The sequence below is a fragment of the Felis catus genome, chromosome B3 (assembly GCF_018350175.1).
Source record: "Felis catus isolate Fca126 chromosome B3, F.catus_Fca126_mat1.0, whole genome shotgun sequence".
Lineage (NCBI taxonomy): Eukaryota > Metazoa > Chordata > Mammalia > Carnivora > Felidae > Felis > Felis catus.
The window spans coordinates 138475562-138545785 of NC_058373.1; the positions used below are offsets into that span (position 1 = coordinate 138475562).

The following is a 70224-nucleotide window of genomic DNA, read 5'->3' on the forward strand; positions in this document are numbered from 1 at the left end:
AATCGAAGAAGCCAGACGAAGAAAAGAATACAATCTGTACGATTCCAGAAATCTAGAAAAGACACATCCAACCCATAGTGATAGAAAGGTGGGTGACTTCAAAGGAGCAAGAGGGAACTTTTGGGTAGGGGTGAGTGGAAGGTTCTATATCTTGATTATAGTTCTGGTTACAAGGGTGTATATACGTATCAAGACTCAGCGACCTGTATGTGTCAAATAGGGGCATTTATGCAAATTATACATCAGTAGAGGGATTTAAATACCTCCATTCAAGCTTTTGTTGACAACCTTCTAAGTCCTCTGGTCCTCCTTGTCACTCTGAGTGTGGTACCATCAGTACGTTTTCTCTCTTCGAGGACACTGTGGTTTAACAGGTCAGTTCATGGCCAGGACCTAATAACGGATTCAGCAACTGCCAGAACGGATGGGAACTCAGTGAGGAGAGACTTATCTAAGGACCCACAACCCGAGACAGGTATTGACCACAGGGTGCTGCTCGGGGTGGGAGGTTTGGGTTTAAGAACATAAAACCAAAACACGCCACGAGACGGTGGTCCATCCAACATCCGCTCACCTCCTGTCCCGTTTTTCTTCAGAGCCGAGTACCTGGGAGAGGTCAGGGCGCCCGCCACCTCTCCCCGAGCAAGGCCAGGCTCGCCAGGCGGGTAACTGCCCAAACCCTTGGTCTGCAGAGAACCTTCCAGGTGAGACGCCGCCCCCGGGAGCACTGTCTTCACGGAGCCGCGAGGATGCAGGGGCGCGAGGTGCACCCCTTGCAGGTGTCTCCAAACTTCATCACCGCCCCCCCTTCAGCGAGGGGTTAATGACCATGGCTGTCCGCTCTCACGACTTTTACGGAACCCAGAAGGTCTGCTCAGGAAAGGGAGGCGAGGCAGGGCAAGAAAGAACAGCCCGGGCCAGGATGGAAACCTCCTTTAGCGGAGGCACACCCGACGCGGGGCGCAGAGCTGGCACAGAAAGCTGGGGCACGCTGACCCTGACCCTCAAGCCCCCGAGCAACACACGCCAGCCCCAAGGGGCGCCTACAGAGTCTTACTCGAGGTCCCGCTCCCGCCAGCCGGGCGACCTCCGGCCTCAGCTTCCGCCTGCGGCCCCCACGCGGGAGGGGATCTTGGGCGCGCGGGGGTTCCGCCTGGCCCCGCCCTTGGGGTGGGGCTGGGAGCGGTCACGTGGAGGGGCTCCCGGGCCCCCGAGCCCCGCCCCGCCCCGCCCCCCGCCTCGGCCGGGTCTCCGTCCGGAGCGCGGAGCGCGGAGGCTGCAGAGGCCGCGACGCCGGGGCTGCTGAGGTGGGCGGCGCGGCGGGGTGCGGGGTCCCTGCTCGCGGCTCGGCCCGCTCGCGGCCAGCTGTGCAGGCGGCTGGACCCGCAGCGGCGGCGGCGGCAGCGAGGACTCCAGCGCGGGCGGCGGCAGCGACACCAGCGGCACCATGGATCTGTCCTTTATGGCCGCGCAGGTAACGGGACGCCTTCCCCGCGCGCCCCGGGCTGCGAAGTTTGGGGAGGTTCGGGGCCAGGGGCTGGACGCGCCGGGAGGATTCCAGCCGGGCGGTGGCGCCCGCCGGGGATCTACGTCCCGATCCTTTGTCCCGAGCCGGGCATCCCCACCTGGCTTTTCTCGTCGGAGGCGGCGAGCGCGGCGCCCGGGGGTGGGGCTGGCCGTGCGCCCGGAGCGCGCCCGGCCGACCTCGTTCCGGACTGCGAGGGGCCAGGGCGGTGCGAGTCGACCCCTCCCTGCCCATCCCCTCTCTGCCGTCGCCGCTCCAGTCCCCAGGACGCACCCAAGGCGGTGCAGCCCGGATCCGCGCGGACCTGGGTGGGTGGGCAACCTCGCTGTTCTCCATTCCACATCTTCCCGAGGCGCACATTTATCTGCAATTTGCCTGTGACTTGGGGCGCCCCCCCGCAACTCACTTTCTCCTCTTTGAGTGGAGACCACAGCCTCTGTAGCCCGAGGAAGGCGGCGAGACCCCCTCGGTGACCAGCCAAGCGCGAGAGCGCAACGATCATTTTATCCCTTTTTTTTTTTTTTTTTTGCTTTGTGCTGAGTCTGTAGAGTCATCAGTGCCCGACGCGACCATAACTCTTCCCTGGACACAAAACAGGTTGCCAATGGCAGGAAAAAACAGATGGCCTGTCATCACTCGATCACTTGATCCTTGCTGAAGGAGAGTCCCCTTGAGTTCTGAGCGTTGGGTGATCCGTTTCTGTGCTCAGCTCTCTTGAGCTAGAACAAAGGCAGACAGACCCCCGCTTTGTGGAACGGCTTGTGGCCTTTCCCAGGACCCGGTGCTGAGGACAGTCTGGCTCCAGGGAAGGCCACATTTGGTCCCGGAGAGTAAATCCCAGTGTACCACATTGCACCTTCCATGAGTTGGTTATGTTGGGAGCCCGGAGGTGGGAAGGCCACTGACGTGCTGTCTGTCCCCTGTGTGTGTGGCAGGGGCCCCACCTGCTGCTGTTTGATTTTCCAGGGAATGGATTTTAAAAGGACACCTGCCTTCCCCACCCCCCCCCAAATTTCACCCCAGTGGGAGCCTGTTGAAAAAGTAACAGCAACATCCAAGCTGTGTGGACAACAAGCCCCCGACACAGTCATGGAAGGACACAGAATCCCCAGGGTGGCTCCAGATCCCAGCTCCTGTCAGCCTCTTGTTTAGTTTTCCAAAATACTCGTTGCTCCTATCAGCAACACTGTTGTTGTTGTTGTTGTTATTTTCCTTATTTTCTGTCCTGTTCCTAAACCCACGTTTATAAATATTGTCATGTGGGTGTTATTTTAGACAGTGGTGACTTTAGCTACATGATAACTGAGGCGGCTTCACCAGATTTATTTCTAGGGGAGAGAGGACCGTACACATGGCTGTCCCTGCCTTCCCCTTCTGGATCCCACCACACAGCCTGTGTCCCTGGTTACAAGATAAATCGATCACTGCTAACCCAGGGGCTGGCTGGAGCATCACATGTTGCTATGGTAACTTGACAAAATAAACATAGGGCTTTTCGCCATCTGTAGGCAGAGCCCGCGCAGAGCCTGGGTTCTTTTTTTTTTTTCTCTGTGTCTATGTTGTTTACTCTCACGTTATGTGTGGTCGATGTGTTCCTGCCAACAGATACTTGGGCATCGATCACATGCTCGGTCTGGAGTCAGTTGCAAGGAACAGAAACACGATGTGCGCTCAGATGGGCAGAGATGCTGGGGTTACAGTAAATCCTTACAAGTCTGTGACGTGGGTGCTGTTATTCCCCCGTTTATAGATCAGGATATCAGACTTCAGCAGGATTAATCATTTACCCAGGGCACACCATTTTAAGGAGAACTGGGTTTTAAACCCGGGTCTGAGTATTTGCACAGCTGCTGGGTTTTCCTCCTTGCCGCTCTCCCCTGAGGAAGACACACTGTAAGGGCCAGGGGCACATGTTTAGAGAGGAGTCATCTCTTCTGCCTTCTGCCAGGAAGTGGTCTCACCAGGATGCATTGCCTTCTGGTGTTGCTGTGCACCTGTTATCCCCACGAGGGTGGGACCTTTGACTCTTCTATCTGCAGCCCTTCGTGCCCGGCTTCTGCGAACGCTCAACACGTGCTCGGACCGTGCAGGGACCACCAGGTGTGTGACACCAAGTTGCTGTCCGCACGCAGAAGCAGTGGGCAGTTTGACGGAGGAATGTTAATGCTTCCGTCTACTTGTTCGGCAAAAGCTGAGGCCCCGTCTTGTGCCAAGCTCCGTGCCAGGCACTGGGACCAAGGTGCTGGAGGGCACAGTGGAATGAGATGTAGATTTTCTTTCTGGGTGCTTATCGAGGACTGGAGAAATGATAAGCCACGCCATCCTCAGCAAGGGGAATGGATCAGGGCTGGGGGGACCAAGATACTTGGCACATAGTAGGCCCTCAGCAAGTTTCTGTTAGATGATTGGATGGGGCGAGAGACGACGTATGCGCGTGGAAAGACGGGGACAGGAGAACAGCGCATTCGAGGTGTAGAATGCCCTGCCTGTGAACCTGTCAAGGACTTTGAGGACTTGAGTTTTGATGGATTAGAACTACAGACAGGTCTCTGATGGATTCTAGGCAGAGAGGCAGGAGGAGGGAGGCCCAGAATATATTCACAGACTCCTTCAGGAAGGAGGGAGGTGAGGGCACAGGACACGCTGAGAGAGAGGGGGGCTGACCGTTGAGCGAGAAGTTCACGTGACTCAGCGGACAGTGGGAGCCATTGCAGGTTGTTGAGTGGGCAGTGGTTCATAATTGAAGCAGTGCTTTGGGAGGATCCCAGCCCTGGTGGAGCATAGAGGCTGGAGGCCTGAGCGGAGCTGGAAGCGCCCACCTCCTTGATTAATTGACTGGATGAAAGGACATCCCTGTGATTCCAAGACTCCCACCCCCCCGCCTCAAGGTTGTGAAGTGTGAGTCCTGTTTGTGCCTTTATCTATTGATTTATTGATTTATTCGTTAGAAAGGGTGTGCGAACCAGGGAGAGGGGCAGAGGGAGAGAGAGGGGGACTCTTAAGTGGGCTCCATGTTTGCAGGGCTCCACCTCGTGACCCCGGGATCATGACCGGAGCCAAAATCAAGAGTCGGGCGCTCAACGGACTGAGCCACCCAGGCGTCCCCTCTTCGTGGCTTTAAAAGGCCCGCAGGATATGAGCCATTTCGGAAAGATTTGCCTCTCAACAGCCAAGCATTACGAAGCTACCCTTTATGGTTGGCCAGAGTGGTCAGTGGTTATTCAGCAACTCCTCTGACGCCCTCCCTGGTGGTGGAGGGAGGTGCCCTCCCTGGTGTGAGTGCGTGGGGTTGCGTGTTAGGGTTTAAGAGAGGCTGTGGGCACCGAAGATGTGAAGACTCAGCCCGTGGACCCCACCTCACCCTTGAGCCCTGGAGTGATGCTCAGCTGCCCTTTCCTCGCCCTGGGAGGCACGCCGGTCCCACTCTGCACAATCCCTGTGTCCCCACAGCCCCCTGGAGCATCGAACAGTACACAGGAGCACCTGTTTCTCTCTGGCCAGTGGTGGCCAAGAGGACAGGGCTGCCCAGACCCCCAGGGAGCTGGAGACCAGGGGACGACACAGACTTTGAGGACTGAGCCCCAAATCTCTGTGTCATTGGTAGGGTAGCCCTTCTCCAAAGATGGCCATGTTCCCCTCTTCCCCTGTCGGAGGGGAATCTCGTTCCCCTCCCCTTAAACCTGGGCTGACTTTCTTGACCAGGAGAATGCCGTGTGAAGGGCCTTCTGGAGCCTCCGAGATTAGCTTTAAGAAGACCGTAGCTTCCACCGACAACCCCCAGGATGCTTGTTCTGGGGCAAGCCCACCATCAGGCAAGAAGCGCAGAGACCCTGAGACCTCCAGGATGCGAGGAGAGAGTGAATTTCAGGAAGCTGCCGCCTGGGCAGAAATGAACAAGAGGGCCCAGGAGCGCTCATCACACGTTCTAGGCTGTAAGGCCGTGTTGAACAAGCCCGCCTGTGGCACAAGAGCCCAGTTTTGTGTTGGCCTTGGGCCGTCCCTAGAGCGACCGGTCTAGACCCAGTGGTTCCCAAATGCCGCTGCCATTAGAATCCCCTGGGAGCTCTTAAGACCAGCGACCCAGGTCCTGCCCCCAGTACCCCCTCGCAGAGTCTTAGCTGGAAGCAGATATCGGTATCCTCTGTCCATTGACTCTAGTTGATTCCAGCCCAGTGGCCAGGGTTGAGGCTCAAAGCTGAAACCACACTTAGAGCGCTCTCCTTCCCCTTCCTCGGGATGGAACAGATCCGTGGCTCTCTGGTCCCTTCCAGGTCATAAAAAGTCATGCGGTCACTGGAAGGAAGTCACCCGAGTAGGGACTCAGCAACTTAAAATAGGGAGACCCAGGAACGTGCTCCAAAATTGAGGTGTTCCTTTCCTCCTGACCACACCTGCCGCAGGTGAGAAACCTGTGGTCGGGTAGGTGGCTTTGTTAGTCCCGCCACATGCACAGGGAAGAAATGGGGAGCTGGGGTGGTTCAGCCGGCAAGCAGAGGAGGCCAGGAGTGGAACCCCGACCGCAGGGGCCACCCTGCATGGGACCAAACCACCTCGCAGAGCAGACCAAGTGCTGGGAGGATGGGAGGGACTCTAGGGCCCCATCATGGGTCTGCTTCAGGGAATCAGCAGTCCCGAGGTACACGGAGTGTTGGGTTTATGCATATATTTTTGAATTTATTTATTTAAATTCAAGTTAGTTAACATACAGTGTAGTCTTGGCTTCAGGAGTCGAAGCCGGTGATTCGTTGCTTGCATGCGACACCTAGTGCTCATCCCAACAAGTGTCATCTTTAATGCCCGTCACCCATTTAGCCCACCCCCCCCCACTTCCCCTTCAGCAACCCTCAGTTTGTTCTCTGTATTTAAGAGTCTCTTCTCGCTTGCCTCTCTATTTTTTTTTTATTTTTTTTTCACGTTTATTTACTTTTGAGACAGAGAGAGAGACAGAGCATGAACGGGGGAGGGTCAGAGAGAGAGGGAGACACAGAATCTGAAACAGGCTCCAGGCTCTGAGCTGTCAGCACAGAGCCCGATGCGGGGCTCGAACTCACGGACCACGAGATCATGACCTGAGCCGAAGTCGGCCGCTTAACCGACTGAGCCACCCAGGCGCCCCATTGCCTATTTTTAAACAAGTTCTTTTTTAAAAAAAAATAATGTTTATTTATTTTTGAGAGAGAGAGAGAGAGAGACAGAGCGAGAGCAGGGGAAGAGCAGAGAGAGAGGGAGACACAGAATCCGAAGCAGGCTCCAGGCTCCAAGCTGTCAGCCCAGAGCCCGATGCCGGGCTTGAACTCACGAACCAAGAGATCACGACCTGAGCCGAGGTTGGACGCCTAACCCACTGAGCTACCCAGCCAGCCCTGAACAAGTTCTTAAAGAGGACTGTATTATTTCTAGGGTTGCTGTAACAAATAACCACAAACAGAGTGGCTTCAAACAGAAATATAATCTCCCCCCAGTTCTGGAGGCTAGAAAACCCAAATCCAGGCGGTGGCAGGGCAAGTGTCTCGGAAGATGTCAGGGGAGACCCCATCCCACGCCTCTCTCTCAGCCTCAGGGTGTTGCCTGAAGTCCTTGGAGCCCTTCCACTGTAGCCGCGTCGCTCCAATCTCTGCCTCTGTGCACCGGGCCCTCGCCTTGCACGTCTGTGTCTCTTCTCTTATCAAGATACCAGTATGTTGGGGGCGCCTGGGTGGCGCAGTCGGTTAGGCGTCCGACTTCAGCCAGGTCACGATCTCGCAGTCCGTGAGTTCGAGCCCCGCGTCAGGCTCTGGGCTGATGGCTCAGAGCCTGGAGCCTGTTTCCGATTCTGTGTCTCCCTCTCTCTCTGCCCCTCGCCCGTTCATGCTCTGTCTCTCTCTGTCCCAAAAATAAATAAACATTGAAAAAAAAAAAATTTATAAAAAAAAAAAAAAAAAAAAAGATACCAGTATGTTGGATTAGAGCCCACTCTGATGACCTCATTTTAACTTGATTACATCTGCAGAGAAACTAGTTTGAAAGAAGGTCACTTTCACAAGTACCAGGAGTTAGAGCTTCAATAGCATATTCTTGGGGGAGACACAATTCAACCCGTAACAAGTTCTGAAGACCCATAAAGAATAAGGATCTGGGGGCGCCTGGGTGGCTCAGTCGGTGAAGCGTCGGACTTCGGCTCAGGTCATGATCTCGCGGTTTGTGGGTTCAAGCCCCGCGTCGGGCTCTGTGCTGACAGCTCGGGGCTTGAAGCCTGCTTCGGATTCTGTGCCTCCCTCTCTCTCTCTCTCTCTGCACTTCCCCGACTTGTGCTCTGTCTCTCAAAAATGAATAAATGTAAAAAAAAAAAATTTAAAAAAAAAGAATAAGGATCTGGATTCTTGTGTGGGTGGTCACTGGTCTTAGAGGGGCAGCGGACAGATCACTTCTCCAAACCTCAGTTTCATGTTCTGTGAAATGGGCGCAAAATCGCCTTCCCCATGGAGCTGTTCATCTAGCCACTCAGCAAATGTTTCCTGTGGGCCAGGCCTGGGGCTGCAGGGAGGAGAGGGCCACCGGGCTGCCGTGTCGTATGTGACACGGTGCAGGTAAACACAAGTGCCCTGGGAGCCCAGAGGAGGCACCTAACCCCGAGGTCCGGGAAGGAGGTTTGAACCGAGCTGTCTGAAAGATGCCTGGGTGTTATGTAGACCAAGAAGGAGTGAGGGCATTCCAGGCAGGGGGGATGACATACACCAGGGTGGAGTGGAATGGGGGCTTGAAATAGTGTCTCCTGCTGGGCGTGGGGGTTGGGTAGAGCATTTAGTTGGGCCGAGGACAGATGGGGAGAGAGTGGGAGATGGGAGCCCAGCCGCGGACCTCATGCAGTGGAGCAGAGAGGGGTGGGGGGCTGCGGTGACCCAGACAGTGGACAGCTGCTGCCTGAGATTCCCCCCCCCCAAACCCCCCCCCCCCCGCTCCTTCCTCGAGCCATGCAGACACGCAGGCCCAGGGCTGCAGGCTCTTGTGGGTTTTCAAAAACACTGAAAATTTGGATTTTTAACGTGCAGCCTGGATTTTTAAATGTTGGCCACTGATTAAAAAGTTTTAACAAGCTGGGCCCCTGGGTGGCTCCGTCGGTTAAGCGTCCGTCTTTGGCTCAGGTCATGATCTCGAGGTTCACGAGTTCGAGCCCCGCATCGGGCGCTGTGCTGACAGCTCGGAGCCCGGAGCCTGCTTCGGCTTCTGGGTCTCCCTCTCTCTCTGCCTCTCTCCTGCCCGTGCTCTGTCTCGCTCTGTATCTCAAAAATAAATGTTAAAAAAATTTATGTTTAATAAGCCAGCCAACCATGATGGGAGCTGTGTCAGTTACTTATAGCTCATTATTCCAGGTACTTAGTGGCTTATAGCAATCATTTATTTTGCCCACGACTTTGTGGGATCAGAATTTGGGAAGGACTCGGCTTGGCAGTTTCTTCCTGCTCGGTGACATCAGCTGGGATACCTGAGCCTGGGGTCCAGACTTCCAGCATTGCTTCTGCACACGTGTCCGGCAACTCCATTCAACTTGACCCTTCTCTCCACTTGGCATTTCATCCTGTAGACGTTTCTTTAGGCAGCTGGGCTTTCCTCCCAGTATGGTGGTCTTGTGTGGCACTGCCTTCCTCTCCCCACCCCCAACAGGTGTTCCCAGGTCGAAGCTACGAAGCTTCTTATGAATGAGCCTTGGAAGTTCCAAAATGTCACCCACTCTGCATTTCTTTGGCCAAGAAAGCCCTAAGACCAGCCCGCGTTTCAGTGGAGAGGGTACCCACTACCTCTCAACGTGGGGAACAGCGTGCACATCCAGGAGGGACGGAAGGAATGTGGATAACTTGGGGACTGGCCGCTGCATGGGCCAGACAGGACAGGTGTGTGGACGGGGTTCACCCTGGGGCCGCCCCAGTAATCGCTCTAGACCAGTCGGATGTGTGTAGAGCTTGACAGAACTTTGTGAACTGCCTTGCCCGAGAGAGAAGTAAGTTACTACTGAGGAGGTAAGCCATGACTTCATTCGGCCAAACTGTATGAAGTTGCTTGACGTTCGGCCACTTCTTTTCTTTTTTTTTTAAATTTCTTTTTTTTTTTTTTTAACATTTATTTATTTTTGAGACAGAGAGAGACAGAGCATGAATGGGGGAGGGTCAGAGAGAGAGGGAAACACATCTGAAACAGGCTCCAGGCTCTGAGCGGTCAGCACAGAGCCCGACGCGGGGCTCGAACTCACGGACTGTGAGATCATGACCTGAGCCGAAGTCAGCCGCTTAACCGACTGAGCCACCCAGGCGCCCCCGGCCACTTCTTTTCTTGATTTAAAACCACTTTTACTGAGCTGTCATTGACATGCAACATTTTATTAGTTGTAGGGGGCACCATAATGATCCAACATATGTATTTATTGTGAAGTGATTACCATAGTTAGTTTGGTTACCTCCTTAACTACACATAGTCACATTTTTTTCTTGCGATGAGAATGTTTAAGATTTACTTTGTCAGCAGCTTTCAAATACACGATGTAGAATTGCTAACTATAGTCACCATGATGTATATATTACATCCCCAGGGCTTATTTATTTCATAACTGGAAGTTTGCCTCTTTTGGCCACCTTCACTCCTCTGGCCCACTCCCTTCCCCCCACCTATGGCAGCACCAATGTAAACTCTCTATTCACTAATTCAAGGTGTTTGTTTTGTTGGTTGGTGGTTTTGGTTTTGGTTTTTAGATTACTCGTATAACTGAGATCAAAAAGCGTTCATCTTTCTCTGTCTAAATCATTTCGCTTAGCATAATGCCCTCAAGGTCCATGCATATTGTCACAAATGGCAAAATTCCTTTCTTTTATGGCTGAATAATATTCCACTGCCACATGTAAAAATATTTTTTAATTATTTTAAATTTAAATTCAAGTTAGTTAACATAGAAAGTGGTATTGGTTTCAGGAGTAGAATTTAGTGATCCATCACTTACATACAACACCCAGTTGCTCATCCCAACAAGCGCCCTCCTTAATGCCTATCACCCATTTAGCCATGCCCCCCACCTACCCTCTAGCAACCCCCAGTTTGTTCTCTGTATTTAAGAGTTTCTTAAGATTTCCCCCCCCATTTTTATCTTATTTTCCCTTCCCTTTCCCTATTTTCATCTGTTTTGTTTCTTAAGTTCCACATATGAGTGAAATCATATATTTGTTTTTCTCTGACTTATTTTGCTTAGCATGATACACTGTAGTCCCACCCACGTTGTTGCAAATGTCAAGATTTCATTCTTTTTGATGGTTCCATAATATTCCAGTGTGTATGTGTGTGTTTGTGTGTGTGTGTGTGTGTGTGTGTGTGTGTATCACATCTTTATCCATTCATCAGTGGATGGACATTTGGGCTGGTGCAACCTCTCTGGAAAACGTATGGAGGTTCCCCCTGCCAAATTAAAAATAGAACTACCCTATGACCCAGCAATGGCACTACTAGGTTTTTATCCAGAGGATACAAAAACGCTGACTTGAAGAGGCACATGCACCCCAGTGTCTATAGCAATGCTATCGTCAATAGCCAAATTATGGAAAGAGCCCACATGACCATTTTTGACCTGAGAGTCTCATGTAGTTCAGCCCAGTAAGTACTACCTGGTGAGACAGTAAGTTCTTGAGTTATGGAGGGGTGGAGTGAGTGGATGTGGGGAGGGTAATCAGCACCTGCTGGGGAGGTCTGAGGAGTGGAGGCCTCCCCTGCCCATGAAACTCACACAATTCTCCCCCCGGCTGGGCTCTTACAACTTTGGCCTTGCTGGTGGGAAGACATAGTCACACCTGGAATAGTATGTTGACAGTGGACGGGTCTTTCTGGAAGACAGCCTGTGCGGTCCAATCAGAGCTGAGATGCTGACCTATCTGCTGCCAACCCCCAGCCCCCTGGACCTTGGGAGGCTCACCGTGAATTTGCATTTTAATCATTTTTCATGGAGGGGGAAAAAATCCGCAAAAAAATCTGGTCGTGTTGAAGAGGCTGTTATCTCTTGAAATGGTCGTGGCTACACTCACGGGCTTGTGGGATCGTTCCAAACGGTCTGCAACACACCCTGCAGAAATGTTCTCTCCCCAGGGGAACACAGCACCTCCCAGGAAAATAAAATTCTAGGGAGTCTGGCAATCTGCTGCTTACAGAATGTTTTCCCCAGCCACTGGCTGCTTCTTTCCCTTAAAGCAAGAATTATGATTAAAATACAAATTGTCTATTATCTCAGCTGTTTTTAACCGAAGGGCCTGCTTGTTGTACTTCAAGTTCTCATTTAAAAAATTTAAATATTTTATTATTCTAATTAGATCTGCTTCGGCGAGAGAGAACACAGCGCTACATTTTTGCAGAGGTGTGATGAGCAGTGAAGGAAGAGTAAAAATCTGTAGTACTTTTTGTAGACCAGATTTCTAGACAGCGTTTTAAGAGTCAAGACATTCCATCTGACTTGCAATAATTGTATGTCACAGAGCTAAGAGAACTGGGGCATCTGGAGGTGGATTGCAGTATCCAGTTAAATACTTGAGTGCTTAAGGAGCAGCTGTTATGTGCTCAACCCTGCTCACCCTGCTTCGAGGGTCTGAACCCCGACTCTTTCTACTCTGAAGTGATGGAGTCCTGCCTGCATTCACTCTCTCCCCATTGTGTCCCCTCAAGATGTCCCTGTACCTTCCCATGATAGCTGCCATTTATCAAGTGCTTAGAGGGTGCCGGGCAGGCCCTGTGTCCTATAATACACAGAATCTCACTAAATCCTTTATGACGGCTCCACGGAATAGGCAATTTTAAGGTCCATTTTACAGATGAAGAAACCGAGGCTTAGGCACACAGGTGGGATTCAAACCCAGATCTCTGTGCCATGTCAGCTTGTTTTTTAAATGCAATTTCACAGTCTCTGCCTTCAGATTAGAGTCTTTAAGCCGTTCGTGTTTAGTGTGATTCCTTATATGGTTGGATTTAAATCTACTCTCTTACAGTTGCCTATTGGTCCATATGTTCTTTGTTCCTTTTTACCTCTTTTTCTGCCTTCTTTTGGATTGAGAACATTTTATTATTCCATATGATCTCTTTTGTTGGCTTATTAGTTCTGTTTTGTTATTTGGGTGGTTGCTTTAGGATTTGCAGTGTATATCATTAATGTAGCACAGCCTATCTACAAGGAATGTTATGCCCACTTCACATGTAAGAACTTTATAACCAAACACTTCTATTCTCCCCTCTCAGCTGGTGTGATATTATTATCATACATTTCACTTCTGCATGTTATAAACATCATACCACATTATCGTTTTTGTGAAAACAGAATTATCTTTTATTTTTTAAATTTTTATTTGTTTATTTTGAGAGAGAGAGAGACAGAGAGCATGAGAGGGAGAGGGGCAGAGGGAGAGAGGGAAAGAGAGAATCCCAAGCAGGCTCTGCTCTGGCCGCACAGAGCCCACCTTGGGGCTCGAACTCACAAACTGTGAGATTATGACCTGAGCTGAGATCAAGAGTCGGATGCTTAACTGACGGAGCCACCCAGGCACCCCCAGATCGATGATCTTTTAAAGAGAACTAAATAGTAAGAAAAAAGCCTTATATATTTTCCTATATAGTTATTATGTCTAGTGCTTTTTATTCCTTTGTGTAGATCACAAATATGGTATCATTTTCTTTTTGCCTAAAGGCCTTTTAACATTTTTTAGTACTGCGGAAGGGCTGGCACTGAATTCTTTCAGCTTTTATATGCCTGGGAGGGTGGGGAACATGTCTCTTTTTTTTTTTTTTTTTGGCTTTCATTTTTGAAAGTTAATTTCACAAGGCATAGAATTCCGGGTCGGCAGTTTGTTTTTCAGTAAAGATATTGTTCTACCATCTCCCTGCTTGCAAGGTTTCCACTGAGAGATCTGCTGCCATCGGATTATGTTCCTCTGAACATAATGTGCCTTTTTTCCTTCGGCAAAAAAAAAGTTTTACAGTTTTCTCCGTACCGATTTTGAGCATGTTGCTTATAATGTGCCTCCGTGTCATTTTTTTCCACGTTTCTTGTGGTTGGGGTTTGGAATCTTTCACACTTGTGGGCTTATACCTTTCCTCACCTTTGGAGAGTCTTCTGCTGTTCTTTCTTTTTCTCCCCCAAGCTTTTTCAAGATATAGTTGGCATATGCCATCGTGTACGTTTTAGGTCTACAACACGGTGACTTGGTATGTGTGTCTATCGCAAAACGATGACCGTATCCTTACCTCACATAATTACAATTCTTTTTTTGTTGTGATGCGAACTTTTAAGATCTACTCTCTTAGCCACCGTCAAGTATACGGTACAGTATTGTGACCTGTAGTCACCATGCTGTACGTTATGTCCCCGGAACTTACTTATCTTCTAACTGGAAATTTGTACCTTTTGATTATCTTCACCAAACTCCTCCACCCCCGCTGGCAACCACCCGTTTGGTCTCTGTTTCTATGAGTTTGGTTTTTTTTTTAGATTCCACATAGAAGTGAGATCGTACGGTATTTCGTTTTTCTTTCTGACTTAGTTCATACAGCGCAAGGCCCTCAAGGTCCATCCAATGGTGGTGCCGACGGCAAGATCTCATTCTTTATTGTGACTAAATAGTATTCAGGTGTGTGTATGTATGTGCCATCTTCTTTGTTCACCCATCGATGGACACTTAGGTTGTCTCTGTGCCGGCTGTTGTAATAATGATGCAGTGAACATAGAGGTGCGGATAATCTCTTCAGGAGAGTGAGTTCATTTTCTCGGGCTATATACCCAGAAGTGAGGTTGCTGGATCATATGGCGGTTCTGTTTTTTCATTTTTAACTTAATTTTTGAACCTCCGTACTTTTTTCCACAGTGGTTGTGCCAGTTTTCACACCATCAACAGTGCACGAGGGTTCCTTTTTCTCCGGGTCCACACCAACACTTGTTACTTCTCGTCTTCTTTCTTCTTGATGATAGCCATTCCGACAGGCGTGAGGTGACATCTCGTTGTGCTTTTTTACATTTTTTTATTTTGAGAGAGAGAAAGAATATGAGTAGAGGAGCGGCAGAGAGAGGGGGAGAGAGAATCCAAGCAGGCTCCAGGCTCTGAGCTGTCAGCACAGAGCCTGACGTGGGGCTCGAACCCACAAACCACGAGATCGTGACCTGCGCCGAAGTCAGATGCCTAACTGACTAAGCCACCCAGGCGCCCTTCATTGTGGTTTTGATTTGCATTTCTCTGATGACTAGTCATATCGAGCACCTTTTCATGCACCTGTTTGGTCATTTGAATATCTTCTTTGGAAAAATGCCTTTTGGGTCCTCTGCCTCCCCCCACCTTTTTTTTTTTTTTTTACCTGGATTGTTTGGGTTTTTTGCTGTTGAGTTCCATGAGCTTTTCATGATTTCTTTACCTATTTCTTCTGTTCCCTCCTCTTCTTTCCTTTGGTGACTCCATTCACACATACACATACCTGCTGCCCGCACGTGTCTCCCAGCCCCCTGGTATTTATTCACGGTTTTGAGTTTCTTTCTCTATGTATGTTTCACGTAGGCTAATAACTACTGATGTGTCCTCAAGTTCACCAGTGTGTTTCTTGAACATCTCACCTCGGTGAATCCCATGCAGTGTATTTTTGATCTCAGACATTGCAGTTTTTAGGCCTAGAAGCTTAATTTGTGTCTTTTTTTATATTTTCCATTCTCTTAACCTGTTCAGTGTCTCCTCTAGCCTTTTTAAATTTTTTTTTAATGTTTCTTTTTGAGAGAGAGAGAGAGAGAGAGAGAACGTGAGTGGAGGAGGGGCAGAGAGAGAGGGAGACACAGAACCTGAAACAGGCTCCAGGCTCTGAGCTGTCAGCACAGAGCCCGACGTGGCGCTCGAACTCATGGACCGTGAGATCATGACCTGAGCTGAAGCCGGATGCCCAGCCAACTGAGCCACCCAGGTGCCCCTGGATTTTTTTTTAATGTTTATTTATTTATTTTGAGAGAGAGAGAGACAGTGCCAGCAGGGGAGGGGCAGAGAGAGAGGGAGACACAGAACCTGAAGCAGGCTCCAGGCTCTGAGCTGTTAGCACAGAGCCCGACATGGGGCTCGAACCCACGAACCGTGAGATCAAAGTGGGACACGTAACCGACTGAGCCGCCCAGGCGCCCCCCTCCTCTCGCTTTTTGGGTGTGTGGCACAGTGACAGCAACTGCTCCCCTGCCCTCCTCTGCTGGTTCTAAATCCACCTCCGTTCTGGCTGGGTTTGACTGCTGGCTGTCTCCCCCTTACGGGTCATAGCGTCCTGCTGCCTTGCATGCCTGATAAGTTTTGAGTGGAAGCCAAACACTGTGAGTTTTATCTTGTGGGACGCCCGGTGCTCTTGTGTTCCTGCAAATATTCTTGAGCTTTATTCTGGGGTGCAGTTGTGTTACCTGGAAACACTCTGATCCTTTGGGCTCGTGAGCTTTCGAGGTTTCTCAGGTCGGACTGGGGCCGTCGTTCGTCTAAAAGTAAGTCTTTCCTGCTGCTGAGGCAGGCAGTTCTGAGGATTCTACCCAGTTGCCTGGGAATTGGGAGGTTTTTCAGAGTGGCTGGTGGAAACAGGGACTGTCTCTGGCCTGTACGGGTGCCAGGAACGACTTCCTGTCATGCTTCTGGGGGATTCTTGCCTCCAGAGTGTCCCTCGCACATGTGCACTCTTCAGTCCTCTGCTGATACGTAAGGGGTCCTCCTGCAGACCCCCAGGATCCTCTCCGTACACCTCTCTCCCCTCCATGCTGTGCCTTGTTGTCTGTAGCTGCATTGGTCTCCCCAGACTCTCAACCCTGCCCTTCCCATCAAGGCGCCCACCGGCCGCTGTCTGGGCTCCTCCTTCCTGCCCCACAGCCTGGCACCTCTCCCCAGGCGGGAAGCTGAGTCACTCGCAGGGATCACCTGGTTTGTTTCCTGACTCTCGAGGGCCACGTTCTGCACCAGCCTGATGTCCCACGTCTTGAAAACCATTTTCGTATGTTTTGTACGTTTTCGTTGTGGTTTCATCTGGAAGGGGAGATCCAGTCCCCTCCACTCCGTCTTGGCCGGAAGCAGAATTTCCTCAAGCCGGTGTTTTTAACAGCTGTGTTTGCACCTTCCTCCTTTCCCGCACTGTGGAAAAGGGGATGTAACAGTTGAGTCCGAATCGGGCCCACTGCTCACTCCCCCGGGCCCCGGCTGCGGCACCTTGCTCGGTCTGGCACGTCTTGGAATCTTCTAGATGCCGTAAAAGGTGGGCAGTGTACGCACTGACCCTCACAGCCGAGTCTGATGCCAGGGTTAGAGAGCCAAGCCGTGCACCTACAGAGCAAGTCCCTTTCCACACCGCCATTGCCTCTCGAGTTGCTTCTGGGTGCCCTGTGACCGCATGCGGGAGTCATCCAGAGGGCCGGTGTTGGGATGCGGGAGTCAGGCCTGTGTGCCGGCAGCCCGAAGCCGGGTGGGTGCCCCCAGGCCTCCACCCAGGCCCCTGCACTGTGGGGAGTCTCGCTCCCCAGGGGTATGCAGTTGGGCAGTGGGGGTGGGCACCAGACGGCCATAGCCTCAGGCCTCCCCGGGGTGGCCGCCAACAGCCGGGCCCCCGCGTGTCCTCTCCAGACCCTGTGATGGCCCCTCATCCTTCTCAGCACGGGGCTGTGGGGGCCGGTTAGCAATGCAGTAAAACTTGGCTTCCAGCAGCTTTGGCAGGAGTGGGGGGGGAGGGGCCTGGGGGAGATGACGAATTGGTGTCCCAGGCCCCTGTGCCCCCGCCTCTCTGCCGAGCTGGGCGGCACTTGCCTGTACCCCCTGCCTCCTCTCTGAGGTCCCTCCAGCCCTGCTTCCTCCCCGTGGAGATTCCACCGGGGCCCCCTCTGTGCCCCCCAACAACCAAATCTATCAGGCAGGGTCGGCCACGTGGGCAGCGTGCCACGGAGAGGCCCCCCCTGTGCTGTGTTGGCGGGGGGTGTCGAGGAGCCCGAACGAAGCTATTACCAGGCTTTGTCACCTTGGTCACCCTGATCAACATTGTGTCAACACACGTTGCGCCCCGAACGTCATGCTCAGGCACGCAGACAGGTGAGGCAGGAGCCTGCCCTCAGGTGGAAGGGGGGGTGGTGGACGGCGTGGATGCATCTTGAACACCGGGCCCTGTGCTGCACGACCGCCCTGCCACGCACCCCCTTCACACAGGGGGATAGCGGGGCTCAGAGAGCCTGTGGGTCTGGCCCAGAGTCACCCAGGTGGGAAGGGGTGAGAGCGGGCTGGGTCCGAGCCAGGGCCCAGGTACCAGCTGGATAGCAGCTGACGGACTGCAGCGCTCAAGGTGGAGGGCAGGGAGCCCTGAGCCCTGGCAGGTGTGGTTCAGGGTCACAGACCTCCGCGGCCCAGCGTGCCGTTAGCCTGTCTTCCTCCTGGGGCCTGTGTGCGCAGAGGGCATTGTGGCTGCAGTGAGTTGTCCCAAAGCCCAGAGGGGCTGGTGCCAGAGGCTGGCCGGGAGGGGGTGGGGGGGTGGGGGGGGCCCACACGAGGCTGAAAGAGCCCGGGACGGGGCCGCAGCAGGGGAAGCTTGCTCCAGAAGTGGTCACCCTCCTCTCCCGCCTCCTCCGCACCCCGGCAGCCCCTCTGTGTCCGTCAGAAGAGCAGAGGATCCTGGCGTTCCTTGAGGGCGAGCCCTCCTGTCTCGAGTATACCCGGATCGCTGCTACCCCCCGACCCAAGGCCAGACTCGAGACAGCCAGGAATCAAGAACAGCACAAGGAAAGCTGGATAGAAAACCGCGTCTTCCACCCGCTTGCCGGGCACTGACTGCTTGAGTCCGGATCGTAGCTCTCTTTCCCCAGGGCAGGGCCACCTGTTACTGGCCACACCCAGTCCCGCCACTGCACCCCACGCCCTGTCCCTGAGCTCCCCAGGCCCCAGCACCCTCCCCTGCCCCCTGCAGGGTGATTGCCACGGTGCGGCCCAGGACGCGGGCTTTCCGGGAAACGTTGCGTGCCAGCCCGTGAACAGTCCCAGCGGTGGGAACTGAGGGTGGTCGTTCCACCACCGGAGAGGGTGAGACCTCTGCAGCCCGTAGCCGGTGGTACTTGGGTTTGAATAGAGCGCTGATCCCTCTCAGCTTCTGGGCCTCGGTATCAACGCGGTGGCTCGGAGGTAAGGCCACACCAGCTGTCCGGGTCGGCCCAGGACCGAGGGGTTTCTCGGGACGTGGAGCTTTAAGTGCTGAGACCCAGAGACTTCCTGGCAAACCTGGGTGTTGGGGACCCTACTCCCAAGTCACCTGGGGTTCCCCAGGGATCTTGGGATCCCTCGGGGACGACTGCCATCCCCTTCCAGAGTGTAGGGCACCTCACTGTGTATTCGCTAATACTCTTGCTCCTCAAAAAGGAAGGGGGATGATGGAATTAGCCCCTTCCCTCTGGCCCATACATTTCTCAAAAATTTCATATGCACCCAGTATAGGTCTGATACGGTTCTGGGCACTGGGCACACAGGGGAATATGTGCTAAAGTCCCTGCTCTCTGCGTGGGGACAGGTAATGAGTGTAGAGGTGAACACGTACACAGCTGGTTGTCAGTGATGGCACCCAGTCCTGACCCCTCAGCACCTCCCAGGGAAGGCGGCCAAGGGCCAGGAGACCGCACAGCCCCTGCTGCCCCTCCCCCACCTCTGTGTCGCAGCAGCCACCAGGAGGGATGCCCAGGAATTAATGCCCACTCCTGTGGCTTCAGCGGGAAGGCGGCAGAGGGCGAGCAGGACCCATCACACCCCTGGCCCCGGGAGTTGACTCCCCTGGGCTGCCGGCAAAGTGCACGCTTCTTCTGTGCCCTAGCCCTGCTGTGTCCCCGGGGACCCCCTGAAATCCCAGCCCGGGCCTGACAGCGGTTGGCGACCCCATTAGGAGAGCAGGGACCACCTCCAGGAAACAAATCCCAAGGCTCAGGGAAGTTGGTTTGCCTGACTACTCTTGGTCCCTTCTGTCTCCCACTGGCCACTCACCACCCAGAAGCCCCCCACGGGTCTGGAGCACTGTTGTGGGAGCACGCTTGGCCAGAAGCATGGCTCGCCCTATGGCTCCCCAGTAGCCCATCTGGGGAAGAAGTGCCAAACAAAAACAAAACAAAACAAAACAAAAGAAGACGACAGTTCACTGAAGTCATGAGCCTCCATGGGGAGCACTCCAGGCAAGCTGAAACTGAACCCTCCCCCCACCCCCGACATCAACGTCTTACAACTCATTCCTCTTTACGCATATATCTGCCTCCCCTCTCTGTCCAGGAGACCCTCAGAGGCTGATGGGACAAGCTGTGCCTTGTTCCTCTTTGGAGCCCCAGGGCCTGGCCCACAGTAGGTGCTTAATAAAACCCCCCGGGATGGACGCAGTGAGCCCCCAAGTCAGGGAGCCTGAGGGCGAGTTCTGACTCCTGTGTTTTCATTGCTCTAGGCCCCTGGCCAGATCCCTAAGCAGATCTCGCGTAATGCCAGAATCCTTCCCAGCATTCCTTAGAAAGGGCGAGTGGCCCTCTGTGTGTCTTCGGCGACGGGGAACTTACCACCTTGCAAGACAGTGACTTCTGCTGTCGGGCTGCCACTGTACGGCCGGGGACCTCACTTCTTCTCTCCAAACCCGGGCACACTCAACTTTGCAACAGGATGGCGGTGGTTGTGATGAGTTACGACAAACCTCGAGATTATGAGGCTTAACTATGGTGACGTGGCCCCTAGTAAGTGTCAGCAAATGGGCATTGCTCACTGCACGCTTCCTCTCTTGAGCCGAAAGTGATCTTCCCTTTAATTCTGCCCCTTGGTCCCAGGAAACAAGTCTGTTTCTGCTTGCACATGGTAACCTCTTCTGTGATTGCACGGGGCCGGGGAGAGCATTGAGCTGGGGAAGCCGGAGGCCCGAGTCCCAGGGTGGCCCTGCCACCTGCGACTTAGAGTAAGATACCTTCTTGGAGCCTCAGTGTCTCTGTCTGTTAAATGGGAGCAGTAACACCTAGCTCACAGCGTGGGCCGGAGAATGATACGTGATGATAGATGAAAAAGTGCACACTGCACAAGATTGCATGAATGCCAGTAACTATTACTATGTTCGAATCGTCCTCCTGTGTCCTGCCTTGGTATCATTCCTTTTTTTTTTTCTTTTTTGGACTAAATGTACCTATTTCCATTAATTATTTTCCAAAATGAATATTCTTTCTGGAATCTTCTCCATGTCAGGCAGTGTTCTTATAAATCAGTTTTCTTAGAAAAAGACATGACGCTCCGGAAGAATCCATCACCTCCTTGAATCTAGCCATGATACACCCATTAATGTGGCCATTGAGGGCCAAATCTTGCCTTCCGTGATGCTGGACCCTTGACTCCTACTGAGGAGACACATCTCTTTTCTGACCGCTATTTAGCCACTTCTGCCTTCCAGAATGTGTACCCCTGATGTTTTTGAACCTTAGCACAGATATGTCAAGAACAGTGAGGTGTCTGAAATCGCATGTTTGCCTACTATAATTTAAAAGATGCTGGGGCGCCTGGGTGGCTCAGTCGGGTAAGCGGCCAACTTCAGCTCAGGTCACGACCTCGCGGTCTGTGGATTCGAGCCCCGCATCGGGCTCCGTGCTGGCGGCTCAGAGCCTGGAACCTGCTTCCGATTCTGTGTCTCCTTCTCTCTCTGCCCCTCCATTGCTCTCGCTCTGGCTCTCTCTCCCTCCCTCCCTCCTTCTCTCTCTCCCTCTCTCTCTCTCTCTGTCCCTCCCCTGCTTGCTCTCTATCTCTCTCTGTCTCTCAAATAATAAACATTAAAAAAAAAAGATGCTGACAGAACACATGGGCTTCTGGATAAAGGACTTTCTCAGCCACAGCACAGCCAGCAGTGTGGGCTTCATGTTCTGTCCGTGCACCTTACCGCACAAGTCCCAGGTGGGGTGATGCGGGGCATCCTGGGGGGAGACCCTGGGCACACACTGGGTTTATGGAACGGCCAAGAAACCGCATGCTCAGGAAACCCCACTCTTTTTTTTTAAATTTTTTAATGTTTATTTTTATTTTTGAGAGACAGAGAAAGACACCATGAGTGGGAGAGGGGCAGAGAGGGAGAGAGACCCAGAATCCGAAGCAGGCTCCAGGCTCCGAGCTGTCAGCACAGAGCCCGACGCGGGGCTCGAACTCACGAGCCGTGAGATCATGACCTGAGCCGAGGTTGGACTCTTCAACCGACTGAGCCCCCAGGTGCCCCGAAACCCCACTCTTTTAAAGGGAGCTGCCGGCAAAGCTGTCCAGCCTTTGCTCAGAGGGAGACGTCACCGTGGTCAGGAGGCAGAGGGACCGCTATGTCTTTCTTCGGGGCGGTATGCTGTGCAAACGCCTTTAAAAGACCATCAGAAACAAAAGCTGTCAAGGCCTTTGCTCGGAAGGCGCGTGAGAGACTGATGAAGAATTGTCTCCTGATAATATTCATCCCTCGAACTGCAGTGCCCAGATCTGGGTTTGCATCTCCCTTGGCCACTCCTGAGCTGTGTCACCCTGGGCAAAAGTGCTAGCCTCTCTGATCCTGCTTCTACAGCCTGAAGTAGAAGTGCTGTAAGGGGTTCTGGAAGCTTCTTCCGGAAGCGTGCTTACTGTGCGGGTACGGAGGAGCCTACGGGGAGAAGGCACAGAGCTGCGATCGCGGGGGTTTGGAGCTCATCCGTCCAACGCTTGATTCTCCCCCGTGTGTCTTCAGGATCCCTCCCTGACCTGGTCCTCGGGCTCCTGCTCCTTCCCTCCTGTCCAATGGGCAGAATCTCCATCCCGGCCCAGAGCCCATCGGCCGGCGGTGAGCGCCCGCAAGCTGGGGTTGGGAAGGCACGGAGCCCGGCTCCCGCCCAGGCTTAGGGGAAGCGGGTGAGTTACTTCTGAATCTCAGCCTCCTCGTCCAGGTCATGGAACCTGCCTCTTGGGGGTTAGGGGACAAATGAAAAGAGGGGATAAACACGGCACGTTTGGAGCATCCCCCCTTCCCCCCGCACTCCCCGTGCTGAGCAGGGCCATTATGACGCCGTTCCGGAAGTCAGAGCTTCCTGGGACACAGTGTGAGGCAGGACGTGGGTTTCCTACCTGGTGAGAAAGGGAACTGCCTTAGCTGCTCCTTGGAGAGAACTGATGAGGAAGGGGCCGTGTGGAGAGAGCTGGTGTTGCAAACCTTGCAGACCCGTCCACATGCTGCCACATGGGCAGTAATTTACCAGACATCCATGTGGCAGGGCCCCTGTGCGTCTCCTGCGCAGGGAACACAGAACTGCCCCACGTGTCCTTCCATGGGCCGGAGCGGTGGGGGTAACTCGGGGCCCCAGACACCTGCTGTCCGGTCTGGGCAATGCTGCCCACGCGCTGTGCGACCTTGGGGCTGGTGACAGACGTCCCCCCTCGAGGCTCCACTTAGGGACTCAGCAAAGCCGGCGGTTACGGGCCAGAGACGAAGAGTCAGACAGACTGGGTTTGAAACGTGCATTTGAAACGGGCTGGGAGATTCGAACGTGCCATGCATCTTCCTAGGCCTCAGTTTCCTCGTCTGCGAGGATTTCTCGATGACCTCTCGGGCCTCATGGATCAGACCGCGCCGTATGTGTGCAGGCACCTGTTGTGATGTTGCATTTCCTGTGTCCTGGTCCGCAAAACGGGGTGGTGGGGGGGAGGTAGACCGCAGGACCTCTTGCTGCACACGGAAATGGGAAGACCCCCGGAGACAGGGTGGGGAAACCCTGGTCCAAATTCTCTTCAGCCCCTTCCTGGTCGCATGTGACCTGGGCAAACCATGCTACCTGTCTGTGCCCACTGCCAATGGCAGCAGCTAATCGCACCTCCTCCCGCCAGGCGTGACAAACGTACCGGTCACCATGCCTGGCCCGGGACCTGGGCCGGTGCTCAGGGTGCCTCCCGGCTCTGAGCTTGTCACCCAGCAGGGCTGCTGGCCACAGAGATGGCTTCTCTACGTGGCGTTGCACCCAGCAGGAAGGTGACAGATCCTCAAAGTGGGCCATGCACAGGTCCCAGTGGCTGGAGCTGCCCGTCGCTCTGTCCCAAACCAGGGGTCAGGCCCCACGACACCCACTGGAGCAGCTTGGGCTGATGGACCCCCCAGCTCATTGCCCCCCAGTGCCAGGCAGTGTGGACTGGCCCCTGGGTGGACAGGGAAGAACGATGCCTTCTGCTAAAGGAAGATCAGCTCAGCCTCCTCCTGGCAAACGATGTCTACGGATCCCTCTGGGTGGAGCCCATTTTTTTTTTTTTATTTTTTTTCAACGTTTATTTATTTTTGAGACAGAGAGAGACAGAGCATGAACAGGGGAGGGGCAGAGAGAGAGGGAAACACAGAATCCGAAGCAGACTCCAGGCTCCGAGCCGTCAGCACAGAGCCCGACGCGGGGCTCGAACTCACGGACCGTGAGATCATGACCCGAGCCGAAGTCGGATGCTTAACCGACTGAGCCACCCAGGTGCCCCTGGAGCCCATTTTTTACACTTTTGGTCGGGAAAATTCGGCGCTGCTGGGGGATGTTCTGGGGGGAGGAACGTGCGGGCCTCCTCTCCCCGGATCCATCATGTCCGCAATGGGCGGACACCGAGGCTCCTTCTGTCTTGACTCATGTCACGGTGGTGGAGGAGGTGACCTCCGGGTGCCCTTGGCCCCTTGGGTCGCTCTCTGGAGCCACCCGTGTTAACACCGGCCATTTGCGGGGCGCCAGGCTCTTTGCTTGAGCGCTTTTCCTGGGATCAACCCAGATAAGCCTCCGCCCTCCGTTTTGAGTTAGAAATTACAATTCTGCTCACTTTTCAGGTGAAGCAACTGAGGCTCGGAGAGCTGCTGTAAATAAATGGTAGAGCTGGGATTCCAGCTGGCTGCCAGGCGCCCGTGTGCTTTTGCCCACCTCACTCCCTGCTCTGCCGTGCGGGGGGCGGGGGGGCTGGGTCTGAGCTCAGCCGGGGCAGGGAGCCGGAGGGAGGGCAGCGACGGGCATCCCTCACGTTTCCACGGCGTTTCTGGTTTGCAGGGCAAGCTTGCTCTGATGCGGGAGCACGGGTCACCGGCTTTGCCTGCAAAAGTAGGAACCCAGTGCAGAGAGGAAAAGTGGGGCTCCCCGTGCCAGGCTGCATGCCAGCCCTTCCACAGGGTATGTGGCGGGGTGGGGGGGGTGGGTAAAGAAGGAGCTCTGGAGAAAGGGCAGCACCGCGGAAGGCTCAGGAGAGTGGCCTTGGGAGGTCCCTGAGCAGGGGAGCCGGTGTCGCATCTGAAAGGTGCTTGGCGCACAGGAGGGGCAGGTGGAGGGGACCCGCACCAACGGACAGAACAGTAGGACAGCTGCCAGGTCCCGTGGCTTCGGTGCCCACTGGGGATGAGCCCCTTGGGCCTGGAAAGCAGAGGGGCCGGGGGCCGGACCCCGCAACGGGAAGACTGATGCTCCCACTCAGGGCCTCATGCCAAGCAAGCCCAGTCTTCCTTCCTCCGTCTGCTTAATTCGTTCGCCAGCCGTGCTCTGGGCCCCTTGCCTGGGTCCGGCTTCGCACCGGGTACTGGGAGAAGAGGCGGCCAGGACAGCCCCTGCTACCGAGGGGACAGCCATTTGGTGGGAGAGCAGAGGAGCCGAGAGAACTGATGATACTCAGAGAGAAGGCTGGGGCTGGCCTCAGAGGAAGGCACTTCAGACAGCCTGCAGCGGCAGGCTCTCTGGGAGGGCTTCCTGGAGGAGGTGGTGTCTCCAGCCCTGCTGTTATGGACTTCCTGTCCTGCTGCTCTCATTCTGCACACTTGGCTCTTTTTTGTAGGTTGCGGCAGCTGTGGTTGTGGCCCCAGGCTCTGGAGGGGGCCGGCTGGCGGGTCCTCGAGTCCTGAAACTCTGGGCTCCAGCCGGTGCCGGCTTCCGTCTGTTTGGGGGCTTGTAGGGTTTGCCACTGGGGCGCGAGGGTCCTCAGGAAGGAAGGAGGGCCAGAGCACGCGTGAAGTCTGGGTGCCCCTCCCACCTTCTCCCCCCCCCCCCCCGCCACCCAATGAGGCTCAGACCCTTTTATGTGTCCCCACTTCTCATCCCACCTGTAACACACAAGGCCCGCTGGTCCGCCTCATGCTCAGAGCCCAGGGGCCTCGTGCCCGCCGCGTTCATTCCGGACTAGGCCCAAGCTCCTCCCTGAGACCCCTCCCGTGCACCTGTTCAGGTCCCTGGGGTGTCGGCCCTGGGACATTTGCCCACAGGGGACAGTTGGCTCCCCCTTTGGGCAGGGAGGGCGCACGAGGCTCAGACCACCAGTCATAGACCTGCATCCTGCGGAAGGCACTTGGGTCCCTCCACACAGAGCCCGCGTCAGTCCTGTGTGGGACAGCGTAGGGCGCGGGGTGAGCCTGGGACAGGGCCCGCATCCGTGGTCGGAACTGGCCTCTAGAACAGATGCCCTCAGAGACTGCCTGCTCTTCTCATCTGTCCTGATGACTCACCTGCCCTTTTAATACCCAAAAATGCCTCCACTTTGGGGGGAAACGTGCCGCTGCCCGTGTCCCCTCCCCGAGCTGTGCTGCCTTTGGAGGAAGGCACAGCTGCCTTCCAATTCCTGCTGCGCCCTCTAGGCTCCTGTGCGAAGTGAGCCAGTCACTTAGCAGCTCTGGACCTGTTTTCCTGGCCTGTAAGACTGAGCCAGTGGCATTTGTCTGGAAGGGTTGAGTGGGGATTGGGAAGAGCGTTGGGGTCCCCCGTCACCCACGCTTGGGTCTGCTGACCGCCCTGTGCTTCCTCTGACCAGCCTGACTCCAGCTGGCGAAGCCTCCTGACTCAGACCGGTCGCTTCTCCCAGAAGAACCTTGTCTCAAATATGTTGGTTCTCTTGCTATCTTTTTTTTTTTTTTTTTTTAGCTCTTTTTTGGGTCAGCTTTACTGGTAGGCAGCAGGGGGAGATTCAGCGTGTTGCAGTTGAAAGCTCATCTGTCAGTGACTGACTCGCAAGATAGCAAAGTAATAATCGTGTGCAAGGAGGCCAAAGCCTTCGGCTGTATTCCTCGTTTTTTTTTTTTTTTTTTTTTTTTTAATTTTTTTTTTCAACGTTTATTTATTTTTGGGACAGAGAGAGACAGAGCATGAACGGGGGAGGGGCAGAGAGAGAGGGAGACACAGAATCGGAAACAGGCTCCAGGCTCCGAGCCATCAGCCCAGAGCCTGATGCGGGGCTCGAACTCACGGACCGCGAGATCGTGACCTGGCTGAAGTCGGACGCTTAACCGACTGCGCCACCCAGGCGCCCCTGTATTCCTCGTTTTTAAGGCAATCAGCACCTTGAACCGATTTCCCACCAGTTTGGTCAGAGGGCAACTCACAGCCAGGGTGGTGGAGACCATCCTCCCGAAGCAAACCTAGTCCACAACCTCGGGTGACCAGATCGTTTTCCACCACAAATATTCCAACAAAGGATAACAATATTCACAGAGTCAGAGTTGTAAGTCAATAGCCTGCAGGGCTGTTGAAACAAAGCATTCGTTACAACATCAAAACTGGCAGGTCTTCTCGGTAAACACAGAGAGGCTTGACCTTCTGAGGACAAGACTCGGCATCAGATTTACCTTAAACGTTCTGGTTTAAGCAAACGTGTCTGTGAATCCTGGTTTCCTGTTTGCTTCTGGGGAGGCGTACCTTAGCATCCAGAGCCCATCTCTGAAGTGTGACAGTGGTTGACATACCAGGCCTGTGTCCCAGCCATCCTGTGAAAGCCCTGCTTATACAAAGTTAGCGCCTGGCTGGAGGGTCCCCCGCATCCCAACTGCTAAGGACCGTTCACGCTGCAAACAGTACGGTTGACACGGGACACCGGCTTTCCTTCCCGGAGTCTGGAATTTGGGTAGGTGCTGGGCAGAAGGTGCCTGCGTGACCGGCCCCTGGTGAACACCCTGGTGCTGAGCAGCCTGTGGTCACACTGGGGACATTTCGTCCCAACCCGCTGTCGGGGAGCACGGGGCATCCTGTGTGACTGTTCCAGGAGGAGGCGCTCCCGAAGCAGGTGCCTGTGGGCTCCACCCACCTGCACCTTTCCCTTTGCTGACCTTGCTTTGTGTCCTGTGCTGTAGGTGATACACCAGCCACGAGCCTTGTCAGAGCGTCCTCGACATACACGTACACATGTAGACGCCCCCATGACTGCCGTCCAGGTCAAGACCATTCCCGGGGCCCCTGAAGATGCCCTCTCAGAGCCGGTGCCTCCCAAGGACTTGCTCACCCATCGCTGTCCCTGTCCCCCGATCCCTGCCGGACCTTGGGACCCATCTCCCTCACCTGCCACTCCTCTCCAGCTCTGTTTGCACACAGACAGCTTACTCGCAAATGCATCTTTTGTCTCCTGGAAATAGCTGCCCTGCCCCAGCTATGTTTTATCCACCAGAACGTTCCTAAATGACATCATTTCTACTGACCCTCTTCCCTGACCCCCCAGCACTTAACTCCCCGTTCTCACTTTTAAAAACCTTGTGAATATTGGCTTATTATAATTATGCGCATTATTAAAATGCTCCTGGGGTGGGGGGTGGTCAGTAGTTAACTTGCCTGCCGAGACTTCTTAATAAGCTCTAATCCCTCACCCCATCTGAGAACATTTTAAGGCAGAACAGGATTCATCGGAACAGCTTTGTTGTTGTTGTTTTGTTTTGTTTTTTATTTGAGAGAGAGAGCATGGGCGGGGGAGAGGGGCAAAGGGAGACACAGAGAGAGAGAGAGAGAGAGAGGGGGAGAGAGAGAGAGAATCCCACGCAGGCTCAGCCCTGGCAGCACAGAGCCTGACTTGGGACCTGAACTCAGGAACTGTGAGATCGTGACCTGAGCCCAAATCAGGAGTTGGGTGCTCAACCGACTGAGCCACCCGGGTGTCCCTTCAGACAGTTCTGAACGGGCGCTAACGTTTCAGGGTTTCCCACGTAGTCAGACGCTCAGACATGCTCTAGGGACTTACAGGTGAAACGGGAAACGCATCAGAATCTGTCCTCTCAGGTGGGATGGGGTCCCGCAACCAACAGGCTGCTGTCCTCCCCAGAGGGATCCGGGTCCCCTCTCAGAGTGACAGGCTCTTCCTAGTTTTAGCTGGAGGAGATACAGAAAGGACACGACTGTGCTGACCAGGGGCAACAGCAACAGAAAATCACAACCGACAAATAGAGGCTCCAGGACAACGGAACACCTTAAAACAACAATATCGTGAAATCCCAATGACTCCTCTATTGATAGAATTCACTATGTTTAACTCTTTTCTTCGGTGTAGTTCACTTTCATGCAAACTCTCGAGAAACTAGTGTGTGAGGATTCATCTTTTTATCACTTTTTTTTTATGCATTTATTTTGAGAGAAAGAGAGCGAGTGGGGGAGGGGCAAAGAGAGAAAGAGAATCCCAAGCAGGCTCTGTCCACATTGTCCATGTGGAGCCCAGTGGGGCTCAGAGTCTTGAACCACAAGATCATGCCCTGAGCTGAAGTCGGATGCTTAACAGACGGAGCCACCCAGACGTCCCTCTTATCACTAATTTTTGATGCAAAAGTTGAGGTCACTCCGAAGGTTCCCTGTCGGAAGCCGGGAGGGGGCTGGGGGCTCACGCTGTACTGCTCTGTCCCTTGGCCACCTCTCCCTGGCCGTGGAGGAATCGGGTAAATACTTGGCACAGAATGGGATCTCTTGATCACATTGGGTTAAACTGTATCTTTTTTATATAAACGATATCTTTTTATGTCTTTTACTTGTAAATGACATTTGAGAGCGAGAGAAGAAAACAGACACACTTTCCATTAGACAGGCCGGACGTCAACAGGGAGCCAGGAAGAGCGGCCATCCCAGAGTTCCGTGTTGTGGCCCTGCCCTCGCGGGCGCCTCTGGGATAGAGGCGGCAAGATCACTCGTCTTCCGTGGTGGGGGGCCCACTGGTTGTCCACGAGGGTCCGAACCCGCTCGGTTCTGCCATGTTGCGCTAGGTACCTGCACCTGTCATAACTCTGAGTCCCTCGGTAGATCTGAAAACAAGCTCAGTCACACCTGCACTGGTTCGTTTGGGACTCTGGCTGCGCTCGCGTGTGCACACAGCTTTGCACACGTAACAGCAGTGATGTTGGTGCAGCCCGACCTTTGTTGGACGTGTGCTAAGTGCCCAATACGGTGCCCGCCGTATATGCGCGAATCTGCACAACGGCCCGGTGCCGGGAAGGGCTCCTATCATCCTCATTCTACAGATGAGGAAGCTGAGGACGCTTGCCCAAGTCCTACAATGAGCGAGTGGCAGGAGGGACGTGAAGGTCTGTGGTTGGACCTCCCTGCTGTCACCTGCCGTGAGAAGCCCAGCGGTCAGATGTGGCGTAAATTGCAGGATATTTATTCCCTAGCGGGGTGGGGTGTTTCCTAACACACGAACATCCGTCTGCAAATCCCCATGGCACTGCTGTGGCCCGGCCAGCCCTCCTCTCCTGGACCGTCGCGGGTGCATCTGACCTGCTGGTGCCTCGAGTCCCTTCCTGACCCAGGATCCTTTCCTTGTCCTGCCCGTGGGGGGATCAAGTCCAAGTCCCCAGCTTGATCCTCAGTCCTGCGAGCAGACCCTGGTGCCCACCCCAGCCCGGGCCCCCAATGCACCTTCCCGGTCCCGGCTCCGGCCTGGCAGACACACACGCGGCCCCCGATGGCACGGCCCAGACTCCACGTGCTTTGTCCCTGGAATGCCCCACTCCCCTCCTTCGGGGTCCGGTTCAGAAGCCTCTTGCCCACGCAGCCGGGTGCCCTGGACCCCGCACATGAAGGCAGGGCTCTTTCTCTGTGCTGCTCTCGAAGCTCCTCCCCCTTCCATCCGCTAGGCTGTCTCCCTGTGGACGTCAGGCGGGGCCCTGCTGGCCCTGGCTTCCCAGTGTCCCCAGCACAGAGCAGGGGACCGCGCGAGGTGGGGTCTGCACAGGAGGAGGAGGTCGGTGGGCGCAGGTGGCGAGGCCCAGGTCTGCGCTGGGCCCCACACTTGCCGTGGGACGTCTGGCAAGTCCTCGCCCCACGGGGCTCCGCCCCCCCCATGGCAGAGTGGGAAGGCTAGTGGCCCTGTTTATACAGCAAGTGCTGAGCAGCCGAGCCAGGGGTGGTGTGCTTTGTGGGGTGTGGACGCTTTCCCGCGTCGCGCACGTTTGCTGGTCCGGTGGAGAAACGGTGCGTTGAGTGTATGTGAGCAGATGGCTTGCCTTCCTGCCGGGCACTCGGGCCTCAGTTTACCCGCAGGGCGGCGTCCTTTCTCCCTCTCTCTTTCCCACGCGCCTCCTGCCTCACCTCGGTCAGAGGCCTCTTCCCTCCCACCCACACCCACGGATCAGCCCAGCAAGATCCGCAAACACGCATCCGTCCGGAGAGGAGCAAACCATCACACCGAACATCAGAGGATGCAAGATGCCACCCGGGCAGGGGGTGGGCAAAGGTTCCCTGATCCCCCAGCTACCTCTAGTAGCCACGCTAAGGAATCTGGCGGCTTATCAAATAATCACCCGTCTGGTAGTTACCACGACACGTGCCACGCACTGAGCTCTCAAGGTCTCTACGTCTGTCAGCCGTGAAGCCCTTACGGCTCCCCGGCCAGGCTGTTCTCGTTGGCCTCCACACGGAGAAGCGTAAGGCGCAGAGAGGGTGAGGGACTAGTCCACGGTCACACAGCTCCCTGGTAGCCGCGTCAGACGTGGCACTCGGGTGGCCCGGCTCCCCGTCCTCCCGCTTATCTCCGCTGGAGTGATCGGGGCTCGGTGCGACGCCTTGCCGGTGGACGTGCACAGCGTCGCCCCGCGTTACACACCGTGAAGTTCGCTCGGGGGGGCCGCTGGCTCTTGTTCAGGTGTCGCCAAGTCTCAAACCGGCCACCAGCCAGTGCGGTGGCTGGGGCTGCGCGTGGTGGACGTCCGGCCACAGCAGGAAGTATGGGCTGGGCGTGTGTGTGTGTTTAATTCACCGTTTTCTGTCTGCCAGAGCCCGTTGGCCGCCTATAAGCGGCAGGCGATCTGAGACGATGCCTTTGGGTGGGCAAGATTTAAGGAAAGAAACGCTGCGGCGCGATCCTCAGTGGGATGACCGTCCTGAGGCTTGGCTCTCTCCCTCGGGCACCACATCTCTCCCTAACGAGGAGGGATTTTAGTCTGACTTCCCGAAGAGAAAGCCTCTGTCCATCTGCCCTGGCCCTTCAGCGTGTTGTGAAGTCAGAAGCCCTCGCAGGCAGCTCTCACCATGCTTATTAAGCCCCTGCTGTATGCGTCCTCTGTCTCTGAACCTGCCCCCTGTCTGGCAGCCGGGCTGCTGTCCCATGCGTCAGGTGAAGAAGGTGGGCTCGCGGTCAGGCGGCATGTCTGTGGCCCTCTCTCCACTTGAACCATGTGATGAGCCTCTGATTGTTCCCAGTCAGTCAGGGAAGGAAGGAAGGGAGGGAGGGAGGGAAGAAAGGAAGGAAGGGAGGGAGGGAGAGAGGGAGGGAAGAAAGGGAGGGAGGGAGGGAGGGACGGAAGAAGGAAAGAAAAGAAGGAAAGAAGGAAGGAAGGAAGAAAGAGAGGAAAGGGAGACAGGGAGGGAGGAAGGGAGGGAGGGAGCCAAAGGATCTTTGTATTACCTTCTGGTTTATTCCCTCTTCGTTCTTCCCTGCCTCTTGCAAAAGCAGACATTGAGATTACAGCCCACACATGAATCATTTGACTGTCATCATTGCTTGGGAAGGAGGCATTTTCTACCTCTTTTTAGAGAAAATCCCTCCTCCCCTGCACCCTGCCAGCCGCTGGTAATGATCAGGTACCCTCGATACCGCTATTCTTTTTTTTTTTTAATTTTTTTTTCAGCGTTTATTTATTTTTTGGGACAGAGAGAGACAGAGCATGAACGGGGGAGGGGCAGAGAGAGAGGGAGACACAGAATCGGAAAACAGGCTCCAGGCTCCGAGCCATCAGCCCAGAGCCCGACGCGGGGCTCGAACTGCCGGACCGCGAGATCGTGACCTGGCTGAAGTCGGACGCCCAACCGACTGCGCCACCCAGGCGCCCCCCAATACCGCTATTCTGAGCCACGTTCTTGCCAGGCCACACAGGGGACAGCCCCACACCCCTTTCCAAACTTCTCAGCTGAGGCCGGGCCAGGGTTTTTCAACAGAGGATTGAAGTACTTTCTTCGCTCTTGGGCTGTGAAGCTGGGGCGCCCTGGACCTCGTTGGCCTTAAATACTCTTAGGAAGAATATGGCCTTGTTTCTGAGATGATTTCTGTCCAACAGGCAGGTTTCCTGTGGAGCATAAGCCAGACTTGATTTTGCCCAAACGAGCCTGGGAGCATGTATTGAGTACCTGCTGTGTGCTCTCAGGATTGAAAGTGACAGCTCAGATCTCCCTAGCCCTGAATCGTAAAACAAATATCAGTACGTGGTAAAACCATGACTTTTATCACATAGAAAGAAAACTCTTTGGGGGAGCCTGGGTGGCTCAGTCAGTTGAGCGTCCGGCTTTTGATTTCAGATCAGATAACGATCTCGCGGTCCGTGGGTTCGAGCCCCGCGTCGGGCTCTGCGCTGACAGCTCAGAGCCTGGAGCCTGCTTGGGATTCTGTGTCTCCCTCTCTCTGCCCTCCCCTGCACTCTCTCTCTCTCTCTGTCTCAAAAGTAAACATTAAAGAACATTTTTTTAAGCCCTCTTACCCTGAGGCACAGGACTGTGAGGTCCTTTGGGGGAATTATGAAAGTTGTATCCCAATCTTTATTTGCTTTCCTAGCCCTTGGTTTTTTCCACGCCGGTCTCTTCCAGGCCAGCCCTGTGGACCAGTTTTTTTCTCTCCGGCACGGACTATGCCCAGGGCACCAGCCTCCTTTATTTCCCTGGCCCTGTTTTCTTTACAACACACTGGCCTTTCCCTCCCACGGACAGGCAGGGGGCTGTGACGCGGCTTCCCGAACCCAGTTGAAGGAGGAGAGTCTCCCTCTGCCTTCTGACCCCGCAGTGGCAGAAACGCCTGTGAACACCCCTGCACGTGTCCCGGGAGGGCTTGCGTCTACGACGGCCTGCTTCCCCGGACAGTAGCCAGAGCCGCCGACAAAAGATGGGGAGAGAGTGCTACTCCCCCAGCTCCCAGCTCCCAGTGTCAGCAGGGACTGAACAGACAACCCCCTTTGTCTGCCTGGCGGGCTTTCAGTCCATGCATCAGGACCCGTCTCAGGGGACACCCCTCATGGAAGCCTTCTGGAAGCTTCCTAGGACACTACTATTTCTCTCCCTTGGGGCGCGTATCTCTCGTCTTCCCGCTGCCACAGGTGTCCCTGTGGAGGAGGGGTGCGGCAGATTCACCAGGGACATCCTCTGTAGGGGGAGACTCTGGCGTTTTAAAAACGTTCCCCTGGAGATCCCGGTGGGCACCTGCGGTGGAGATGTCTGGCCTTGTGGTGTTGTCTCTCGTCACAGTTACTGCCGAAGATGATTTTGTGGTAGAGAGGAAGGGAGATTAAAAAACGATCCAAAGTTTTCCTTATTGCAATAGTCACCCCTCCACTTACAGCAAAAATACTTTCAGCTAAGGTCTTTCCTTACCTAAAAGAAAGAAGGAAGGAAAGGAAGAAAGGAAGAAAGAAAGAAAGAAAGAAAGAGAAAAGGAGAGAAAAAGAAACGGAGAAAGAGACATAAAGAAAGAGGAGAGAAAAGAAAGAAAGAAAGAAAGAAAGAAAGAAAGAAAGAAAGAAAGAAAAAGAAAGAAAGAGAAAGAAAGAAGAAAGAAAGAAGAGAAAAGGAGAGAAAAACGGAGAAAGAGACAGAAAGAAAGAAAGAAAGGAGAGAAAAGAAAGAGAAAGAAAGAAAAAGAAAGGAAAGAAAGAAAAAGAAAGAAAGAAAGAAAGAAGACAGGAAGGAAGGAAGGAAGGAAGGAAGAAAAAGAAAGAAGAGAAAGAAAGAAAGAAAGAAAGAAAGAAAAGGAGAAAGAAAGAAAGAAAGAAAGAAGAAAAGAAAGAAAGAAAAGGAGAAAGAAAGAAAGAAAGAAAGAAGAAAGAGAAAAAGAAAGAAAGAAGAAAGAGAAAAAGAAAGAAAGAAGAAAGAGAAAAAGAAGAAAGAAAGAAAGAAAGAAAGAAAGAAAGAAAGAAAGAAAGAAAGAAAGAAAGAAAGAAAGAAAGAAAGAAAGAAAGAATCAAGATCCCAAAGGGTCCGCTGAGGGAGTCAACATGCTGAGTATGTCATTGCCCCCTCCCTTCTCCCCAGGATGTACTCACTCCCTGACCCGGAGCGATGCTGTGCTCCCATTAATTTCATGTGTGTGTTCCCCTCTCCACCGCCCTCCCCTCTCCTCTTCTCCCTCTCCTCCTGCTCTCTTTTCCTCTCTTTCTCTCTCTTCCTCCAAAGTAGAGATCACATGGCTTTTCGCTTTGCCGCTCGGGCTTCCGGCCGGTCTCCCTGGCACGTAATCCACATTTGTTCAGCCAGGGAATGAATGGACAATTGGACGAATTTCCCACCCTTCACCCCAAGGCCCTGAAACTCCATTCCACTGGGCGAAAGGGAATTTAGTATGATCGGGAGGATGCGGGCCCACACAGGGGACTGGGCCCACTGTTCCTGTTGAATCATTCTGACGACGTAGTGAGTAAGTTGGGGGCAGAATAGGTACTAACGTGTGACCGCTCTGTCAGCTGTTCCCTAAGGGAAGACTTAAGAAAATCCCCATTGTTTTGTGTTTGCTGAACTGCTTCTACCCAGTGACGGTGACAGGAGTTTCTCCTAGCTGAACCAACAGACGTGTGGTGACCCCTCCACCCCAGGGAGCCATGACCTTGGAGAGGAGGCCATCAGGTGCAGCAGGGAGGACGGCAACATCCCCACTGGGTTTTGCCTGGTTCCCCTCGAGGTTCTCAGAACAAGCAGGGGGCCCTTGATTCGCACTGAGGACCATGGACACACTGTGAAGGGCAAGGTCCTGGGAGTCCTAGACCACCTGTCTCTGACATTTCTGTCCCCCAGGGCAGGTGTTCCTTCCATTATGGGTCATCAAAGATGATGTGTGCTCTGACAAGCCAGCGTGTTCCCTTGCTGCGTGGTGCTGAGTTTCTATGGCAACGGCTTCAAAAGGGTGAATTTGCTTTTTCCTCGTAATTCTGTGATGCTCCGAGGCTTTCCAAAAATATCCTTGTTTTCCTGGGTCCTAGGGTTTTCCTGGATCTAGACACGTTCAGTCCCAAGTAGAACCACATCAGCTGCCACGTAGATATCGTATCAAACGGCACAATGCACAGCCACTAATGGAGCACATTTTTTAAAATAAAACACTCCAGGGGCGCCTGGGTGGCTCAGTGGGTTAAGCGCCTGACTTCAGCTCGGGTCATGAACTTGCATTCCATGAGTTCAAGCCCCTCGTCAGGCTCTGTGCTGACAGCTCAGAGCCTGGAACCTGCTTCAGATTCTGTGTCTCCCTCTCTCTCTGTCCCCTCCCCTGCTCGCACTCCTTCTCTCTCAAAAATAAAGATTAAAAAAAAATTTTTTTTAAATAAAATACTCTATGCAAGTTGATGTGCTAGGCACTGGGAACTCAGAGAGACATCAGACTCAGTTCTTGTCCTCAAGAAGATCACAATCCCTAAGAAAGATAAGGACTCAGCACACTGTAACATAATGTAACTTAATATAACACAACGTACTCTCATATGATGTTGGTACACAGCTAAGTGTGATGTAACGTAACATCACCTAATGCAACATAAAATGACATGATGTCACTGCAACTATTTTTAACACAATGTAACATAGCATGATGTCACTTAATGTAATGTAACCTAACAGACCAGTAGGCAGCTGACTGTAACATAATATAACATTATATCACCCAATGTGCCATAATATAATACAAGTATACAATAAGTATGGTGCGGTGCAATAAATACAACACAAAACAACGTAAGAAATGTTTTATCAGTTGTAGGAACAAATTAACACGCCATCCCGGTGGAGAAAGCCATGACGTAGCCTGCAGTGACAAGGGTTAGGAGTCAGCTGATGTGGAGTTGTCAGTTACTTAGCGCCGTGCAAGCTCAGAGAAACGACCGCACCTCCCTGAGCCCCTAGTCACCCACCTCCTGCTAGGCTGGTGTGAGGTTGAGGCGACCCCGTGAAGCCCTTCCGCGGGTGGATTACCGCTCACTCCCGCTGGCCGGCTCAGGAGCGGCTCGGGACAGGACGCGAGCACAGAGGGAGGACCCACAGGCAGTGGAGGGTACAGGCAATGGCCTGAGATGCGAGGTGGCCACATGAAAACACCCGGCATATCCGGTCCAGGAGGAGGCGGGGGGCAGTGTGGTCTGTGCAGTGGAGGGACGGGGTCCGACCCATTGCCGTCCCGGGGTGCTAAATGAGATCGGTGTCGCCGTGGCTCAGTGCTACCGAGGGAGGCACCGAAATAAACACACGTTGCTTTAAGAGCTCTCGGCGTGTGTTCGGCACCGGCCTGATGTCATTGTGCCCTGTCACTTTTGCAAACGTCACTGATGTGTCCTCTGCCTTCCTGGCCAGCATAGATGCCCAACGAGAGAAGAGGTGTCTCTCCCTGTCCGGGCCATGCTGGCACATGGGGGTGTCCACTCAACTGGGGTTACAGAGAGGATTGTGCGGTGATGCCTCACCACCCTCCTTTCACTGTGTGCCTCAGTTTCCTGCCCTGTCAATAGGTGTGGTGATGGTACCCACCTCATGAGACTGTTCATGATAAAATGTGATCATGCCCATAAAGGGCCCAGCACATATCTGGTGTGGGGCAGGCGTTCCATAAATACTCGCTTTTATTATTATGTCATACGCTTTGGTTTTCGTTAAGAACTCTACAGGGGCGCCTGGGTGGCTCAGTCGGTTAAGCGTCCGACTTCGGCCCAGGTCATGATCTCGTGGTTTGTGAGTTCGAGCCCCGCGTCGGGCTCTGTGCTGACAGCTCGGAGCCTGGAGCCCCCTTCGGATTCTGTGTCTCCTCTCTCTGTCCCTCCCATGTCATGCTCTGTCTCTCTCTGTCTCTCAATAATAAATAAACATTTAAAAAATTTAAAAAAAACAAACTCTCCAGCATGTAAGCACCTGGCATATCCTATCCAGGAGGAGCGGGGAGGGCAGTGTGGTCCATGTGGGGGATGGGGGATGGGGTCTGACCCATTGCCGCCCCAGGATGCTAAAGGAGATACAACGTAATGCTGTCAACATCAGCCAACACGAGTGGCAGGGGTTGACATCAGGCAACGATATTGTTTGAACTCCAGCCTACATACAGAAAGAGGCAGACAGGCGGGCGGCTGGCTGTGTGTTGTAAGTTTGACGGGAGGACAGACCTGCCTTCTGCCTTGCTCTCTTTCAACGACATAGCCAAGCTGGAGGCCAGTTCTCTGCGGGACGCCATCCAAAGTGGCTCGGGGCTGGGTGACTTCGTGGGAGGGCTCTCCGGGCTTGGGGTCTGGGCAGATGCTCCTTTGAGTGATGGTAGGCTGGAGGCCTGAAGCCTGGGGCCGGGGGTCGGGACACTCCCTACAGACTGGCGGGCGTTGCGTCTGCTCTATAACTTCCGCGGCTGTAGAAGGAGGCAAAGCCGCTTGCTGATGCCCCCATGGGGAGGAGAAAAGGATTTCCCGCTTCCGAATGAGACCAGAGCGGGCTGTGTTTGAGTCTTCGTTTCTGCTTCCAGGGGAACAAGCGTGTGGATATTGTCGGGAGCACCAGCTGGTGGGGGACGGGGGGCAGGACCCAGGCACGTTCCTCAGCGATGCCTCAACATCAGGCTTCTGTAGAAGGTTTCTGTCCCCTGGCACCTCATCACCTTTAAACCTTATATGTTCCAGGCGCTGAGCACTGGGACATGGTAGGGCCCGTTCATTTCTATAAGAATCATCCTGTAATATTCCTACGAATCCTCAGACTGTTGATTTCCGTAACAATCATCCTAGAACATTGCTACGAACCCCATAATACACAGACTGTTCATTTCTATAATGATCACCCTGGAATGTTGCCAGGAACCCTATAATACCCAGACTGTTGATTTCCATAATAATTATTCTGGAATATTGTTACGAACCCCATAAGAGTCAGGCAGTTTGAATTCAGGCTTTGGAACTTTGGGAAGGTTTCATCCATTGAAGCCTCGGTTTTATCATCTGTAAGATGGGGAAATACCACCTCCTTGAGAGGCATGCTCTCTAACCAGGGCAGGTATGAGATGGGCAGGAAGCCAGGTGACATGGGCAGCTGGTTGGCTCAGTTGGTTAAGCGTCCAACTCTCGATTTCAGCTCAGGTCATGATCTCACGGTTTGTGGGTTCGAGCTCTGCATCGGGCTCCGTGCTGACAGCACGAAGTCTGCTTGGGATCCTCTCTCTTCCTCTCTCTCTGCTCCTCCCCCGCTCACTCTCTCTCTTTCTCAAAAGTAAATAAACAAAAAAATAGAATCAAGGTGACATGAGAGGGACACGTGATGGCCAACATGGGGCCAGGGCAACTAGCCCGGGCAGGTGGGGTGGCTTTCGAAGGTTTCAGCCTCCTCCACTGTCCTCAGAGGCCAGGGCTGAGAGACTGAGTGACCACGGCCTTCATGAATTAGGCCTGAGACGGAGGCGAAGGGCACTGAGGGTGTTGCCATGAAATACTGCCTCTCTTACTTTGTAGAGGACATAATTGTTACCATTTTAGAGGGAATGGCTCCCTTTACTTGGGGGTCCTTCTTCCCAGGCTGTGGCACGCTGACCTTTGTTTTTACAACCTGGACATTTATATGGGGTCCTTAGCACAAACCTCTCGTCAAGGAGAAGTCTTCAAACCTGTGCCCATTACCGTTTCTTCCAGCACATTCCCAGGTCCCAGGGAGGAAACTCGCAGCAAGATGGCGTCCTGCTTCCACTTAAGACTCCACGCCCAAGAGCCCTGCTCTCAGAATGGGAGTTGCCTTCTGTACAATCGGAGGATTGGCCGCAAGGCCACCGGTAGCCGGAGCTGGGCCAGGAGCCCAGGGGGCATAGCTCTTTGATGAGAGAAGGGTTTCCCCCACTGCGGAGAGCACTCTGGTTGTCCCTAGAGGATGGTCCATTGCCTTCGGTGATTAACTCGAGGGGCCCAGAGCCCTCCCGTCTTCACCTGGTCACTTACTCTTAAAATAACTGATTTCCCCATCAGTGTCCCATGACCCTGCCCTTTCCCTGGGTCGCTGGTAATGGATGCTGCCCACCTTCTCCCTCGAGCCGGTCACCTGTCACATCCTCACTCTTCTCTCTGCACTGTCTGAGCCTCTCCTATCTCGCTCTGTGGGAAAGCCTTTGGCCGATAAAACACAGACCCTGTTTGCAGAAATGCAAGGTCTCGGAGAGGAGGAGACACTTTGAGGCGTGTCACCAGCAGACCCAGGTTCCGAGTTCGACCTGGTGTGTGGGTGGCAGAGTTTCATTCACCTGTGCTCGCGAATTCTCTCCTGCGTATGCTCCCTCTGCCCCTGCCTCTCACACCCACGTATTTACAAGCTCGCATGCTCACACGCTCCTTCCCGCTCCTGTCCTTCGCCAGCAGAGACACGGACCCTGGGCCCAAAGTCCTTACCTCTTTCTGGAGGCAGGTTCTGCGTCCGTTTTCGCTGAAGGCATTCATGAAAGCCACGGAGCTGTGCCACTGGCCGACCTGAGGATCCAAACTGATGACGTGCTGTGGCCTCTGCCCTCAGGACGCCCCACCTTTACGTCTCCATTCTTGGGGCCCGCGGGGTCTCGGCAGCCAGCTAGGACAAGTGTGGGTTAACGATGGCCACGTCGGGACGCTTCGTCCGCAGACGCGCGAGCTCGCTCTGAGCCTTGTTTGAGGCGCAGAGACGGGGAAGCAGTGTCCCGAGAGGTATGGACAGTCCGAGCAGAAAGCCCATCTCAGAAGTCATCTGAATCAAAGTCAGGACTCCTGTGCAAGCCTGGCTGTTCCTCTGTCTTCTTAAAGGACAGCGTTGGAAGTAGGACAGACGCACGGGACAGCGTCCAGCTTGATGTGTTTCAGTCTCCGATCAGAATATAGCCAGCCCCCACCCCAGAACTCCCCGTGCTGCTTTCCCAGGCTTCACCCCTCCCACAGCAACTAGGCTGAATCTGACACGAGATACTAGTTTTGCCCGGTTTTGACCTTTATAAAACTCAGGATTTCTCAGTCTGCACACTCTTGGGATTGGGACCGGAGGATTCTGTGTTGTCACGGGCTGTCCTGTGTGCTATAGGACGTGTGACAGGATCCCCGGCCTCCGCCCCCTAGGTGCCGATAGCACGTCCTTCCCCTCAGTTGTGACCATCAGAAATGTCTCCGGGCATCGCCGAAAGTCCCCGGGGGGGGGGGGGGGTGCAGAATTACTCCCAGTTTGAGGACCACTGAAGTGAAGGCAATCCGCTGATAGGTGCTTGTTTGCGTGAGCTTTTTGGGTCATCGTTGGTTTGTGAGGTTTCTCCGTGCCGTGGCGCATAATTGTGGCTCACGATTCTCCCAGTGTAGAAATGCACTGTGTGAATACGCGGCGATTTACGTATCTATTCTAGTGTTGATGGGCAGCTGGGCTGTTTCCAAATTGAGGCTATTCCAAATTACGCTCTACAGACGCGTGTACAAGTGTCGTGGTGAACACACATTTGCACATCTGTTGGGTGTGCGCGCTCTGTTTTGTGAGGTGGTTTGCTTCTTCCCCACCCAGTGGCCATGTGGCCTTCATGCCTGCATCATAAAGGGACTTCCTCATACTGTGAGGTGGCCTGAACAAGCCCCTGCCCCCTTGAACCTTCCCCTGGACCCGGCGGCATAAACCCCAGTGTCCCGCTGAATCACTCTGCATGAGTCGTTAACGCTCCCCTGATTGCCCACTGGGGACCCCTGGCCTTTGGCCAGCTGGCCCAAGTCCTGTCGCCTGGTGGGGCCTGGGGGGTGCCTGTTGCCCCAGCCCTGGCGGACAGCACCACTCCAACTGTGGGGGTGAGAGCCCCAGACATCCAGTGGGAGACCAGCCCCAGGGGGCCAGGGATGGGCAGTGGCCCCCACTCTGAAGACTTTCACATGACTGTCCTTTTCCTTGATCAGAAATGTTCTTCTTACCCATGTTATGTGCTAACCAAAGCAATAGGATTTGGGCGCCAGCCCTTGGATCAGAATTTCCTTCCTTCCTTCCTTCCTTCCTTCCTTCCTTCCTTCCTTCCTTCCTTCCTCCCTCCTTCCCTCCCTCCTCCCCCTTCCTTCTTCCCTTCCTTCCTTCCTCCCTTCCTCCCTCCCTTCCTTCCTTCTTTCCTTCCTTCCTTCCTGCCTCCCTTCCTTCCTCCCTTCTTCCTTCCTTCCTTCCTTCCTTCCTGCCTCCTTCCCTCCCTTCCTCCCTTCCTCCCTTCCTTCCTTCCTTCCTTCCTTCCTTCCTTCCTTCCTTCCTTCCTTCTTTCCTGCTTCCTTCCTTCCTTCCTTCCTGCCTTCCTGCCTTCCTGCCTCCCTCCCTCCCTCCCTCCCTACATTCCCTCCCTCCCTTCCTTCCTCCCTACCTTCCTCTCTCCCTTCCCCCCTTTCCTTCCGTCCTTCCTTTCTTTCTTCCTTCCTGTTAAAATGTATGAAGGAACTCTGTGTGAAAAGTCTGGACGCTGCATGGGGTGCCGAGAAAGAAACTCTCCAAGGCACTTAGGAACCCAAGGCAGCATGCAGTGTGTGTGTGTGTGTGTGTGTGTGTGTGTGTGCCGTTATCTTATGGATGCTGTGTGTGGTGCCCTGGCATCGGGGAGATGGTAGGAGAGGCACAGGTAAAATGCTCTGAGAACCAGAAGAAGTTGAAACCTCGAGGGAAGGCTCCAGGAATAGTAGCTGGCCCTGGAAAGTCGGGGAGAGTTTTGGTAAGTGTAGGTCTAGGACCAGGTTCTGGGTGAGGGAAGGGTGTGAGTGGCCACAAGGAGACAGAACGGTCACGGTACTTAGTACGTCCTCGGGTCCTAAGCCCTCAGCCAGCCTGTGGAGATGTCACAGTGACTTCTGCAGTGGGCCAGGCACCTCAGTTTCCCTATCTGCCTTTGCCACACGCGCAGGAAGATCCGGGGGCTGTGACGAGAGCTCGGGCTTCAGAGGCCAACCTCGGTTGGGGCCCAGCCTCACCGGCCTGGCTCCGCACGTGGGTCTCAGCTCCAGCCTGTGCATCGGGACCTCTGGTGTCACCCAGGCCACGGAGAGGACTACAAGGCTCAGACTGTTATATTTTATGTGTACATTTAAGTCTATGATCCACTTTGAGGTGATTTTTATATAAGGTATGAGGATGGGGAGTTTTGGTAATTTTTTTCATTAAAAAATTTAAACATTGGGGCGCCTGGGTGGCTCAGTCGGTTAAGCGTCCGACTTCAGCCAGGTCACAATCTCGCGGTCCGTGAGTTCGAGCCCCGCGTCGGGCTCTGGGCTGATGGCTCAGAGCCTGGAGCCTGTTTCCGATTCTGTGTCTCCCTCTCTCTCTGCCCCTCCCCCGTTCATGCTCTATCTCTCTCTGTCCCAAAAATAAATAAACGTTGAAAAAAAATTAAAAAAAAAATTTAAACATTTATTTATTTTTGAGAGACAGAAAGAGACAGCACGTGAGCAGGGAAGGGGGAGAGAGAGAGGGAGACACAGAATCCCAAGCAGGCTCCAAGCTCTGAGCTCTCAGCTCAGAGCCCGACGTGGGGCTCGAACCCACAAACCGTGAGATCATGACCCGAGCCAATGTCAGATGCTTAACCAACTGAGCCACCCAGGCGCCCCGGCTAATTTTTATATAAGAGATCATGTTCCAGGGACATTTTATATTTTTATTTTTTGCCGATTGGTATCTAAGTGTTCTAGTATCATTTGTTGAAAAGACTACCCTTGCTTCATTGAATTTCTCTGTGATTTTTAAAAAACTGAATGAATCATATTTATGTGAATCTATCTCTGGACCCTGTGTTCTATTTTCTTGATCTATGTATCTTTTTTTTTTTTTTTTTGCCAGTGCTATTCTTTCTTGAGAACTGTAGCTTTTATAGTAAGTCTTGAAATAAAGTACTACTGTGAATTCATCAGCTCTGTTCTTTTTTGGCTATATTTGGTCCTTTGCCTTGGAATACATATGTCGGCATCAGCTTGTCTGTATCTACAAACACGCCTTCTAGAATTCTGATGGGTATTGCATTGTATCTGTATATCAGTTGGGGGCGAATTCACATCTTAACAATATTGAATCTTCCAGTTCATGACCATACTATTCTCTCTGTTTATTTAGCTATGCTTTGATTTATTTCATCAGTATTTTGCTGTTTTAGCATTCAGATCATGTTCATGTTTTGTTAGATTTATATGTAGTGCTTTAATTTTTTGGTGCTCTTTAAATGGAACTTTTTAAAAAAACTCTAATTGTTCATTGCTTGACTATAGACATACAATTGATTTTTTTTAATATTTAAATTTTTTAATGTTTATTTTTTTTTAATGTTTATTTGTTTTTGAGACAGAGAGAGACATAGCATGAACGGGGGCAGGGCCAGAGAGAGGGAGACACAGAATCTGAAGCAGGCTCCAGGCTCCAAGCCCGGCGCAAGGCTTGAACTCACGGACTGCGAGATCATGACCTGAGCCAAAGTCGGCCGCTCAACCGACTGAGCCACCCAGGCGCCCCTAATGTTTATTTATTTTTGATTTTTTTTTTTAATTTTTTTTTCAACGTTTATTTATTTTTGGGACAGAGAGAGACAGAGCATGAACGGGGGAGGGGCAGAGAGGGAGGGAGACACAGAATCGGAAACAGGCTCCAGGCTCTGAGCCATCAGCCTAGAGCCTGACACGGGGCTCGAACTCACGGAGCACGAGATCGTGACCTGGCTGAAGTCGGACGCTTAACCGACTGCGCCACCCAGGCGCCCCTAATGTTTATTTATTTTTGAGACAGAGAGAGATAGAGCATGAGCGGGGGAGGGGCAGAGAGAGAGGGAGACACAGAATCCGAAGCAGGCTCCAGGCTCCGAGCTGTCAGCACAGAGCCCGGTGCGGGGCTTGAACCCACAAACCTCAAGATCATGCTCTCAACCGACGTCAGATGCATAACCCACTGAGCCACCCAGATGCACCGATTTTTTTAAATATTTTAAGTATGATGTCAGCTCTGAGTTGTTTTTTGTTGTTGCTGGTGGTGGTGTTGGTTTTTTGCTTTTGTGGATGGTCTTTGTCAGATTTAGGGAGTTCCTTTCTATTTCTAGTTCGCTAAGAATTTTTACCAGGAGTGGGTGTTTCATTTTGTCAGACGACTTTTCTGCAGCTATTGGTATGATTATGTGTTGTTTTGTTTTGTTTTTACTTCCGTCAGGGTAATGAATTGCATTAACTGATTTTCGAAATGTCGACCCAGACAACACAAAACACATCCTCTTTTTATGTGTTCCTGGAATCGGGTTGCTAATGCCTGTTGTCTGCATTTTGTCTGTGCTCCATTGGGATATGGCCCTTCAATTTTCTTTTCTTGTCATATCTTTGATGTTGGTAGCAGGGTGGGGCCGGCGTCATTAACCTGATTTGGGAAGCGCTCCATAAAAAGTGTTGGAAAGTGCCTTTCCCTCTTCTGTTTTTTGGAAGCGGTTATGTAGGATTGGTATGATTCTTCCTTACACGTTTGGTAGAATGTGTCAGTCCGTAGGACCACGTGGAGGTTTCTTTTTTCAGAAGGTTCTTGCCCCGCCTTCCGCAGGCGGTGGTCCCAGCATCGGCCTGACCCGAAAGCCGCTGCCGATGCTGCTGGGCTCGGGGCTGCAGAGCCGCCTCTCAGGGGCGCATCTGGACTTGGACGGAGCGTTCCGTCTCAGTTCCATTGTCAAAGCCTTCTTTACACTTCTGTGGGTCCCTCACGTGCGTGCACAACACGGAGCGAGCCCAGAATGTGTGCAGGTTCCTACACAGAATTAGGGGATCCCTTCCCCACCCTCTTCCCCTGGGGTTCTCGTTGGCTCCCGGAGGCCTTCTTTCCTGACCCTCCAAGTGAGGGTCACTGTTTCTGTCAACTTTATTGCCCTGGGTGTCACACAGCTCTGCATTTCCGGCACAGAGCCCGACGCGGGGCTTGAACTCACGGACCATGAGATCATGACCTCAACCCACTGGGCCACCCAGGCGCCCCTGTCTGTATTCCTTTCAGTAAGCGCTCCAAGGCCAGAGGTCACAGGCGTCCCTAGTGGCTGTCTAACACCTGCAGGCTCAGAGTAGGCCTTCGGTGTTTGTCGGATGGGCGGCGAATGGATGGATGGCACCCCCAGCGTACCCAGCCGTGGGACCTGGACCACAGAGACATTCCTGAAGTTAGGAGTGAGAGAAATTACCTTTATAACGTTTGCAGGCTGGCCAGAGGCATCCCTGGAATTTTCCAGTGAACTAGGTCACCCAGAGAGCCCGGGCTGCAGATGGCGGGCTCTGGGGAGACGAAACTGAGGGCGTGGCCCCTTACACAAACTCAGAAATGGCAGCTGTCCGCGTGGCCACACACAGAGTTGCCCAGATTGAGCAAATAAAAATGCAAGAGGCCCAGTTAAACCTGAACGTCGGATTAATTCTTCAGAACGATATTTTGCTGTATGTCCCATGCGAGGTTTTTCACGCCAGAAACTGGTTTTGTTGCTGTTCGTCTGAAATTCAGATTTAACTGGGTGAGGGCCTGTCTAAGGGCCTGTCTGCCAGCCCTCGCCACACGGCTGTCACGTGAGGACCATTGACACCTGGCCCTGGCTTTCTCCGTGTCTGGTGCCGGCTCCTGAGCTCTGGGCTTGGCCTTGGCGAACACTCACCCGAGCCTCTCCCCGGTAAGCGAGGCTCAGAGAGGGCAACAGGGCCCCAGCGGGACCAGCAGCCACGTGTCCCGGCCGTGAGCAGCACCAGAGTGCCACCACTCCCTGGGGACGGGGACAATACGAACGTTTTTACCCCCTCTTACCCCCGTATGAATTTAACTTTGAAATCCACAGCCCGGGAGCATCAGATCCTACTTGTGTCTGGGCAGGGATGCCCCAGGGGCCCCGAGGATGGCCTTTGAAGGGAGGAGGGTCGGGTGGAACCAGCATGTGGCCCGCAAGCCCGCTGCACGGAGCCTCCCGCATCAAACGCTCTTTGTCTCTCTTGTCCCCTCCTCTGAAGCCCGGGCATTATTCAGGAAGCGTCTGCCAGGACCACCTCTGGTTACCAGGCTTTGAAGATTTCCTTTTGAAAGCATTTTCTGTTCCTTCCTTCTGGAGAGGCCCAGCTTGGGGGAGATTTATCTAACCTCCCTCTTCTCAGCAGGAACAGATGGGGACCTGGGGGCCAACCCCCTCCTCGGAGCAGCTCTGCTGTGCGGCCACGGTCCACAACAGCCACACCCTCTTGGAACCCCTCCACACCATGCCAGGCTCCCACGTGCCACATAGTGACTCCAACGCTGAGGGACGGGGACCCTGGAGGCTCAGAGAGCCTCAGACCCTGGCCTCAGAGAGCCGCTGGGTCCGCGGTGGTGATCATAACCACCTCGTCTGTGGTCTACTCCAGTGTTCAAAGCATTGCTCTTAACTTAGAAGTTTAAAAATACCAAAACGGGGGGGGCCTGAGTGGCTCAGTGAGTTGAGCATCCGACTCTTGGTTTCAGCTCAGCTCATGATCTCACAGTTCGTGAGTCTGAGCCTCTCTCTAGTCTGCGCTGACAGCCTGCTTGGGATTCTCTCTCTCCCTCTCTCGCTCTGCCCCTCCCCTGCTCACGCACGCTCTTCCCCTTTCTCTCTCTCTCTCAAAATAAATAAAATCAACTTTAAAAAATAAATAAAAATACCAAAAAGTAACAGACACCCATATGCTCAGTGACCAGAAGAAGCTATTTAATATTTCAGTACGTTTGCCCATCTTTTCTTGTGACAAAGTACGACAGACAAAACCTCTCTCCTTTGCCCCCACCCCTTTTCTCTGAGGCAACGGCCATGGTGAGTCTGACTCGTATGTTCGCAATTCATGTTCCTACCTTGACTTCGTATGTGTGGATCCCTGCATAATACAGAGTATTCTGTAGGCATGTTTTTAATTTCAACGTTTATTTATTTTTGGGGACAGAGAGAGACAGAGCATGAACGGGGGAGGGGCAGAGAGAGAGGGAGACACAGAATCGGAAACAGGTTCCAGGATCTGAGCCATCAGCCCAGAGCCCGACGCGGGGCTCGAATTCACGGACCGCGAGATCGTGACCTGGCTGAAGTCGGACGCTTAACCGACTGCGCCACCCAGGCGCCCCGGCATGTTTTTAATTTCAAGGAGGGTATCTGAGTTTCTCTTGTGACCTGTCTTTCCCCCCGCAGAAAGCATATGGCACCTGTTCGCAGCCCCCTTTAACGGGGCAGTGTTTGGTGTTTTCCCTGTGTTTTGGTGAGAATCTAAAGCCTCGGACAGGTTCAGAAATGGGCCTGGAACACCCAACCAGGAGATGTTGGCTCTAGGCTGACTCTCAGCCTGCCCTCAGAATTCTTGGCTGATGGTTCTGGAATTCGTTCGTTCACCAAATATTTTTTGAGCACCTGCTCTGTTCCAGGCACTGGGGATACTGTGGGAAATAGGGAGGGTCCCTGCCTTCCTGGAAGTTACAATCAAGAAGCACAGCCTTTATTGAGAACACTGACCTTGAACATGGACCTGTCTTGGTGTCCCCTCCTCCACGAGCCAACAGATTTTTTTTTTTTTCTGACCCGGACGTGACCATCTCCTCTGACCGGGAAACGAGCCCCCTGCTCCTCCAGCCCCTGCCCTGCCCTGTGTCATCCTGATTGGGATTGTGACTCAGCAACATGACGCACAGGTTCTGTTCTGCCTCCGTGGGCCTCTCTCTTCCGCAGGGTTTGAACTTAGGAGCCTTAACACCCACGTCGAATTGCAACAGGTGAAATATCTAATAATGATCGTTTCGAAACCTCACCCAAGGGTTCCATTCCCAGGGGGCCAGGGACTACACCTGCCCACTGGTGTGAGAAGGGCCCCGTTGCCCCCGGGGGTGTGGGGGCAGCATCTCCAGGGGACCTTCCAGATGCTTCTCCGACCACCTGCTTCTGGGGTGACTCCAGCCACCACCCCTCACTCTGACCATGAGTCCTCCCGGATGTCTCTTCCCAACTTCCAAATGACGCAGTAGAGGCTGACCTTTTTGTTTGTTTGTTTGTTTCCTCTTCATGAGATTTTGCCATTGAGACTTGTTTTTGTGTCTGTCCCGGCACTTAGAATGGAGAATCTGTTTTACAAAGGAAAACAACATCAGAAGAAGAACCAAACACCCGAGACAGAGGGAGTAAATGACATTGCTGGCCGAACCTGGAACACCTCTCGGTCTAAACATAAGTTGGGGAGCAGGGGGGCTGCCTGCTGCACCTGCAGATTAGAGTCGGATTAATTGATGGCATAAATGCACACGACTGGCGATGCCAGGCTCCCCATCCCCTCCCTTCAGCTCCAGCAGCTAGAGAAGAGATGCGTGTAATGCTCCTGGTTCCGAATTTCTACAAGAACGATAAAAGGAGAGGTATGAGGATTTACTGAGTGACTACCGTGCACCACGTTTTATCGTATTTGATTTTATTCCCTCCTTGCAAGAATCCTGCTGCCTCCACTGAAGATAAGGAATTATCTTCGTTACCTACAGGCAAGTGGGTTAAGGGACTACCCACCCCCAGCTCTGTTACACGTGATGAAGCAGGATTCACCCCTGACTCTTTCGAGCCCCAGAACCCGCCCTTGTCCCCACACTCTGAGGTAGCAGCATCCATGGGACACCGGCCGTGCTGAGCTGACTGTCACGGCAGGTGCAGGGCCGGGAGGGGACTCACCCCGTGGAGAAGGCACTGTCCCGCGACTGGGGTCTCTGGGACCAGGTTTATGATATACAGCCCGGGGCCGGGGTGGGGTGGGGGGGCGCTTCTGCTGACTTCAGTTCACTAATTCCATTTGGTCGTACTCGTCACCTTGTCTGTGTTAAGAAGGGGGCTGAGGGAGCTTGAGATGAACAGGTCATATGCCTGCCTTCAAGAAGAGTTCCCTGGTGGGGCGCCTGGGTGGCGCAGTCGGTTAAGCGTCCGACTTCAGCCAGGTCACGATCTCGCGGTCCGTGAGTTCGAGCCCCGCGTCGGGCTCTGGGCTGATGGCTCGGAGCCTGGAGCCTGTTTCCGATTCTGTGTCTCCCTCTCTCTCTGCCCCTCCCCCGTTCATGCTCTGTCTCTCTCTGTCCCAAAAATAAATAAATGTTGAAAAAAAAAATATTTTAAAAAGAAGAGTTCCCTGGTAGTGGGAGCCCAAGCTGCAGTTAGGTGAGCCTCTGGGTGCGTCCCCTTACAGGGCAAAGAGACTCTGCAGGTGTGTTTAAGGTCAAGGGCCCTGCGATCAGAGACGATCCTGGCTTATCCAGCGGAGCCCAGTGTGATCACTGGGGTCCTCACACGAGGGAAGCCGGAGGGTCAGAGAGAGTTTGGAAGGACCCACGCTGCAGGCTTGGGAGACAGAGGAAGGGGCCACGGGCCAACGTGGGAGCTGGGTGCAGCAGGAGCACAGGTGACACGTTGAGCGAGGCCAGTGAGACCGGTGTCCCAGACGTCCGACCTCCAGGCCTGCGAGCTACTGAGTGTGCGGCAACTCGTTAAGGCCGCCGTGGGAAGCTGACACAGGCACAGTAAATGCGTGCAGGGGGCCAGCGCGCAGGAAGGGGTGCAGGGTGGAGAGGCGCTGAGCCGAGAGCCAGCGGACGGACAGCAGCGGCCGCCGGGCCGGGTGGCGGTGGCGGGCAGGGCCGGTCCGCCTGGGGCTGCTCTCTCTTCCCCCCACAGGAGCTCCCACCACCTTCCCCCTTTTCTCCAGGGATTTGATGAAAATACCCATTGAGCTGGTGCTCCCTGAGAGAGGCGAGGGGGGCACAGGCCTCCCCCGAGGCCGCAGCAGGATGGCAGAGGGGTTGGGGGTGGGGTCTGCCCGGAAACCCAGCAGGGCCCGTGGGGGGGGGGGGGAGAGGGACGGACAGGTGGCCAGTGGGGACACTGGGATGTGGGTTAACTGTGGGGTAGAGCGGGCCCAGGGGAGGCGCATCGGGAGGCAGAAAGTGCAGCTTCCCGCCCTGGCCGCAGCCTCGCTGTCTAAGAGGCCACCAGCTGAGAGTGTCCGTGGCCTCACCTCAGCCCTGCTTCCGCTGTGGGCGGTCAGAGGAAGACACTAGAGAAGGTGGGCCCCCTGGGGTGGCTGGGGCGCCAGCTGCCGCAGGGAGGGCAGCAGGACCCCGCCGCCCTCCATACCTGGCAGATGGCAGGTGGAAGGGGGAGATGCCAGACACACCATTGTCCTGGCAGTGACATCTGTTTGTCCCAGTTGAGAGAGGCTGTCATTCGTCAGTCCGTGAAAAGGCATTTATTAGGCACCACTGTGTGCCAGGCCCGTGCAAGGCTCCAGAGACTCCGTGATGAGAGTAAGCGGATCTGGTCCGGCCTCCCGGAACTTCCAGACCACTGGGTCTTGGGACGGGTGGCCGCGAGGACAGGATGGGGTCTTGGGGGCACGCGGGAAGGAGGGCTCCAGTGGAGAGGACTGGTGGCTGAGCTCTAAAGCAGGAATGGATTTAATGGGAAGGCCCTGGACCCAGGGCTGCCCTGCTTCACCAGCCCCTCAGCCCCCCTTAGGCTGCCTCTGCCTGAGCCAGCTGCAGCCCATCCCCTCTGTCACCTGCTTGGGGGCAAGGGAGGTCACAGCTCTCTTACTGAAACGCTTAGTTGTATTTTTCATAGAATGTATGTCAACTGTGATTTCATTTGCGCTCATCATTATAGTCATTAACATATACTAAATGTGTTAATTTAACTCGGTATGTTAATTTAACATCCTGCTAAACCATAACACAGGCACACGTATGTAAATGCAGCCGTGAACACGCCCCTGTAACCACTGGCCCCCGAGGCTCACCCCCTGGCCTGTCCTGAGATCCCCAGTCCCCCTCCTGTCACTACACCCCCCAGGCTGACGGCTGGAGGGTCCCCACCCCAATAAAGGACAGAGCTGTGTTACGGATGATACGCCGCTGAGCTCCTCTGAGCCCATAGAAGCTTCTGGGATCCGGGTGGGCCAAGCACAGAGCTGCCTGAAGGTGGCCTCCCTGTGGGGATCCTGATGGCGTATTCCAAGCAGATGTTCTGTCTTTCGTCTTCCCTCTCCATCTTCCTCCGGGGTCATCCCCCGGCTGGAGTGTGGGCCCATGAAAGCAAGGGCCTCATCTGTCTTGCTCACCACTGTATCCAGAGTCAGGAACTGGGGCACCTAATTAATACACCCCTCATATGTATTTGTCAGATGAGTGGCCAAGGGAAATGGCCCCCGATTTGCTCCCCTGTGGCCCGAGTCTTCCTGGGGTCAGTGACCTTTACGTCTCCAAGCCCTAACGTGGAGTCAGACCCCGGAGTCAGGGCAGCTGCGTGCAGGGCAGGAAGCACCGGGCTCCGTAGCCAGACTGGCTCTCAGCTCTGACTCCACCACGAAATAGCGCTGCAGTCTTGACCTCTGCTTACCCACCTGTGAAAGGGGGATATAGGGATACCTCCAACAGGTTAGCTGAGTGATTAAATGAAATGTGTATTGAAGGAAGGCTCCAATGTTCATTCACTCGGGTGCCATCCAAAACAAACACTATGGACCTAATAGTTGCCTGAGCCAACCCTGGAACCTAAGGTACATCTGCCCTTGGAGTGATCTGGAAGGCCTGGACCTCGGTTTCCTGGGCTGAAGCAGGGAGGGGTCTCTCCGTGGCTGTGTGGAGGGTCGGCACCTCCCCACCCCCAGCCTGGAGCCTTTACTCCGATCTCTGGGGTGCCCACATGTTGGCGTCCTCATGTGCGAGGCTTTGGGAAGAAGAATCGCTCTTCTGGGGAATGTGTCCCTGTGCACCAGAAGCTCTGAAGTATCCGTCCACATTGACTCAGAAGTTCCACAGCTGGGAGGCCACCCCCAATAAATGAAAATGCACGAACAAGCACGTTTGTACCCCCAGATGTACGTACGGGATGTTTCTCAGTGCATTATTCATAATAGGGGGGAAAGGGGTGCCTGGGTGGCGCAGTCGGTTGAGCGTCCGACTTCGGCTCCGGTCATGATCTCGCGGTTCATGGGTTCGAGCCCCGCGTCGGGCTCTGTGCTGACGGCTCAGAGCCTGGAGCCTGCTTCGGATTCTGTGTCTCCCTCTCTCTGCCCCTCCCCCACTCGCGCTTTGTCCCTCTCGGTCTCAAAAACAAATAAACATAAAACAAATTTTAAAATAGGAAAAAAAAGAAATTCCTAAATCGCCAACCATAGGGGAATGGTTAAATTATGGCTTGTATTTGTGGTAGAATAGGATACAACGGTTAAAATGGTACCTCAATAGGCCTTTTATACAGGAGCGTAAAACCGCACGTTTAAACAGGTTCTCTCTGCCTCTTACACACACGTACACACTCACACAGAAAAAAGATTCAAAAGAAAAATATCGCAGCGTTGGCAGGGATTGTCCTAAAGTGGGGAGGCGGACTCTTCATTTTTTTCTTTATCCTCTCGACTGTTTCCGCAATGTTCTGTGCTGAGCATCATGACTTCACGATGAGAAGAGGAAGGAAGATTTACAATCCAGGCTGGTGTGGAGGGCGTGGCCTTTAGAAGGGGCGTGGCCTTTAGAAGGGGTGTGGCCTTTAGATGGGGCGTGGCCTTTAGATGGGGCGTGGCCTTTAGATGGGGCGTGGTTTCTGGAGGGCAGGTCTGAGTCCCGCTGATCGCCAGCAGCTGTGGTGGGCTGCCCCCCACCCTCCCGGCCTCCCCCACTGCTGTGCGCCTTGACGCTTCCATCCGCCAAACGGGCATGAGGGTGTCTGCCTCCAGGCATCGCTGTCAATGCTAACTTTTATAGGTGAAAATGGGCACTGCCAATGATAGCGAACGCAAGGAGAGCCCCGTGGGCCCGGGCTAACTCTCTCTCTCTCCCTCTCCGCAGCTGCCCATGATGGGAGGCGCCTTCATGGACTCGCCCAACGAGGACTTCAGCACGGAGTACTCTCTCTTTAACTCCTCCACCAACGTCCATGCGGCCTCCAACGGCCAGGGCCAGCCGGAGGAGCCTCCGCGGTCCTCCAACGACGCGGTCTTACTCTGGATTGCCATCATAGCGACACTGGGGAACATCGTGGTGGTTGGGGTGGTGTATGCCTTCACCTTCTGAGCTTCGGGGTGCCCGCGGGCCCCAGGCCGGCTCACCCCGCGCGGCGCTCGCAGCAGGGCGAGGCTTTGCTCAGAGCACCGTCGCCGTTGGCCTCGGGCTGTGCCCACGTTCTGGAGCCGGGAGTTCTGACCAGGGGCGCGGCACCAGGGTCAGCCACCGCGCGTCAGGAATTTCCCCAAGCGGCCCCGATCGCCCGCGTTCTATGCTGTGGTCCAGCTGATCCAGAAAACATGGGAGTGTGAGTTTCCAGCCCTCCCTGGCGGCGGGACGGGGCAGAGCCTTGGAGGAGCAAATTGGGGAATTCTTGAAACTGCCTTCCAGGAACGTGAGACCCAAAGGAACATCCAGTCAGGTTTGAAATACGGACATGGTCGATCGCTGGCGGGCGGGAAGTAATCACACACGTGTCTTGTTTTTATGCCAACTTTTCACACCTGGTGTGTCCAGTGCCAGGAAGGAGGTGCCCTCCGAACTGGAGCGTTCCCGGAGCGGCCTTGGTTTCCCACTCGGCCCTTTGGAATATTGGCTGTGGTCGCCTGCGCCATAGAACGTTCCCACTTGACTTGGCGAGGGCACCTCTGTCACCAGTCATGTGTCCCCTTTCAAGACCCAGATGCATCAGGAAACCCAAGGACGGGTAGGATTTCCTGGGGCGGAGGGGCGGGGGCCGGTATCTCCTGGACAGACTTTCTCTTATTTAAAACCAGAAGAAGCGCCTTTAAGCTTTAGATCTGCCGAGTGGTCGCGTCTTCAGACACCCGCACGAGGATGCTTTCCTCTCTGAGAAATCACGGAATTTTAGATGGCAGGCTGACACACACCTGATCTTCTGATGGATGGGACCACGCCCGGAGGTCACAGGGCGGATTCCTGGGGGGGTCAGAGCAGGAGGGACATTTCCTGACTCGGCTCAGGGCTCAGGGCTCTCTCAGCCCCCCACAAAGCAGTCTCTTAAGCAAATTCCTGCTTCTCAGCCGCCCTGGGGGAGAACGTCCAGAGGTTCTGGAAGCTGTGTGCGAGGCAGGAGGGGTGCTCAGACCCCCGCGCTTTACTCTCGGCGTGGCTCCCACGTTCCGTTGCAGGGCATGACTGTGCTCTGTCTGGGTCAGTCCCCTTGGGTTCTTCCAGATCAGTGGCTGAGGGGGGCCTGGCAAGCAAGGGAACCCCCACGCGATGGGACGTGCCGTGGGGACGGGGCAGCGTGGGAAAGGGCTCGCTCTTCTGTCCTTAGGAGAGGCCCCTGCGTGGTTCTCCCTTTCCCAGGCAGCACCCCTGTGCCGACCAGAGTGGGAGAGGCTCCCCTGCGGGCTCCCTCGGGCCAAGCGTGACTGTCTCCCTGTGCCGCAGAAAAGAAAATGAATGGCATACGCCCCGTCCTCCGTGGCTGAGAAACTGGAAAGACTGGGTAAGAAGCCGTAGTACCATTTGGGGACCATCGCAAACGGGCTGGACGTGTCCCTGTGGTCTCAGGAGAAATGAGTGTTCCTGATAACAGGCAAAGGGATATCTCAGCTGTCCAGAGGCAGCCACTCACTCATCTGGGAGGCTGGCGCTGAGCCGCTGTGATAACGGGATTACCGGCCCGACCTCCAGACAGCCGCCAACTCTTACGAGCCACATCTGTCACTGCAGCCACGCACGCGTCCCTGAATGCTTCGGCTCAAATAGAGGCCATGAGCGCGGAGAGCTGGAATGACCTTTGCAGAGAAGGAGAAGGGATGTGGGACTTTCTGCCTGGGCTCGTTCCGGGGTCACGGACAGGGTTGTGCTCTCCGCAGGGCCGGGCCAGGCTGGGTGGCTAGCTGTCGCGTGCCCATCAGCAGACCCCTCCCTGTCTCGGGCCCCCACGTCCGCCCCATGAGCAAGGTCTTTCTTGTAGACCAGTGGTGTTCATAAGAACCCAAGGAGGAGGTCCAGAGCCAGAGGTCCAAGGCAGTGCTAGGAGGTCACTCCAGCCCAGACGTCCTGATGCCTCACCTTCTGACCCCACGTCCTCAGGGGAGCCTGCAGCCCCGAAAAGAGGCAGGCGACCTCTCCCTGTTCCCCAAAGGGCCTGTGGCGAGGGCAGGGGAGAGAGGGTTCTGGGCCCCGTGATGGGGAAGGAAGGGAGCGTGTGGCCCCAGCTCTTAAGAAAGACCTGGTATCCGGGAGAGCCCTGGCAGGCCGGGTGTTTTCTGGATAATTCTGGGTGCAGGGATCTCCCCCCCATGAAGGCTTTCTTCCCCTCTGGCGTAAACGCCGGTTAAATTCAACTTTCAAGAATTTCTCTCTGTTCAGCATCAGGGCCACAGACACAAGGCCACGAGCGTTAGGGCCCATCTTGTCCAAACTTCGCATTCTGTGATGACAGTGATTTGCTCAGGGTCACTCTGTCTCAGTCGCCTGTGGTGTTTGTCTTTGTGCGTGTGTTTTTTTCCACCATCACTTCAACAACGAGGATAAGTGTGCATGTGAATGTCCAATGAAGGGTGAAGGACAGATTTCCAGCCAGAGAGTGTGCTGTCCTGTCCCTCCTGCCCTACGTAGCTGGGTTCTGTCTCAGATGTGGGGTAACGGGCAGGAGGCACTGGGTGAGCATTGTGTCCAGGCACCGTGCTAGACTCACGTGCACACGTTCAATTCGTACGGTTACCTTACGGCCTCATGGCTCCGGTACATAGATACGGAACCAGAAGCTCAGAGGAGTTTGCCCAAGGCCACACAGCATGAAGGTGACAAGCTGGGATTTGAGTCTGGACCATCCGGCTTTAAAGCCAGCCTCTTTTCTGCCACACCATGCCGCCGTCGGAGGCTGGCACCTGCAGGGCGCATTTAAACCAGGCTCTGGGTCTACAGAGGCCATTCCCCGGGGTCCCATGTCATCGCGTGGTGTGGGCCGGCTCTGGCCTCTTCCACAGGTAGAAGTCTGACCGTCCTCAGAATGGGGCACGATCGTCCCCTGCCCATTGCCGGCTCTCTGCTCAAGCTTCAGGGATGGTAGTCCCTGTTGCCCGCTCTCCTGTCTAAAGTTGAGCGCACGTCTTTTTATGTGGCCGTGGAAATTTCCAGAGAGCAGCTTTCTTGGGACCATGCAGAAGGACCCCGGCCAAGACCTGGAGTCCGACAGAGGGCCCACACGAGGAGTGAGGTGCCGACCGCTGGGATTGCCGAGGAGAGGTGGGACGGTCTGTGTTGCGGGAAGAGGCTCCAGCCCAGGCTCAGTCATTCTGTCGAGCCCCAGGGCTGTCCTGGGGAGGAGGGACAGAGGCTCCTGTCGCTGACCCCAGGCTGGAGCTCCCGTTCTAGCTTCTCCTGGGTGACGTTGGCCCCAGAGCCCACCTTGACTCGATGAGCCAGCGCTGAGAAAGAAGGGGCTTGCTTCTTCAGTAACTGCTCTTCAGGGAAGAGGTCCTGCCTTTGCTAGAATGTTCTTCATGCTTGGCCTTCCACGTCTCCCCATCTCCCCCCTGCAAGCCACAGGTGTCCCACACTTGTATTTGTTTGTATGTGGGACACTTCACTGAGCAGAGTAACACCTGCTTTAGGAGGTCTTGAGCCACTGTCACCGGAGCTTTGGAGGAGAGGCCAGAAGGCACTTCAGGCAGGTGCATCCCAAGGGCATCCCACCTCCCGTGTGGGCCTGGGCAAGATGATCGCGCTGCCATCCCTCCCTTCCCCATGAGGTCAAGGTTAAGAGGCAAGCGATACTCCCCTGACCTCCCCTAACCACCCCCCCCCCCGGAGAGAGACAGTTATATCTCCCTTAAGGTCCCCGGGATCCAAGGGAGAAAGTTAGGAGGGCAGGCCACTTGGTTGGAGAGGCAGTAGGCCGTTTTCCAGCCTGTTCTAAATGGAGAGCTTGGATGTGGCCAGACCACTAGCATATGTGGGAATCCCTCCCTGGAGACTGGAAAGACGCCACCGTCGTCTGCCCTGCTCCCCGATTCCTTCCAGACAAATGTCACGCTTCTTCAGCATGACCTTCTTTCGTCATTAATAGTGGCGTTATTAATAATTATTATCCTTACTGGTGTCACTTCTTGTGCACCTTTTCCTTGTGCTGTGCTCTGTTTGTATCTCACTCACTTCTCAAATCACCCCTTGGGGGCAAAAGTGAGGTGCAGAGAAGTACACATTAGTCATTGTCCCATTCTTCTGTTGAGAAAACTGAGGCCAGGCTAATGTGCCTGAGAACCCACATCTAGAGAGCTGTGATTCAGATCCAACCCTGTTGGCCCTCCAAGCTGAGTAGTTAACCCTGTGACTCCTTGCATGCACATACTCTATGGGGAGCTCCCTGGAAGGGACCATCCCAGGACGGGGGGCTCTGAGGCTGGGGCTGTGTGGGTCCTGGATACAGACTTTCAAGTGTAGGTGTTGGAAAGGGGCAGGAGGGTGCACACGTGTCCTTCAGTCTCAGAAGCTCACAGTGGTCACGAGGCATCAGAGAGCCTCCCATCAGGATCTGTAATATTTGGAAGGGAAACTGGGGCCACACGGTTACTGAATGGAGACCTGGCAAGTGTCCAGCTGCCTGGTCCAGGGCACCACCTCCCGGCGTGCTGTGCATTCACCGGTGAGTGCAGGGGTGGCCCTGGACGTGAGCTTCAGCCCCAGGACAGGCATCATGCTGTCACCTGTTACCGGGCCCCTGCACCATGTCCTGGCGAGTGCCCTTTGACCATCGCCAGAGCAAGTCCTAGCTGGGCTGGACTGCCGTGACCCCGGGACAGCCAAGGAGCTGTGCTCAGGGGGCCAGAGGGGGTTGTCAGAGCCTGAATGTTCTGTGTTGGCCTGCCCCACCGGCCCCTGGCCTCAGTCATTCAGTGACAGGGACGCAGGACAGGCTGGCTGAGCTGAGTGCTTGAGAGCCCAGAAGGACAGAGTTCATAATCTCTGATTGGAAAAAGGAGCCTCTCCAAGAAATTCAGGTCGTCGGAATTGAACAGATGTTCCCGGAAAGTCCCTTCTGAGATTAGACCTTGGGCATTTTCTTGTCCCTTCTTTTTTTGGGGAGGAGGGGTGCGACAGGGGACAAAATAGTGCAAACCACAGTGACTGGAGAGACGAGCGATTCCCCCAGTGAGAAAAGGGGAGCTGTCGGGAGTGTGACCAAATGGTCGAAGGCATGTAACATCGGCTACATAAATTTTGGGATGTAAGTCTGTGATGTTTGTTCTGAGTCACTGTGAAAGGCATCATGTTCTATCAAGATGGGCAACAAAGGCAGAGGAAGCCCTTGGAGAGGCTGGACGGGCCACACGGTGCCTGGGACGAACCCTGCACCCATCTTTAGGCCAAGGTGCAGACGTGTGCGTGCCCAGAACAGTCCATTCAGCTGCATAATAAGGTTCATTCTCTGCTTCCGGGTCCTTTTGCAGGCTGACTTCCCGCCTCCCCAGAGGGAGGTCTGAGACCCCTCCTGCCTTGGGAGTAAATCCCAACAAGGTAGATTTGCAGGGAACTTGTATGTTGTGGCACTTCGGGAAATCCAGAGCCCTTATTCCTCCCCGAGCCCCCTCCATGTGGCTAGGCAGCCACCAAGTGACCCCAGTGTCTGTCCCAAACCGAGCATCAGAGAAGTTTGGGAGAGTTTGCTGGGTCAGGCTGTTCGGCACGCGAGCGGGGTCTTGAGCCCAGGGCATCTATGTAGCAAAGTTGCTGAACCATAATTAGGCCAGCGGTTCTCAACCTCAGAAAATTCTGTCCTCCAGGGGACCTTTGGCCTGGGGACAAATGTCGGGAGACATTTTTGTTTATCACAACTTGGTGGGGGGTGGTGTTCTACTGGCCTCTAGTGGATAGAACCAGGGGAGCTGCTGAACACCCCCCACACACACCCCCCAGTAACAAAGAATTAATGATCTGACCCCAAAATACCAACAGCGCTGAGGCGGGGAAACCCAGCACTAGGCCATACTGTCTCTGAATCCAAAACTATGGGTGTTTTCCAAAGCTCCACGTTTCCCCATCTGTGACTCATGGCATAAATCAGAGCTCCTCTGGGCAACCGCAGTGATCGTGGCTGCTGCCCCAAGTTCAGACAGTCCCGGCCAAGGGCAGTGATCCACAGTCAAGCAAGTCTTCTGTGTCGCCATGGACGCTCGGTTCCCGCCGTCCGGGTTTTCGCGGGGAGACTCCGCTTGGATAGAGGAAACCCTACAAAGTGGATGGTCGGGTCACGCTGAACGTGTCCCAGTAACTTTGGTCTCCGGGACCTTGAGGGACCTGACCGCTCACCGATGCATCTGAGAAGCATTGCTGAGGAGGGGAGAGGGAGGGGGGAAGCTTAGAAGGGATGGATGGATACGGAGAGGCTGCCTAACAGCCTTTGAGCAAACCCACATCTTACCTTGCCTTTGACCCTTTTCCACGTGCCCCACCCCGTTTCCCCCAGTTGAAGGCATAGGAACACTTTCTACTATTTAAAGTTTTACCTTATTCTTGCAACTGGCCGCTCTCTGGGTACCAACTCTTCACGCAGAGAGAACCGGAAACGTTTCTGTGTCTTACTGACGTTTTCATAATCAACCTGTAAGTAGTTTACTTAATAGAAAGGTATTTTAACTATTCTTGTAACCCTTTGCTACTCAACCCCCCTGGGTTTCGCGACGAGATCACTAACTTTTACTACAGCGAAAAGGCGATTTCTCAACGGAGGCCTTCAGTGTGCTCTTTTGCTTAAAAATATCTAGCCGTGATTGATGGATGTGAAAAATGTGGCTGTGGGATCGTGCCCTTTTGACCGTTAGCACCGTCACTCTTGTCATTTTCTATTATCATTAAAAAAAGAAAAAGAAAAAACTTGAACTTCTAAGTGTCTGACTCCAACCTGGGCGTTAAGCTGAAGGATCCTAGACAGTGTCACCTCCACTCTAGTGCTCCTTCTGCCCCACCTGAGGCAGGATGACTCCCTCCTCCCTGCACCCCTCCGCCGTCTCCCCAGCCTCACCCCTGTAACAGATCCCAGAAGCTACATTCGCTTCCCCATCGGTAACCCTCCCACCGTGAGCCCTCCCAGGGCCGGTGGATCTTGCTCAACTTTTGAATCCCCCTGCACCTCACACGGTGCCTGGCTCACGGCGAGCACCCGGCAGGCATTCAGGGAATGAATGAATGATACCCGAAAGACCAGCCCAAGTACATTTCAACACAACACGGGACAGTGGGAGGGGCGCCTGGGTGGCTCAGTCGGTTAAGCGGCCGATTTCGGCTCAGGTCACGATCTCGCGGTCCGTGAGTTCGAGCCCCGCGTCAGGCTCTGTGCTGACGGCTCAGAGCCTGGAGCCTGTTTCAGATTCTGTGTCTCCCTCTCTCTGACCCTCCCCCGTTCATGCTCTGTCTCTCTCTGTCTCAAAAATAAACATTAAAAAAAAAAAAAAAAACACGGGACAGTGGGTATGCACTTAGTTTCATTCATTCACTGATAACAGCACACATAGGGCGCTTACTAGGTGTTCTGTGAAGTTCTGGGCTCGTTACATACATATTAACTTGCTTCGTCTCCACAACAACCATACATCGTGGGTACTATTGTCATGCTGTTTATGTGTCTACAGATGAGGAAACTGAGGCAGGGAGCGGTTCCTTGCCCAAGGCCATGTAGCTGGTGAGTGGCAGGACCGGGACCGGAATCCGGCTGGGCTCAGAGTCCATATTCTAAAGGCTGTGAAATGTCCCCTGGACGTTTGTTGAGAACCAGCTGTGCTGGAGGCCCTGTGCAGGAGCAGGGGTGCTGGGCCAAATGAGCAGCCTCTGCCCTGGAGCAGGTTTGAGGGGGAGAGAGGTCCAGATAATGTCACTGTCAGGTGTTATGTGCCGAAATGATAAGGGGCCAAGTGTTGGGTCCTGCACCAGGGTCCCTTCTGAAGGATCCGTATCAGGCCCCAAAGGAGGTCCACCGTGGTGGCCAGGACCCCACTGAGGCAGGAACAGTGCAAGGGACTAATTGGATCAATGGCTTAGGCAATAGCTGGGACCCAAAGCTCTGGATCCCAACTTAAAGTCTGGTCATCCAAAGGTAGGAGCAGTCTACTTCCGGGGCAAGTGCAGGGAGGGGCAAGCCAGTCAAAAGATCCATGGGTCAAGGGTCAAAGGTTTTATGACCAAGAAATCTTGGGCTGCAGACCTCACCCACTGCCCACCTTGATAGCCTTGGACCGGGTCCAGCTCCTCTGGTCCCTCTGCAGGCAGCAAGACCCTGGACCTTCGGGGTTCCCGGTGCATCCAGCCACTCTCAGGTCCAGCCACTCTCAGGTCCAGCCACCTCGTCCATGGGACCCAATGTAAAATGAAAATGTGGGGCTCTTCTTGTCCAACGTTATTGAGAATTTCAAGATGGCGGGGCACCCGGGTGGCTCAGATGGTTAAGCATCCGACTTTGGCTCACGTCATGATCTCCTGGTTTGTGGCTTCAGGCCCTGGAGCCTGCTTCGGATCCTGTGTCTCCCTCTCTCTCTCTCTGCCCCTCCCCCACTCCTGCTCTGTCTCTCTCTCTCTCAAAAATAAACATTAAAAAAAATTTTTTTAATAAAAAGATTTTCAAGATGGGCATCAAACCAAGCATAGGGCCCTTCTGAATGTGGGGACCTGGGTGACTGCACAGGTCACATGCCCACGAAGCGACTGTTGGCCATCGCTGCCCTGAACCATGTGGCCAAGGAAAGTAAGGGGTAGATTAACACTCCATGCCACCCCATGCGACCTTCTCTCCTAGGATCCTTTTATTTATTTTATTTTTTTAATGTTTTTCCTTATTTTTGAAAGAGAGAGAGAGAGAGCGAGAGTGAGCACAAGTGGGGGAGGGGCAGAGACAGAGGGAGACAAAGACTCTGAAGCAGGCTCCAGGCTCTGAGCTGTTAGCACAGAGCCCAACGCGGGGCTCAAAGCCACAAACACGCGAGATCCTGACCTGAGACGAAGTCCGATGCTTAACTAAGCCACCCAGGCGCCCCATCTCTTAGGATGCTTTTTAGAGGGATTAATGTTGGCTACAATGGAAGATGCAGAAAGCTCCAGAAAACGTTCCCTTTCCTGCATGCAAGCTCCTTCTGCAATGTGACTGTTCAGTCCCCCCATCCAGAGGTGGGGCCTGTCTTCTCCCCAACATCTGACTCTCTGGGCTGACCTGGTGACCTACGTCGACCAAAAGGCTTTGGCAGGACTGACTTTGGTCGAGTCCTGGGCGTAGGCCTCAAGACAACGTGCAGTTTCCTGTCTTAGTGACTTCGGAATCCTGCAGAGTCAAGGCTAGCCTGCCGGGTGAGGAGAGCCCAGGCCCTGGCCAGCCCTCTGTGCCAGCTGACAGCCGCAGGGATGTGAACCAAGGGACGGGAGACGTCCAAGGAAAAGAAGGCATCGCACAGCGTTGAGCACTGCACAGGGCTCCCTAGGCACCAAGTAAAGCCAAATAGATCACCAAGGGCTGCCTGGAGGAGGCAAGACTCTACCTGGCGTGGTATCTAAAGAAGCCGGTGCACGGCAGAGGGGTGGGTGGGCGCTGGGGGGTTGGGAGGCCAGGCCGGAGCCTGGAGTTCAAGGCAGTAATGGGGAGAAGGCTGATAAGCAGATAAAGCCAGCTCAAAGGGGCCCCGAATGGCAGGGTGGGGAGGCAGGGCGGACAGCGGGCCACTATGAGCTGCACCAAGCAGGGCTGGTCTTTGGAGTAGAGGGGACACCGTGTCTGGAACAGGAAGGCAGCGAGGAAGCTGGGGAGTGACTCTTGATTCTGCCTCTCAAACCACCTCCTCCAGCAGTCTTCCTGGGACCACACCCTGTCCCCGACTTGGACAGGGTCTTCCCCTGGGTCTTTCCCCCCCATCCGATAGCCCGCAAAGATGGCAGGGGTGTTCACACGGCCAGCAGACAACGTTCTCAAGATTGATGAGGCATATGACTTTGGAGTAACAAAGCCAGCAGCAAGGTTTTCCACGAAGAGACTGTGGCAGCCACAGCACAGCATGGCCTGTATTTATGTTTTTTTTTTTTTAAGTTTATTTATTTGTTTTGAGGGGGAGGGCAGAGAGAGGTAGAGAGAGAATCCCAGACAGGCTCCTCTCTGCTGGCACAGAGCTGGACGCAGGGCTCGAACCCACGAACCGTGAGATCGCGACCAGAGCCGAAGTCAAGAGTCCTATGGTCAACTGAGTGAGCCACCCAGGCGCCCCTGTATTTGTGTTTTATTTTTTTTTAATATGAAGTTTATTGTCAAATTGGTTTCCATACAACACCCAGTGCTCATCCCAACAGGTGCCCTCCTCAATGCCCATCACCCGTTTTCCCCTCTCCCTTGTCCCCCCATCAACCCTCAGTTTGTTCTCAGTTTTTAAGAGTCTCTTAAAGAGCTTTGGCTCCCTCCCTCTCTAACCTCTTTTTTTTTCCTTCCCCTCCCCCATGGACTTCTGTTAAGTTTCTCGGGATCCACTGTATTTGTGTTTTAAGAGGCCCCTGCCAGGCCACCCACACAGAAAACGTGCCCCGCCCCCCACCTCCCCTGCTGGTGTTTCTACTACATTCTTGGTTTTCCAAATTTGCTTTGTAAATACCTACGTTTGCATTCTGTTGGCCAGCTGCCAATCAACCCGGATATTTTGATGGTTGGAGATGGGTCCACCTGCTCAGAAGGTCAACGTGCAATATCGGGCCCGCAAAAGAATTGGCCGGTTGCTGAGTTGGCGGGGGCAGGCGTGTTCCTTTCTCCTGGATAATAAGCCAGCCTGTCACCTTTGGCTCACCCTCCGCGCGAGTGTGAGAGCAGATGCGAGGAAAGACGCACTGCCCTTGGGTGCCCGGGGAGGGGGTGGGGGGATGGCCATTGCCAACACCACCCCTGGAGCTGGCTGAGCCTGGAGGGGAGGAGGGAGAAGAGGAGGAGGAGGAGGGGAGGGATGGTTCCCGGGATGGTGGAGGGCCGCCTAGGAATTCTGGAGCCTGGCCTGTTTGCATCTCCGAAGCCTGCCCTCCCTGCTGATCTTTCCTTTGGCCTGGGCAGGCCTCTAAGTGCTCAGGTCCCTGCAGAGTGCTGGCCTGACCAGGGCAGCAGAAATGGCAGGATGATTAAAATTTATTCAGGCTAGGCTGCGGGGGGGCGGGGGCGGGGGCGGGGGGTGCCTCTTCTGCAAACAACACAAATAACATTAACCACCATGGTAACCGCACTCGCTCGCTCGCACTCGCAGGGTGCTGTCCTCAGGGTCTGCAAAGCTCTTTCCAAGCCGGCTTTGATTCTCCAACTGGGGGCTCCCTCCCAACCTGTGTCTGGGCTGAGCTCTGAGATGCGCTAGGGGAGCAAGGCAGGACCCCAACCCTTGGAATTTCCTGGGTGATAGGCACTTCTTTCATTCGAAGAAGGTGACTTTGGTGGGGGCTGGTGACCAAAAAGCGCATGATGGACGGAGGCTTGGAACTTTCAGCCCCAGCCCCGTTGTCTGGCAATAGATAAGCCATCTTGCTCGAAGTAGCCGCTGCAAAACCCCAAACTGCAGGATGAGAGAACGTCCGGCTCGAGGAACACACCCACATTCCAGAGGGTGGTGCACCCCAAACCCCGCGGGGATGGGAGCACCAGGACCTTCCCAGCCTTGGTCTAAGCTCCTCTTTACGTGGCTGTTCACCCGTATCCTCTGGGACGTGTAAACCTAGCCAAGTGTTCCCCTGCCTTCCGTGAGCTGTTCTACCAAATCCTCAAACCCGAGGAAGGTGCCGTGGGAACCCCCACTTACGGCGGGTCAGACACAAGCGCGGGGATCCTGGGGACCACCTGACGTGGGGGCCCTCCGGTGGGTGGGCCTGAGCCCGTAGGCCTCCGGGCGGTGAGGGTCAGAACGAAATGAAAGCCCAGGCCACTCCGTCGGTGTCCGAGAGTCAGAGACATGGTCGGGGTGTTATTTGACAGCAGGAGTGTTGTGCATAGAGGAACAGTTTTCCCTCAATAGCATGGAACGGTGATGAAGGTTTGGAGGAAAATAAAGCGAGTCCGGCTGGAGTGAAGGAGCACACAGTTTGGGGGAAGGTTGTCGGTCAGGAACCTGGCAGAGATTCACAAGGCCCAGCAGAGTAAGTTCAAGTGTGAGAACCCAGTATATTGGGTAACCAGGGACAGCCAGGCAGCCAGAGGCAGATTTGTGCAGGGGTGACAAGAGGGAGCAGGGAAGGGGGTGGCGAGCGCGGGGTGGGGGGGGCTCAGGGGGACTCAGGGGTGAACAAGAAGGAGGGTCCGTGGGTATGGGGTGCGTCCAGCTGTGTCTGAAAGCTGGCCAGTCTATAAATAAAGTCTACCCCCCCCCCGCAGAGACGGGGAGACGGAGGCCCTGTCCTTCCCCACGATTACATTTTAGGCGAATGGCTCTTGGGCCCTTGAGGAAAGGCCCGCCTGAGTTTTGGGCTGCTCAGAGACAGAGGGAGGAGTCACAGTCTAACAGAGTCAAGGAGATTGTAATAACTTTGCACAGTCAACAACACTGTGATCAATCAACACTTATTTTGGTGGGTCTAGAGTGGTAGTTCGACTTGTCCAATCACACTGTCTTGTGCACTTGAAACTTGTCTAATATAGTATGCCAAGTATAGTCTAATTAAATTCTAAAAAGAAAAGTGAACTCAAATCTGCTGTTTTTCGCTCAGTGTTACATGGTTGAGATGTAACTCAATAAATCTGACTTTAGTTTGTTCGTGTAATTGACATAGAGTATTCTCATTCATTTGTTGTTGGTACACAATTTGTCCGTTGTCCCACTGGGGAGCATTTAGGTTAAGTTCACATATTTTTGCAATAATAAATGATGCTGCGATGAACAAAAACAACAAAAAGCCCCTCACCCTTTTCTTTCATAAATGCTCTTGGGCAAAGGAGGTCGGGGGCCCTGTGTCAGGTGTAGGCTGGAAAGACAGGAAATTCTCTCAACAGCCTAGAGCTTTTCCAGACGGGAACTCAGAGGGGGCTGGGGCCTCCCGGGGACGGGCCTCAGGCTGCTCCATGCCACCCAAGTCCCTCGGTGCTGGGGCTCGGACGGAGGCACCAAGTGCCGGGAGAACTGTTTGCTGTTCTCGAACCCTCTGTTCCCAGGGGACACATGTGGTGGCTGCTCAGCCTAAGATGACAGTTCGAACGACGACCCGAGGTGCCCTGGCCACCCCGCGGAGCCCGGTGGCGAAGAGAGTTTTGTCCTCAGCTCCTTACAAAGTGTGGTCTTGTCCCAGAAGGGCCTTTGGAAACAGCATCATTCACGTATCCGCTCCTTCGTTCCGCGAGCACTCACTGAGCCTCCAAGCTGAGCTGGACGCACAGGAATACGGCCTGGCCCTTGTCCCCAAGGCACCCACTGTCCAGTCTTGAAGTCCCACTCAGAGACATGGCCGTGTGACGTGCCCCAGCCCTCCCCCCAGATGGAGCCTCTGAAGGCACCTTATCACCAGCAGGAGTCCACGTGTGCGTAAGACACGGCAGGGGACTGCTGTCCTTGGTGGGTGCCCAGGAGACGCCCCTCACCTTGCTGGCCCCTTCTAAGAGGAGAGGACAGCCCTGTATGACTCCCGCAGGTGTCCCTGGGTCCCCCTGGCTCTGCTGCTGGGTTCTGAGGCAAACGTGTGCCGATCTCGGACTGCCCAGCATCCACCGTCCCTCCTTTGAGCACCCCATCTTCTTTTGGGGAACCACCCTCTCCATCTGTGTGCCCGGTTCATCTCAGGCTCCCTGACCACAGTGAGTATGTGCAGGGTGGGCACGCGGCTCTAGCCCAGTCCGCTGTGACATGTTATCCTCCTGGCCCCAGTGACTGGGTCGGGGACGGTTAGGTGACCAAGTGCAGACGGGCAGAATGATCCCTTGACTTGTATGGGAATACCAAGAAAAGACTCTGCTCCATAGGGGATCATGAGGACGTGAGCCTGCCTTGGCCCACTGCCACCTTGCCCCCACAAGAAGAACCATTTAAGAATGAAGCAGAGGGCACAAAGCCCAGAGATGGAAAGAAAGATTGGTTCCTGATGGGTCTGACTGGACTCCTGGATCAAGCCACACCTGAAGGCTGACCCGTGGGATTCTCAGTTACCATGAGCTAATAAATTCCCGGTATGTCTGAACCAGTTGGAACTGGGTTTCCGCCCCTTGAAATGGTCTTCACTGACACTCTCTCAGTGCACTCTGACCTTTAACCCCCATGACGGTTGGCCCACCAACTGATAAGGTGATAAGCTCTAGGGCCCCATCCCATTCAACGTCAGCCATTTGGGGCTCTCTTGCCTTGCTGCCACCTCAATCCCTTTCTGCTCCCACCGCACCTCCACCCCCGCCCACCCCTGGGCGCTTGCACTCTGAGTCTGACCACAGATGCAGCGTTTCTGGCTTGACATGTAGCCCCTGGCCTTGGTCATATCCGTTGGCCTCTGAACACCCCAGGTACTGCCCACCAGTGAGTCCCAGCACCTAGGACCTGACCTTGGTATCCCTTTGGGGCAGGCCCCCAAATAATAACCACCTATCAGTGCCCTCCCTCTTTTGTTTTCTTACCAGTAGGGTGTTGCAGGGGGTGGAGGGGGGCAGCCCCAATACAAGGCCATGTAATTATTGTTGCTTCGGGGAACCTAACATGCGCAGCACTCTACAGAGTTTTTTGGCATACCTTTTTTTTAATGTTTATTTATTTTTGAGACAGAGAGAGACAGAGCATGAACAGGGGAGGGGCAGAGAGAGAGGGAGACACAGAATCCGAAACGGGCTCCAGGCTCTGAGCTGTCAGCACAGAGCCCCACGCGGAGCTGGAAGTCATGAACCGCGAGATCATGACCTGAGCCGAAGTCGGATGCTCAACAAACTGAGCCACCCAGGCGTCCCTGGGGCGGCCCTTAACCAGTGACTGACAGGTGCCACTCCTTTGCTTCTAAAGGGCTGCAACTTAACCTGTCCCAGCTCCCTGCAGGATCAGACTGAGGCTGCCCTCTGCAGGGCGTTGCCTGAAACTGCTACCCTGACTTCATTCTGCCCTTCCCTATCTTCCTCCAACCTCTCCACCTCTCCCCAGAAGCACTTCCTGGATAAATCACGTGCCTGTGAACCTGGTCTCGGGTCTGTTCCTGGGGAATACATCTAAAGCGATCACCCTAACCTCCCCGAGACCTAGATACGTTCATCTCCATTTTACAGACGGGAAAGCTGAAGTTCAGAGAGGTTAGGTGACTTGTCCAATGTCACACAGCCCGTTCAAACCCAGTCCTTCTGGACCCCACAACCCAAGCTGCCCCTTCCGCCATTGATTGATTAGACACCCAAAGCTGTCACCAGCAGTCAGTCCTCATAAGCTAGACTTCAGTGTGCTCTCTCCCGTCGCATCATGCGTGTGCTGCTTGGGGTCTGCAGGCACTGGCTGACCTCCAGTCTCGTTTTCATGGCCAGAGCCTTAGTCAGGGGGCGCTCTGTGGCCCGGGGTCATTATGGAACGCTATCAGCAGCAGCCACAGCCCCTCAGGTCATCCCTCTTCTCCCCTTGACTGTGTCCATCCTTTTTCTTGCTTTGTGAGTCAATAGTATGGATCCCGAGATAGAAACTGTTCATCCTAGTACAGTTGAAGAGGGCCGGTACGGAGAGGTTGTCACAGGATCCAAGCACACCTGTCACTGCTTCCCAGGCGCAAAGATGCTCCTTACAGGCATCAGTGTTGAAACCTAATCTTTAGCTTGTAGATATGAACCGTCCTGTAGGTATGAACAAATGCTCACCAAGCATCTATTCTGTGGCCTTGCGCACTGCGAGTAGAAGCCAGGGAGTCGACCTGTATTAGGTGCCTGTGCTATTTCTAAAATCCACCAAGCAAAAATGATAGATCGTCAATATATAGCTGCCCCTGGAGCAACTCAGGGGTTAGGGGCGCCAACCCCACACACAGATGAAAATCCACATATAACTTATTTTATTTTTAAAATTTTTTAAATGTTTATTTTTGAGAGAGAGAGAGAGTGCAAGGGGGGAGGGGGCAGAGAGACAGGGAGACACAGAATCCGAAACAGGCTCCAGGCTCTCAGCTGTCAGCATAGAGCCTAACGTGGGACTCGAACTCACGAACCGTGAGATCATGACCTGAGCCGTAGTCGGGCGTCTAACTGACTGAGCCCCCCAGGCGCCACCAAAAAATCCACATATAACTTCTGACTCCCCGAAAACTTAACTACTAAGAGCCTACCGTTTGCAGAGCCTATCAGTGAACACATATTTTGTATGTTATGTGCATTATATACACTGTATTCTTACAATAAAGTGAGCTAAGGAAGAGAAAACATTATTAAGAAAATCATAAGGAAGAGAAAGGACACGTGCAGTACTGTATTTAGCGAAAAATTCTCAGGTTCAAACCACGCAATTCAAACCCGTGTTGTTTAAGGGTCTGCTAGTCTAGGATTTGCTAGTCGTACCACACTCTTTTGCTGTGCACAGATAGGGAAACCAAAGGGATCAAATATTCAATTAACGTACAGCTTGAAATCAGATACTTTATGGTAAAGGGCATTCAACTTAAGAAGGCCAAAGCACTGATATTATAGATTTGCTGTAAAGACCAT

The 70224-nt window shown here is 54.1% G+C and overlaps 1 protein-coding gene across 2 annotated transcripts; it reads left to right on the forward strand.

Annotated features, from left to right (window-relative positions):
- The first annotated feature begins 1243 nt into the window (after positions 1 to 1243).
- On the forward strand, positions 1244 to 60485 carry CB3H14orf132 (chromosome B3 C14orf132 homolog). 2 transcript variants are annotated; one of them, XM_023256011.2, is made up of 3 exons: positions 1244 to 1474; positions 19952 to 20231; positions 53472 to 60485. In XM_023256011.2, exons 2-3 carry the CDS (start codon positions 20214 to 20216, stop codon positions 53694 to 53696), a joined length of 243 nt encoding a protein of 80 aa, XP_023111779.1. In that variant the 5' UTR covers positions 1244 to 1474; positions 19952 to 20213; the 3' UTR covers positions 53697 to 60485. The 2 variants fall into 2 exon arrangements, with proteins under 2 accessions (XP_023111779.1, XP_023111778.1); XM_023256010.2 differs by lacking the exon at positions 19952 to 20231.
- Positions 60486 to 70224: the final 9739 nt, after the last annotated feature.

Excerpts from the sequence above, each read along its gene's own strand:
- CB3H14orf132 (XM_023256010.2), top strand. The coding sequence starts at position 1,448 with ATGGATCTGTCCTTTATGGCCGCGCAG. Across the intron at positions 1,475-53,471 it reads TGTCCTTTATGGCCGCGCAG|CTGCCCATGATGGGAGGCGC; the intron begins GTAACGGGACGC and ends CCCTCTCCGCAG.